General features: G+C 38.7%; 5 protein-coding genes and 1 long non-coding RNA gene across 9 annotated transcripts; 2 read left to right on the top strand and 4 right to left on the bottom strand.

Moving 5' to 3' along the window:
- Nucleotides 1–19,463: 19,463 nt before the first annotated feature.
- Nucleotides 19,464–21,538, top strand: LOC145641049 (uncharacterized). Its single transcript, XM_081692244.1, has 3 exons — nt 19,464–20,239; nt 20,311–20,422; nt 20,628–21,538. The coding sequence occupies exons 1-3, from the start codon at nt 19,775–19,777 to the stop codon at nt 21,122–21,124; spliced, it is 1,074 nt and encodes a 357-aa protein (XP_081548370.1). The 5' UTR covers nt 19,464–19,774; the 3' UTR covers nt 21,125–21,538.
- A 9,212-nt stretch (nt 21,539–30,750) lies between these two features.
- On the bottom strand, nt 30,751–37,025 carry LOC145641048 (kinesin-like protein KIN-7N). The gene is made up of 18 exons (XM_081692243.1): nt 36,769–37,025; nt 36,586–36,675; nt 36,101–36,219; nt 35,877–35,990; nt 35,720–35,801; nt 35,559–35,626; nt 35,411–35,476; nt 35,167–35,309; nt 34,986–35,088; nt 34,819–34,899; nt 34,239–34,307; nt 34,104–34,163; nt 33,851–34,009; nt 33,469–33,768; nt 32,742–32,828; nt 32,340–32,498; nt 31,975–32,244; nt 30,751–31,441 (listed from the first exon to the last, which is right to left on the bottom strand). The coding sequence occupies exons 1-18, from the start codon at nt 36,911–36,913 to the stop codon at nt 31,004–31,006; spliced, it is 2,553 nt and encodes an 850-aa protein (XP_081548369.1). The 5' UTR covers nt 36,914–37,025; the 3' UTR covers nt 30,751–31,003.
- A 6,496-nt stretch (nt 37,026–43,521) lies between these two features.
- LOC145640165 (uncharacterized) lies at nt 43,522–43,986 on the bottom strand. Its single transcript, XM_081691469.1, has one exon. The coding sequence runs from the start codon at nt 43,984–43,986 to the stop codon at nt 43,522–43,524; it is 465 nt and encodes a 154-aa protein (XP_081547595.1).
- A 3,167-nt stretch (nt 43,987–47,153) lies between these two features.
- Nucleotides 47,154–51,856, bottom strand: LOC145641047 (uncharacterized). 3 transcript variants are annotated; one of them, XR_014115119.1, is made up of 6 exons: nt 51,671–51,856; nt 51,161–51,322; nt 50,427–50,607; nt 48,276–48,515; nt 47,645–47,707; nt 47,154–47,433 (listed from the first exon to the last, which is right to left on the bottom strand). It is a non-coding gene; the product is annotated as an uncharacterized LOC145641047 (long non-coding RNA). The 3 variants fall into 3 exon arrangements; XR_014115121.1 differs by lacking the exon at nt 47,645–47,707 and having other exon boundaries at nt 51,671–51,855; XR_014115120.1 differs by lacking the exons at nt 51,161–51,322; nt 51,671–51,856 and adding an exon at nt 50,724–50,800.
- A 2,201-nt stretch (nt 51,857–54,057) lies between these two features.
- On the top strand, nt 54,058–60,015 carry LOC145641046 (uncharacterized). Of its 2 annotated transcripts, none has more exons than XM_081692241.1 (6): nt 54,058–54,458; nt 57,291–57,655; nt 57,734–57,926; nt 58,025–58,206; nt 59,249–59,502; nt 59,749–60,015. In XM_081692241.1, exons 2-5 carry the CDS (start codon nt 57,299–57,301, stop codon nt 59,249–59,251), a joined length of 735 nt encoding a protein of 244 aa, XP_081548367.1. In that variant the 5' UTR covers nt 54,058–54,458; nt 57,291–57,298; the 3' UTR covers nt 59,252–59,502; nt 59,749–60,015. The 2 variants fall into 2 exon arrangements, with proteins under 2 accessions (XP_081548367.1, XP_081548366.1); XM_081692240.1 differs by having other exon boundaries at nt 59,230–59,502.
- Nucleotides 60,016–67,123: 7,108 nt separating this feature from the next.
- On the bottom strand, nt 67,124–68,530 carry LOC145640164 (uncharacterized). The gene has a single exon (XM_081691468.1). The coding sequence runs from the start codon at nt 68,528–68,530 to the stop codon at nt 67,124–67,126; it is 1,407 nt and encodes a 468-aa protein (XP_081547594.1).
- Between the last annotated feature and the right edge of the window lie 2,340 nt (nt 68,531–70,870).

Here is a 70,870-nt window from a genome sequence, read left to right as displayed (position 1 = left end):
CGTCTTTGTTCACAATACTCGAGTGACTTATTAATTCCTTTCAGATTAATTCGTCATGTCGGATCGTTTGTTTCTTGGGTGTGACCCGAAGGGTTCAATCAAGATTAAGCTGTAATATTAAATACTCATTAATATTACTAATCGGAAGCGGCCTCCACTTAGGCATACCTAGGCATTCTGATCACTTGACCTCACTGAATAATAAACTTTCTAATAATTTTGAACCCTCTACCGGAATAATACACTTGTTCAAAAGACACCATTCCTATCAGCCCCATCAAACTACACCATTATTAAACCCTTATCATGGACCAAACTAAATTGGACTGGGCCTTTTTCATAAATATGGTACGAAATGAATGATTTGTGAAAACAGATTGAAGTATTTTTATTAAATACAAAGGAATCACGAGACTCTTTCACATTTCACCTTGCTCTATAATCAAATGACGTGAAAGATATTCATCACTGGGTTTGGTTTTTGGGGAGACATAATTAGGAGTCTACAAGTTACTGTTGCTAACGGTCGTTAAATAGCAAAAATGGTCGCTGAAAATAATTGCGACCGTAGACGGTCATAACCAAGTAATCATTAACTTGGTCGCAAAATTAAATTTGTACGACTAACTGACAGTCGCAAATTTTTATGACCGTTTTTTTATTTTCAACGATCGTTTGTACACCGGTGGTAAACTTAAATAATTGTGATTGTTGAGGCTGCGGTCACAAATCTGACTATTTGCGACTGCTTTTGGCGGTCGCTAAGATATTTTTTAAAAATTTTTAAAAAATGAAAACAAACCCTCCCCACCCCACTGTTTGCATAAGTCACCAAGCCCCCACCAAAAATTCCCATCCAAACTAACTCCACCCATCACCACTGCACACCTTAAACGACCTCTACCCACCACCACCAGCCACCCTAATTTATGCTTAACCCAAAAAAAATTATAAAAAAAAATAATAACCCATGTGTAGGGAATATTTCAAGCAGTACCCCAAACTTGAACCCCACTTTGATCATACACTTAAGGATGGTGGCGTTCAAAGGGAAAGAAGCTAGAGCAAAAGAAACGCCACCAAGTTTTAGGAACTTGTAAACCGTCCACAGGGTGAAGGTTACACCTCTTAACGATATGGGAGATTGTCAACTCCAATAGGTCTGGAACCATGACTGGTAGTTCGGGGATGAAGGTACAAATCCAACCTAAAAGAGATTTAACCTGCCCTAATGATAAGCCTCTACTTTATTTTGATCATATTCATGTGCGCTTTCTGACAGCATGCAATCATTAGGTTAACTCTAAACCTGTTTAATCTATGTTGTTTGAATATTAATGGACAAATAAATGTATTAATAATTATCTTATTAAGCGTGATTACAAGTACAAATTCCCTTTAAACATGCATAAAAAGCGTGATCAAGCAATAACAATAAATAATAAGCATCAAGCAACATAATAATAATCATAACAATAATAATAAATCATAATAACAATAATCATGATCATGTTAAAGCATAATATTAATAGTAAGATCCTAGGCATGATACTAACAAGATTAATAACAACCCTAGCATGTCATTAAACATCAAAAATCAAAGATTTAGCCCTAACATGATACTAACATGAATATATTAGGAACAAAATAGGAAGCATCGCAGGAATCATAATAAGCATATTTGATGTTATAACCTTTTCCCTAAACATAATACTAGGAATCATTATTGTCATTCAAAACATCAAGCATCCTAACATGATACTAGGAATCATAATAACAATCTAGACATGATTTCTAAATCATAAAATCAATAAATCATTTAAAGCACTTACTTGGATGCCTCATACCTCTTTCTAATTACAAAATACACACATTAGTAACTTCAAGGAAAATAATAAAATCAAAGAATTAAATTAAATAATTGAAATAGAGATTTGGGACCAAACCCTCATAAATTAAAACCTTTCACGTCTAGGGTGAAGGCAACTTCGAACTTGGCTAGGTGTGTCTAGTGTTAATGTATGAGAAATCGTGTTTGTAAAAGGCTAGGCTAGAAAGAGGGAGAGAGAATTAAGAAATTCTTGATGAGAGTTGACGAGAAGAAAGAATTAGAAAAAATAAGAATTGATGAGAATTGATGAAAATTGATTATGGAAAACAGAGGTTTTAGGAGGCTATTTATAGAGAAAATCAGTCGGATGTGATAAAAATGAATCAGAGTTTCAAAAAGAATAAAATACGATTGCAGCGTCAAACACGCGCGTGGCGCCAAACACCAGACATTAGCGCCAGACGCCAAGTCTTAGCGCCAGGCGCTAATCCTGTCGTCAGGCGCTAGAAATAGTTTTTGCGGATTTTATTTTTATCATATCTTTTGATCCAGAAGTCAAAATAAATCATATAATATGTTTCTGGAAAGCTCTTGAAGTCTAATTTCCAACCCAATTAAAATCATATTAAAATCTTTTGTAGATAAAAAGATATGACCGAAATAGTAGAAGGGTGTCAGCTTTGGATAGAGTTTCATATTCCATTTTTCACTAGACTTTTCACACTTTCGCTTAGTTCGATAATCAAATGACATGAAAGGTATTCATCATTGGGTTTGGTTTTGGGGAAACACATATAGGTGTCTACACCATGAAACTAAATCAACAAAATTATGAAATTAAACATAAAACCAAAAATTCATATGAATATCAAACCCAAAATAAACAAAAACAAAAATCAAACAAAATAACGAACTAAAATAATAAAAAAAAATTAACGAGTTAAACAAAAAAAAAAAAAAAAAAAAAAACCAACGAAATAAAATCAAACAAATTTATCATGAACATCAAACCCAAAATGAAAAAAACTTAAACAACAGAAATCTAACAAAAACTAATAAAAATAAAAGCATGCTAAACTCCCGATTCGAACAAAAACGAAATAAAAATCACAAAAACAAATATTAACTAAAATTAATGAAAAACAAAAACCAAACATGGAAAATTGAAAAAAAAAATCCAGAAAAATCAACATACCTTTACAAATATTTCATCCTCTTTGGGTTTATATAGTCAAATTTGACAATAAAAAATCCAGATCTGGAATTTTCATGATTGAATTCGACCATGAACACCAAAATTTGTTTGTTCTCGTTGCTCAAACCCTTGGACCAAAATCCAAAAAGAAACAAAGAAATAGTGAGTAAAAAAGGATAGAGGAGGAGTGTCGGTGAATTGAATAAGTTGAGCGCCGGTGAAGAAGGCGAGCGTGACTGCAGCGACATTTAAAGAGTAAAGGAAGGAGGAAAGAGAAGAGAGAGAAAGGAGATTGAAGAGGTGGCTGGAGCGTTGTTAAGAGAACATAGGAAGGAAGAAAGAGAAAAGGTGGTTGGAGCACCGTTCAGATTACAGAGGGAGGAGGAAAGAGAAGAGAGAGAAAGAGAAGAGGGGCGTGAGAAAAAAGACATGAAAAAGGAGATGTAGTGGCGTGAGAATGAAAATTAGGGTTAAGGTGAATTGAGCACCCCTTATATACCCAATTTTTTAAAAAAGCAGTTATTATGACCGTTAAAAACGATCGCAATTTTGCGACCGTTGGTCGCAATTTGTGCAATTTGCAACCGCTTTTTACGGTCGTAATAGATTATTTTTTTTTACAATTTATTTTAAAAAAATTGTTCAAATACTATTGCGATCGTTTTTTGGGACAAAAACGGTCGCAATTCTGTGACCACTTATAAAACGGTTGCATATTGCAACTTTTGCGACTGTTTTTACGGAGGTCTAGAAAACCGGTCGCAATTTAATCGAATTTTAGTAGTGTTATTTTTTTGACGGGAAGATTAAAGATTTCATTTATAAAATAGCCAAACGGCACTTACAATCAATTTTTGAGAAATTTAAAATTCCAACAAAAACATATAAAACCCTAAAATTAACATCGCAGAATCGATTGATAATAGCCTTAACAAAAAAAAACTTCATCCAAAGCAATATAATATGTGAGTTCGCTCTAATTCGGCATAAGATCTGCAGATGCATAATTTTTTGGATGAATATCCTTTCGTGGTCTTCTAAACTCCGGTAAAAATTGTGAAACCTTCGATCTTCATTCTTCAATAAACAAGTAATTAAAATCCCTACCATGAACACCATCTTAAGGATGGTATCTTTTTATTGAAAGCAATTAAAGAGATTTTGGGGCTTTCCACCGGTAAAAACCAGCGGAAGCCCCTACAAAATTCACAAATAAAAATCAAGAATGAAGGAGATGAAAAAAAGTAGGGAAGGATTGAAGAAAAAACAAAGAAAAAACCCTAGCAAAAGAGGCTAGGAAAAACCCTCCCAAGGGAAAAACATAGTGGGAACTATTTCTCTCTAAAAACTAGAATTTTAGTAGTGTTAGAGGGTTTAGGCTTTGATTCCTAATATAATTATAATATTATTATAAATAAACTAGGTGTATAGGGTTGAACATACAAGTGAGGGATGGAAATGGGTCTTGGACCCGACCCATATTTTAGGGTCCTGGACCCAACCCATATTTTAGGGTCTAGGTCCTTAAATTTTAGACCTGATGGGTCTGGATAGGATCTAGGTCTAAGTTAAATGGATCGGGTCTAGGTCTGGGTCTGATGTGACCCATTTACCCGTTTTTTATTTTTTAAAATTTTTTTTAATAAATAAAAAATGTATACTTGACATAATATTATTAAAATAAACCATAGATTTAGAGAGAGTACATCAGCAAAACAACAAGCAATCTTAGTTTTTAAGTTTTTTTTCATATATTGTCTTTACTTTTTAATGAACAAATTATTTGTGCATCAAAAATATGAACAATTTTTTATAATGCATCTTTTATTATATCAAGTAGTAGTATAGTTATAACTTATAATATATACTTCCTCCGTTAATGGTTAATTGCAACAAAGGAATATTTTATATCTCACAAATAATACCCCTTTATTGCAATTAACCATTACCGGAGGAAGTATATAAAAGATTATGAAAAATAATAAAAGATTATAAAAAATCATAAAAAAGTATATTTGGACCCGTTTTAGACCCGAGACCCGCTAGACCCGATGGATCTGAGTCTGGGTCTGATTTTTTAAGACCCGATGGGTCTGCGTCGGATCTGGATCCACTTTTAAAATTCCGGATCTGGGTCTCAGTGGACCCGACCCAAACCCAACCCATTGTCATTCCTGCATACAACATTGAGTGATTTTTTAATAAACCCTAATTAGAAAACACAAACCCTAACCTCTCTCTCCCCTTGCAGCGGTGTGCGTGCACAGTGGTGGTGTTCGTTGTTATGATCGGTTGTCCATAAAGGTGGTGATCAAGATGCATTCCTCCATCATCCGACCAATATAACTTTGGTGGATGACTCATTCGAAACCAGTGGACTAAGTAGAGAAGCAACACTTCAGTCAATCGCAACGTGAAAATCACGCTTTAATGCTATAATTATATGTTTCATGTGTGTTATACATGTGAATATATGATCCTATTTTAGGTGAGTATAAATAAGATTCATCTTAGAGTACCTAAATCTCTACACTTTCGAGTATCCTGGTGAATGTCAAACCATTATTTGGCTATGGACAGATATTCTAACTTCTAAGTGGAAACATATAAAGAGGCTAGTCATCTAGGAAGACCTAGAAGGGTCTGTTGTACTATACCTAGAGCTTTTTCAATAGGGGCAAATGCTGATATTTTGAGAAATCACATCTTCCCTAAAATCGATGTCGATGACAGGGTTTATTTCCTATTCTTTCTATATTTTTTCTTTTCCTATTTCTGTAAGACAAGTTTAATTAAAAACAAAAAAAAAATTAGAGTACAGTATGGTCCCTATACTAATTAAAAAAATTAGTTTTTTTTTAATAAATTCAAACAAAAAAATATGAGTCATAATTCCTAAATTAATGTTGAGAGGTTAGGTCCCTCAACTTTTGGTCAGAAACACCAAGAGAGGTGGTTGAGGGACAAAAATGCACAAATGAAAGTTGAGGGACTAAAAGTACACAAATACAAAAGTTCAGGAACTGTATTTATGCTTTACTACTGCTTTGGCAAATTGACCAAGTGTTCTCTCGTGCATGAATAGTCTTTTTCATCACGTCCAACCAGAGTACAATCCATTTTATCATTTAGCAATTAGCAAAAATACACTGCCTATTTCTAAAAAAGGATTATGGCAACATCCCTGGTTTTCATGGATTTGTGTCCTTTTTTGTTGAAGTGGATGTTACTAGTAATTACTTGGTATAAAGCTTTCACTCAAAAGTAGTTGCATTTCTCTTAGAAGAAGTCAAGTATATATACCTGTATATTTTGAAATTTAATTATAAACAAATAAGATTAATTGACATCTCATTTGTTTCCACTTTGTTGATTTATTGGCAAACCAACTGGCCTCACTTATATAACTTTTTTTTTTTTTTTTTTTTTTTTTTGACAACATAAGTAATTTATTGTTTCCTCAAAATAATAATAATAATAATAAAAAAAAAAAAAAAAAAAAAAAAATATATAGTGACCCTTCACCATGTGGCATCAAAATCTATCATTCAAAAACTAGTTCAAATATTGCCTTTTCAACTTTATTTTACTGGATTTCCTTTACTTTATCCTTTTGTTGCAATAAGTAATCTTCAACAATAGCAATAATATATTTAGTCATTTATTGGGTACGTTGATGAGTGCAAATTAAGAAAAGTGTAGTTTTAGAGTTTGTGTCCTTTGTTTATACACGGTGCCGTGGTTAATGCAATTATATGTTTGGGTGTACTTTATATATAATGCTGCTTAATTTAATAGTTCACATAGTTTTAGGTATGTGTTAAAGATAAAGATGGGATTTCAATTAATTATTTGTTCTTCGAGATTTTGTATGCACCCAAAATAAAAATGCACATTAATCGAAATTTGTTAACAAGCGCCTCCCGGGGCGTTAGATAAGAGAATTAAAAGTGAAAATATTAGAATAAAATTAACATTAATTACATCGAATGACGCGTAATTTTGTCATGCATTCATGACTTAATACTATTTCAACCAATATAATTATTTGAAATATTTTATATTTTATAAATAATACTCAAAAGTTGCAAAAAATATAAAAAGAATATAGTAGATGTTTGGGTCCAATTAAGCTAATTAGGCCTAGTCATTAAATGATCCAATATTCCAAGGTCAAGGTCCAAGCCTCCAATCAAGTCAAGTCAGCAACAAGTCAATTGGTCCAAATGGTTATGGTCGGCCCATGATTATTTGGGGCCCAATTATTCTCCTCTCTTTGTATGATAAGGTATAAAAGCCTTTAATTACATCATTTGTCACATACACACATTAAAGCCTCAAGCATTAAATCTATTGCATAGCTTTTCTCTCTAAATACTGTTTGACTTCGGTATCGGATGAGTCTTCCTCGGATCCACCCCCGAGGCCAGTTTACGTGTGTTTGCTGTGCAGGAAACTTTCGGCCCAACATCATTTGGACCGGACCAGTCTTCACCCACTTCATTGGACCTTCAGCAAGGTCCTATTGTTTTCACCCGAAACAATTTGGCGCCGTCTGTGGGGAAGACTTTCAAAAAATCTTTCAGCCAATCAAAGTCATCTTGTAAAAATCTTAGTAGCAATGGCTAAGAACCGCAAGAACAAGAGATCAAGTCAGGGAGCGGGTGAAAGGCCTAAGACTCCTACACCATCACCTTCGCCGGACCGGAACTCTTCTAAGGGTGCTAGTTCGGGGGGAGGATCGTACCGAGAGGATTCCCTTTCTCCCATAATTCACAACTCTCATCATAGATCGAGTCCTCCTCGGTCTAACAGAAGTCAGTCCGATCGTAGGACTCAATCAGTGCCTCAAAGCCAACCTCTGACCATCAACTCTCACTCTCACTCTCACACTCAGCCGAGGACCCCTTTAACGGGGCCCAGCTCGGAAGAAGTGGCGAGAGCGCTGGCAGTGCTCATGGAGGCAATGAGGTCACAAAATATGCCTTCCCCTCGTGACTGAACTCCTCCACATACCAGGCACCAACGGAGGAAGCTCGACCAAGATGGGGGGAAGCCTCCCTCCTTCCGGGAGCTGGAAGAGTGGGAAGAGGATACCTGGAGGACTGAAAGAGAGAGGAAAAAGAACCCTCAATTTTTCTAAGGATCCTCTACCTCTCGGCCAGAAACGCATAAGAGCAGCAGCTCAGCCTCTCGGCCGGAGACTACCCACCGAGAGCGACCTGAGACTGTTCGCCGAAGCGTGCTCGACCGACTCGGCGGCAGGGAGCCGAGTGTGCACAGCCGCCTCTCGTTCCCTGTAGCCGAGGCCCAAACTTCCCAGCCAGGGACGAAAACCACTCCTACCTCTCTAAGAGGGCGGAGCGCGATCCCTTCGGCCAGGAACAAAGGCAAGGCCGTTATGCTACCCACCAGTTCTCCATTCGAGCAATGGATTCTGGAAGAGCATGTGCCTACGGTTAAAATACCGTCGCACATTACATATGATGGGACTTCATATCCGAAGGACCATATCGCCTCCTACGAGGGGCACATGCATCTTTGCCCAAGGTTCGAAGCGACCTGGTGCAAATATTTTCCCACCACTCTCAAGGGGATCGCGCAAGTGTGGATCTCCAAGGGAGTAAAGGAAGGCTCTATAACGGGGTGGGATGACCTATCCACCAAGTTCAAGAGCAAATTCTCCACAGCAAACCGCCGAGAGAAAACCACTGCAGAGCTCATGGGCCTGCAGCAAGGGGAGACCGAGAGTCTCCGAGACTACCTGACTCGTTTCAACAACGAGTCATCCAGCGTTTCTCAGCTGGACCAAGGACTAGCCGTTTTTGCGATGCAGAACGGCCTTCAGCCCGGAAAGTTCCTAGACTTCATGGTCATGCACACCCCGCAGACTCTGGAGGAGGCTCTGAATGCCTCGGATAAGTTTATCCGAGCCGAAGAGTGGAACAAAACAAAATCCCAACCCCAATCTGGGAATGGGAAACAAAAACAATCGTCTGAAGGCCAAGGCCAGAAGACGAAAGGAAAGGCGAAAGCCTCGGAGCAATCTTTGGCCAACGAGCCGAAGAAGGAAAAATCTGCCCCGTTCACAGGCAGATACGAGTCTTATACTCCGCTAGCCCTTCCGCGCGCTAAGATCTACAGTGTAACGAAGGAAGAGCAGAGTTATAGGAAGCCGAGACCACTCCCCGAGTAGTATCAGCGCAAATATTAAAATCAGTGGTGTGAGTTCCACGAATCACCGGGACACAACACTGAAGACTGTATCCAGCTGAAGGACCAAATCGAAGATATGGTTCGGAAAGGATACTTGAAAAAATACATCGCGGATCACCGCGAGAAAAAAGAGGCTGAGAAATCCGAAAAGGACTCTCGGCAAGGGCTTGACTTCCCCCGGAAGAACAGCAAAAATGCGGAGGGAAAATTCCCTCCAATTAATGTTATCTCGGGAGGAATATGTTCTCGGAGGGAACACAAGCGTCACCTTAGGGCTCTGACCCATCAAGTGAACAACGCCAGCATTCAGCCCCCTCAGTCGCCGGTGCCGAACATGACGTTCACAGCCGCCGACTGCCGAGGGGTGACGTTCCCTCACGAGGATTCGTTGGTGATTATCGCCACGGTGGCCAACCACGACGTCAGCAAGGTTCTTGTTGATGGCGGCAGCGGAGAAAACATCCTGTTCCGAAAGGCCTACAATCAAATTAAGCTGAAGCCCAAGCACCTCACGCCGGTACCCTACCCGATATCCGGATTCAACGGGGCCTCAACTTATCCAGACGGGAAGGTAACACTTCCTGTCACCATCGGCTGCGATGAGGCAGCCAGGAACGTCATGACCGAATTCTTGGTCATCGATGCTCCTTCCGTGTACAACGTGATCATGGGGAGACCCATTATTCACGAGATCCAAGGGGTAGTCTCGACATACCATCAGCTGATGATCTATGTCTCGAATGCCGGCTACCCCGAAAAGATCGAGGGCAGCCAAAAGGAGGCCCGAAGGTGCAACTACCTCAAGCCGTCCACTAGTCGTACAATAGAGGACGACGAGGATGAGGGGGAGAAAGATAACCAGCCGAACGCGAAAAAGCCGAAAGGCCTAAGTGCTTCGGCCCAAGGAGACCTGGCCAAAGAAAAAGGGCCAAGAAAAGAAAAGGCTAGCTCATCATCTGAGACGAAAGACTTAGAGAGCCAGCCGAAAAAGAAAAAATCTGGAACTCCTGCTGACATAGACAGCAGACCAGAAAATGAGGAATCCAGCCCCACGGCAATGGAGCTGGACCGTCAGACCAAAACAATCGAGTTGACCAAAGGAGACGCCGAAAAATGCGTTACAATCGGATTGGACCTTGATCCAAAAGTCCGCGTTGAACTCATCCAACTCCTTCGGGACAACCAAGATGTGTTTGCTTTCTTGGCAGTTGACATGCCCGGGATAAGTCCAGACCTCATCTCCCATAAGCTTAATGTCGACCCCACGTGTCGACCAGTTAAGCAAAAGAAGCGGAACTACTCTGCAAATAAGAACCAGGACATCGCAGCCGAGGTCAAAAAGTTGCTGGATGCAGGCTTCATCGAACCCTGTCAGTATCCAAAATGGCTGGCTAATGTTGTGATGGTTCAGAAGGCAAATGGCACCTGGAGAATGTGCGTTGACTTCACGGACCTAAATAAGGCGTGTCCGAAGGATTTTTATCCCTTGCCGAGGATCGATCAGGTGGTCGACTCGACAAGTGGCCACGCCTTGCTTAGTTTCATGGACGCATTTTCTGGGTATCATCAGATCTTCATGCACCCCGACGACCGAGCAAAAACGACATTCGTTACGAACGCTGGGGTGTACAACTACAAAATGATGCCCTTCGGATTGAAAAATGCGGGGGCAACATACCAAAGATTGGTGGATCAAGTTTTTGCCGAGCAAAATGGTCGAAACATGGAAGTCTACGTTGACGATTCAATCGTCAAGAGCAAAAAAGATGAAGACCATGTTAAGGACCTGGCAGAAACTTTCGCCATCCTAAGAAAGCACCAGATGAAGTTGAATCCGAAGAAGTGTGTCTTCGGCGTGAAGTCAGGGAAATTCCTTGGGTTCATGGTCAGCAAAAGAGGGATTGATGTCAATCCCGCCAAGGTGCTGGCAGCACTCGATCTTCCCGAGCCGAAAACAAAGAGAGACGTTCAGCGGCTCACCGGAAGAATGACAGCCCTCTCGAGGTTCATCTCCAGGGCCTCGGATAAGGGGTTACCTTTCTTCAAAGCTCTGAAACTCCTGAAAACAAAAGAGCTCGTCTGGGAAGACGAGCAAAAAGAAGCCTTCAAGCAGCTTCGGGAGCACCTGGCTCAACTCCCAACGATGGCTAGCCCAGTGGAGGGAGAATCCCTGTACTTATACGTGGCTGTTAGACCAGCCACCATCAGTGCAGTGCTGCTGAGGGAGGAAAATAAGGTTCAGCAATCGATCTACTTCGTCAGTCACACTCTGACGGATGCTGAGACCCGCTACCCCTTACTTGAAAAAGTTGCTTATGTAGTGGTGGTAGCCGCTCGGAAGTTAAGACCCTATTTTGATTGTCATCAGATAGTGGTTTTGACAGATCAGCCGCTGGAAAAGGTTCTCGGCAAGGTTGAAAAATCTGGTAGGCTGGCCAAATGGGCTTTTGAGCTCACAGAATTCAGCATCAGCTACTAGCTGAGAGCAGCCATAAAGGCTCAAGCTCTAGCGGATTTCCTGGTCGAATGCTCGTACTAGGAAACGCTGGATGATGAAAAGAAAACCTGGATCGTGTTCACGGATGGATCCTCCACCGTGAACGGTTTGGGGGCAGGGGTGGTCATAACCTCTCCTGAAGGCAAAACCTTTAAGTACGCACTGAAATTTTCATTCAAAGCTTCGAATAACGAAGCCGAACATGAGGCGGCCATAGCCGGCCTAGAATTGTGCATCTCGCTGGAAGCCGAGCATGTTTGTCTGAAGACAGACTCTCAACTAGTTGCATATCAGATTAGTGGCAGCTACGAGGCCAAAGAGCCCTCAATGATATCATATCTTGCCAAGATCAAGTCAGTTATTGCAAAGCTGAGAACTTTTGAGGTTCAGCTGATCCCAAGGGGTTAGAATGCTCAAACCGATGCTTTCTCCAAACTTGTTAGTTCAACTCTCACTGAGCTGAACCGATCTGTATATGTGGAGTTGCGCCGAGAAAGAAATGTCGACGAAGCATCCAAAGTATGCTGCGTTGATCAAGAACCAAGCTGGATGGATCCCATCCTGACTTTCAAGCTTCGGGGAGAAATTCCCGAAGGCAGAATCTTAGCCTCCAAGTTTAAGCGAACTGGTTCAAGGTTCATTGTCTTCAACGGGGAGCTGCTGAGGAAGTCCTTCTCAGCTCCATTACTGAAATGCGTGGGACCGACAGATGCAGATTATATCCTTCGGGAAATCCATCTCGACATCTGTGGGAACCACATTGGGGGAAGGACCTTGGCCCACAAAGCATTAAGGGCGGGGTACTATTGGCCCACCATGGTCTCAGACGCTAAGGAACTGGTTAGAGAATGCCAAAAATGCCAAAAATTCGCACCAGTCATCCATCTGCCAGCCCAAGAGCTTCAGCCTGTGCTGAATCCTCTTCCATTTGCTCAATGGGGGTTGGATATCCTTGGCCCATTTCCGGATGTCGCATACTAGAAAAAATGGCTGATAGTCGGTGTTGACTATTTCAGTAAATGGATCGAGGCCGAAGCAGCCTCGAACATTACAGAGCAAACTGTCCGGAAGTTTATCTGGCATAATATCATCACTCGTTTCGGCATCCCGAAAGTATTTGTCTTTGAACATGGAAGACAATTCGATAACATACCGCTGAAGCGGTATACAGACCAGTTCGGCATCAAATTGGCATATTCAGCGGTATGCCACCCGCAAAGTAATGGACAAACCGAAGCTGCAAATAAGCAGATCCTGAATTCCCTCAAAAAAAGGGTAGAGGACCAAAAGTCCAAGTGGCTGGTGGAGCTCCCAGGAACCCTCTGGTCCCTTCGGACGACTGAAAAAGAGGCAACGGGCCACTCACCCTTTGAATTGGTGTATGGCGCCGAAGCCGTTCTTCCGTTGGAGATCGGTAGTGAAAGCCTACGAGTGCACCACTTCTCGACCAAGAATGAGGAACTTATGAAGGAATCTCTCGATTTTCTTGACAAAGTAAGAGACTCGGCTCGAGTCAGAATGGCTGCATACAAGCAGAGAATCAGCAAATTTTACAACCGAAGAGTCCAAGCGAGGCCTCTCAGAATTAGAGACCTCGTCCTTCGGAACGCTGCTGCAGTGCAGAAAAACCGAATTCATGGGAAACTCTCAGCTGCTTGGGAAGGACCCTACGAAGTTTATGATGAGCTTCAGCCAGGGACATACCGACTTCGGCAGTTGGATGGGACTGAATTGAAAAATCACTGGAATGCTGATGTACTTAAAAAATACCATGTGTAAACCCTTCGGGGCAGAACAATCTTTGTAAGTACATTTTGAATTATTAATGAAATGCCTCAGAGCCGCTATTTTCTACAAACATTTGCAATATTCTCTCTGTTTTTTCTTTACACTATCTACTCTTCAAGGGTTTCCTTTAACCCTGTCCGAAACCTTCGCCCTTAGAGCACCAGGTTTTGAATTGCCGATAAACTCGCCTTTTTAAGGAACTCTGGTCTTTCAGCTGGGGTGAAAACCTTAGTAAGACTTGTTCTGCAAGGCAATGAGTCCATGGAAGAATCTGGGATATTGCCTTAACTGAGCTCTGTATCCCAGATAGCCCTTATCTGAAATACTGCCTTCAGCTGGCCCTGTGTTTGAGATATCCATTTTTAAGATAGACAGAAAATCAAGAGCAAAAGCATAAACTGGCAGAAAATGAGAGTTATCTCAGAAATCTGAAGAGCAAGTCTTCAGATCTTTGGGAGGGAAAGAAGCACAATAAGTGCAGACTGCCTCAACTGACACCTCTAAGCTGAAGCTTTGTACTTAGCAAAAAAAAATGCAAGTTCAAGGCAAAGCAGTATGAGGGAAATATCAAATGCATAAATACGAAATCATGCTCGCATTACGAGCTACAAAGCATAAATGTTCAAGCAAAGTAAAAGATAATATCGGCAGCCGCCCACAAGCGGAAAATAACAGCTGCCGAAATGCATATAAGAAAAAAGATAAATAGTTTGTACACTGAGGCAAGCTGAAGCAAAAACATAGGAAAAAAACAGAGAGAAAGCGGCATCTTTCATTTTAAGAGCACGTTGATCCGCAAGGTTCTGAAGACGACTGCCCGAGTCCCTAGGCTTCAGCTGGAGGGTCAGGCATCCCAATGGGGGTGGAGTCCAGCGCGGCATCAGCCCCAGCTGCAGAAGAAGCAGGTCAAACTGAAGCCTGGACTTCAGCTTCCTTCATCTCAACTTCTTTTAGCTCAGCTTCACTCATCTCAGCATCCTCGGCTTGGAGGCGAGCCAGCAAGTCAACTTCAGCCTGACTGGCTTGCTGCATATGAGGGTCCGCGGGGTCCTCAGCCCAGATTTCGCACTGATACCAATCAAGGTCAGGCGCAGCATGAAGAGCCAGTCTCCGAGCTACCCCATAGCCATTGAGGTAGGCAGTCGAGTACTCCTCCTGGGTGTAAACCCTAAGGGCTAGCTGAGCCTCAGCATCGGCCAGCTTCTTCTGCACCTCCTCCAAGGCTTTCTGGGAAGACTCTCGTTGTCCCTTCAACTGATCCTTGGCATCAGCAAGCCGTTGCTCAATCTGCTCAGCCTGGGCTCGGGCCTGGGAAAAGCGCTCTTCCTGGTTCTTCAGCTGAACCTCCAGACCAGTGATGCTTTGCCGCTGAGACTCTAGCTGGACCCCAGCCTCGACCAGCTCCTTCTCCCTTGCTTCGCAGGCTTCGCGGTGTTGTTTGACGTTAGCCTCCAAGATCCTGTGCTTTTGCCAAGATACCTCATCTCGGGCCAGCACTTGAGATTTAACCTCAGCGTCAATTTTTTGTTGGATCTTGGCCTTGAGGCTGGGAACGTCAACCGTGCCGAAGGCTTTGAGCAAGGCCTCACCCTCGTCTATTTGAGGCAAGACGTCCTTCTCCATTTCAGCGCAGAAGGTGTTGAAGGAGTCAACCACAACTTGGGCCCTATGCTCGGCTTTCTCCTGCTTCAGCTGGGCAAGCTTTGCCTCCGTTCCAGCAATGTCCACCCTTTCTTGGAGCGTATCTATCATCTCGCAGGTCATGATGTGGTTGTAGACAACCTACAGAACCAAAATTAAATTTTTCAAACTTGCAAAATTACAAGTGTACAGAGTAAACTGGAAACGCTGAAAGTGCAGAGTTTTATTGCATACCTGCATCAACAGCCTTTGGTTGTCTCGGGCAGGATCTGGTACCGAGGGACCAGGTTCGGCAATTCCAGCGGTCGCCCGAACAGACCATTCTTGGACCTGCTCCATTTCAGATAAGTCGGAGCATCCACCAAAATAAGCCTCAGCGCTTTCCTTGTGCTTCCCCCAAATCTCGGCCCTAATGCCAGCAGGGATAGAGCACTTCTTGGCTGAGAACCCCATGTCCCCAGATTGGAAGGATATGAAAGAGGGGAACGAAGTTGACGGAACTTCATCAGCTTTCTCGGGCTCAGTCGTTTCCCCTCCTTCAGTTCGGTCCCCTCCAGCCTGGACCCCTTTAGCCTCGCCGAGTGGTTGACTTGTTAAGGCGTCAACCTCCCGCTGAATCTCATCAGTGAAGCCCCTAGGGGCCCCGTCTTCAGCAGTAGCCGCCTCCTCGGCTACTTCAACAATTTCAACCTTAGGGAGCTCAGCAGCACTCCCCTTGTTGGAAACCGCTTCAGGAACCCCCTCCTTCGGATCAAGAGTCCGGTGGTCCACCTCCATGTCATCAGTTGGAGGAGGAGTCCTCGGCGGCGACGGGATTGGCGGTGGTGGCTGAACCGGGGGCAGAGGACCCCCTGTGCTTCTCGGAACCCTGCCCCGTCCAGCAGCCGGTTCCCTTATTACTACGCCAGGCCTTGGCCCCAGCTTAAACTCTCCCGGACCCATAACAGCTGGGCCCGTCCTTCTCCTCTTCCTCTGCCCCAGAGGCTGATCGTCCATATCGTCAGAGTCTGAAGATTCAAACTCTGAAAGGTCGTCTGACGATGCCTGACCCTTTCCTTCTCTCCTTCTGCCCTCTTCCTCAGACTGCAGAAGTGGGGGAGCAAGAAGGGATCAGTAGTCTTCGGCTGGACCTCGGCAGCTCTAGAAGTCCCTTCACCCCTCTTTAGGGAGTTGATGGCCCTAGTCACCTCTTCAGCAGCCTGAGCGGCGAGTACTTCCTCGGCGAGCAAAGGCCTCAAAGGATCCCGCTTCTCCCACCAAGGCTTCTGCCTCAGATAATCTGCAGCAGCCTCGATCTGGGCCCGTCGAGTGTAGGTGCAGAGGACGATCCTTCGGAGCAGTGATAGCTGGAGCTCGGTCTAAGATGACCCTTTCAGCATTCACTCCTAGCCGACCGTAGTCAATGCCAGAGGTAGCCTCGCTCAACTCTGAAAGGAGAAGTCGAAGGTTAGCTCTAAGACAGACAAAACAAATAAGGCAATAACAAAATAAAGTCCCCGACCCCAGCCGAAGGTACTTACTGTCTCTATACTTTCGCCTGAGGCCGACAACTGCAAGCATCTTCTCTTGGAAGACGTAATGGTTATCGGGAAGCCATCGAGTTGGGAGAGACTTCAGTCGGCCGGTCCCCCTAGGATTTTTCTGCTTCCCGAAGAAATTCATCTGCTCATAACTTGGATGGCTGGCGGCATCAGGGTCTTCATGACCCAAATCTTGCATGTTCGGATCGGGCCTGGAAAGATAGCGAAAAGCCCCGAAAAAGTAGGGATGCTCCGGATCAGCAGGGGCCCTCACCCAGATCCACTGGCCTCTCCAGTCCTTATCCGAAGAGTCATTCGGCCACATAGTTAAATATTGAGGGCGACTCTCTATTCGCCACCAGCCTGAAGACCCGTGCTGGCCGTACACGCTCTGGGTGTTCTGCACTAGCTGATGCATCCTTCGGAAGCAATGCAAATTCGGCTCAACAGCAAAAAACCGGCACACCCAGAGATAAGTCATCACCCGTCAAATGCTGACAGGCGTTAATTGGCACAGGGAAATCCTATACTTTATTAGAATATCCCTGATGAAGGGATCCAAAGGAAACCGAAGCCCGTACTGCAGTTGCCGAGTGTATACTCCCACATACCCAGGGGGAGGGCGGTGAATTCTGTTAGTAGGCGAGGGCATTCGACACCAATACCCATCTTCTTCAAAGATGTCGTAGTGTAATTCGATCTGTTCGGCAAACTGATAAGCTTCGGCATGCCTAACCCACCAATAATAAGGGGTATTGTCAGTCATAGCTCTTTGGGCTTCAGCATCCTGCCATTCAGCATACCCAGGTAGCAAACCCCAGAGCACAGGAGGCAGGTTTTGCCCCTGTTCAGCAACCCCAGCCTCGGCACCCTGCTAAGGGGGAGGCCCAGCCTCGGCCCCTTGCTAAGGGGCAGCTGCGTTCAAGGGGACCGTCGGAATCCCCTTTTCCGGGTCTTCCTCGACGCGTTCCCCATTCCATACGTCAGCGCGGTCCCGGGGATCCCGGACCTGACCTCGTCTCCCAGTCTGGCGACCTCTTAAACGAGCCATAGACGGATTCGCGGGAAAGGAAATCGGGAAAAGAGGAATTCTTTGAGAAAACTAAGAAAATCGAGGGAAAATCGAAGAAAATTACCTTTATGAGAACCGAAACTCGCCGATTCAATGGGTCGGAGCAACGGGTTTGAGCGTCGAGCATTGATTTCGGGTGGGAAGCGGAATTTCGAAGTGGAAGCAACGGTTTCTTAGAGAATCCGAGAGTGAATTGGTGAATAAATGAGAAGAGAAATGGCGAACGTGGTTTTATGTTTCCAGAAAATGGGAATTTAGAAAGCCAAAATGCTTAATTCCTCTTAAACCTCCTTAAGTAACCGTTAAACACTCTCTCTCTTGATTAACCGCCCACTATCCACTCAACTTCCCATTAATTATCCAAATTACAGTTATTTAGTTAATGACTGTTTAAAATTTAAATCTTTTGATTTAATTAAATCATTTACTTCCCTCCATTTTTATTGGATTCAAACCCGACCCGTCACCCTTCCAAATCGGGTCTGGGGGGCAAGTTGTTTGGGTCTAATTAAGCTAATTGGGCCTAGTCATTAAATGATCCAATATTCCAAGGTCAAGGTCCAAGCCTCCAATCAAGCCAAGTCAGCAACAAGTCAATTGGTCCAAATGGTTATGGTCGGCCCATGATTATTTGGGGCCCAATTATTCTCCTCTCTTTGTATGCTAAGGTATAAAAGCCTTCAATTACATCATTTGTCACATACACACATTAAAGCCTCAAGCATTAAATCTCTTGCATAGCTTTTCTCTCTAAACACTGTTTGACTTCGGCATCGGAGGGGTCTTCCTCGGATCCACCCCCGAGGCCAGTTTACGTGTGTTTGCTGTGCAGGAAACCTTCGGCCCAGCATCATTTGGACCGGACCAGTCTTCACCCACTTCATTGGACCTTCAGCAAGGTCCCATTGTTTTCACCCGAAACAGTAGATAAATTCGTAGTATATAAAACTATTATGTCATATGAAATCTTGTTTTAATTTTTCTCTATTTTATTTGTAACTATTAAATTTTTAAATGGGCATGATTCGAAATTAGACAATATATAAAGGAAATGAAGATATAATGTGTAATTATTAAATAATTAATTGTAACAAAGAAATGTTATTGGTCTAGTGGTAAGGTGCAATTGGACATGAACAAAAGCATTTAGGTACAATTCATTGTTGGCGATATATGAAACAAAAATCATCAACTGAAGACGGTTGTAACGAGTTACAAATTGTGGATATTTTTTCATATTGTTATTATCATATCTTGTATTCGTGTTGGTTCATCTTCTTTGATCCCATGTTAGTTTATCGATCTTCCAATGAAAAAGATGATGATAAAGATATAGGACTCATCCTAAGAAAAATTTAAATGACACCCAAACTAGAGTCCAATTGAGTACCATATCCAAACAGCACAAGCTTGAAAGAAGCTAAAAATCTAACCACCAAAACAATTTCAAAATGCTAAGAGATAAAAGCATTCAATTGTACCCATCATATATAAGCATGGTTTAATCCTATCCTTCACTTTCAGAAAATAACGTTTTCATAGGGACCATATAGTAGCATAATTATTTATTAGAGAATATTAACAAACAACTTAAATAATTTTTAATCAATTCTATGGACTATATGACAGGATGGAAAAGGAAATATATAGAGACATCATAATTATTCAAGTTTAATTATTTTAAAATCATGAATTTCATCAACCCTTTTTGCTTGGAGCCAACTTTAATTATTTTAAAGTTTGCTGGCATTTATATTTTACCTTCATATACATAAACCTGCATACTATGTTACTCATTTTTTCAATTTTTAAAAAATTCTCTAACATATTTTTTAATTTGTTTTTCTTGTTGTCAAGTCTCTAACAGATAGATATGTTTTAGCAACCCCGATCAACTAATCAATGCATTGTTCTGCTGTATAATCTGGGGAAAAAAAAATCTCCTTAAACTTCTTTGTTTAAACAACAAAAATCTGTTCTCGTTAAACTTCTTTGATTAAACAACTTTGATTTGATGGCTATAGCTTCAACCAAAGTAGAGGCTCCGAGGCGATTATCGGAGCTTCTTAACGAGCAGCAAGAACCGTTCGTGCTAGAGATATACCTACGTGAAAGAGGGTATCGAATAAGAAAAAGCTTGGAGTTAGAGAGTGGATATACTGGTTGTTCTACTACGTCGAATTATAATGTTAAGAACAGATCAAGCAAACAGAATTCGAAAAAGAGCTCGAATTATCATGTACCGAGTAAGAGTAGCTCTATTTCAAGCATCGCTCGGAGTCTAGTTAATAAACTCGTTTCGAAGAAGGGGAGGAGAACTAGAGCAACAAAAGAAAATGAAGTCGAGCCTACTAATAAATATTCTTCTACTAGCGGCTCAACTACGCTGTCAAATTATACATGGTTTGAGGGCGGTACAGATGGAGATACTATCAGCATCTCATCTCCGGCTCAGAACGAGACTACTCGTGATGATAAGGTAAATTTTTTAGTACTATTTTGTGTATGTTATTGTTGTGAGGTCGGAAACTCATTTATATCTGCTGGCAGTCAGCATCAGATAGATTGATGATTGAATGGAGAAACGTCGAAGATAACAAGCAATGCAGTCCGGATTCAGTCCTTGATGAACTCGATTTTGAGGCTATCCCTGTTTATAATGGTAAGTTTGTTTTATCATAATCTTTAAGTGACATCAATAAGTTTATACAAAGTCTACAATTTTCATGTGTCAAAATTTGTGTGTACATAGTGCTAAATTGATTGTTGAGTCATATTTTTGTTAAGAAAATTTGAATTCAAATACAAAAGTTAAAAATTGATCAATTCATAATGATATATGGTATTGATAAGTGCGGTTGAAACAGCAAAAAAACCGCAAGAGAGAACACCAGTAGAATCAAGAATAAGGTTTCAGAGAAATGTTTCAGAGGATGCCATTGTATCGGCCTCGCTTTGGGAGCTGCTGGTGCATTTCAGAAACAAGCCAAAGCAGCAAGGGAGGAGAAAACCGTTCCCCGAGTACATGAACTCAAAGAAAGCCTTACAGCACAATCGACAACTGATGTTCGACTGTGTGAGAGAGGCGGTGGAAAGTGGTAAGCAACAGAACAACAGCAACAGAGAAAATGGACTGAAAATGGGACCTGAAGAAATTGGGAAGTTCATTTGTAGAAACTTGAAAGAATGGGGAAAACTGTCTGCTGATAAAACAAACATCAAACAGATACTAAAAATGGACTTATTAGGAGATGATGAATGGGGTGGCTTTGAAGTATGGAAGAGAGAAATTGTTGCTGAAATTGGAAATTGTATCTTTGATGATTTTACAGAACATATTATCAGTGACATGATTGATCACTAATGAGTATTAGTGTATTTTACATGAGTACGTATATAAGTGTCTGATTCGGTTGTTTTGTGTAAATATTTATGTGTCAAAGTCTCCGTATAAAGTCTATATCGAATTATCAATGACCCAACACGGCAACACAATACCCAAAAAGTACGAAAAATAAATTGAGAGATTTTTTTAGGGGGTTGTATTACCTTTATAATGTATATAATTAGTAATATTTGACAGCACTAGTAATAGGAAAGAATAATATAGTTTGGAATGTATGTTGAAAAAAAAAAAAAAAAGAAGATTAGTATGTGGATGTTGATGTCATTAACTCAACCACCAACAATAATTAAAGTGATGCAGACATATTTCTGTATATATTTAGAGTTTTTAGGTCATCTTTGTCGTTCCTCAATCCTCATTGACATGATTAATGGTCTTGGGTCACATTTGCAATTAAATTAGAATAACACATAGCAAAAAAAAAATGAAATTTCAGCTACAAATTATCAAGATAATAAATATCATTAAGTCTAAGTTTGTTTTCATTAGCTAAGAAAATTGTTACATGTATAGTATATGTGGTGTGGACGTGTGGTCTTTGTACACATAGCAGATGACAAAAGTCATTATATTATTGTTTGTTGCTAGTGACCAATTACCTAATTCAATGTAAACCTAATTTTAGAGGCATACACATAAACATAACGAGTGACATGTCCTAATTTCAAATACCAAGATAATTTTGTTAGCATTTTGTGTGAAATTAAAGAAGAACCATAAAGATATGAAAATACACTAAGGGACCGTTTGGTTCGCACGGGGCAATCGGAATGAAATGAACAAAGAGAATGAATCGGAATGGAATGAAAGTCCCCCAATTTTGTTGTATTGTTTATTTTGACTAACAAAGGACACACTGCCACCAATCCAACCACCACACCACCACCACGTAAGTACCCAATTGCTTCACTTCCCACCTTTTCGAGCCACCCCCAGCCACCTCACCACTCACCTCCCCTCCCCCACCATTCGTCGTCCTCCTCCGCCCCTCGCCTCCGTTCACCGTGAGCCCCTAACCACACAATTCTCTTCTCCTCCGAAACCCTAGAATCATTTTCTCTCTCCCCTTAAAGTCGTCGGCGGCTCCCCCCACCACCCTCGAAACCCTAGTGTCTAAGTTTTCGAGGGTGGTAGGAATGCCAGTCGGAGGTTTTACGGGGAGATAGAAGCTTAATCTGGGTTTTCGCGGGGTTGGGGGAGGTTTTTTTGGGGGAGAGGAGAGCTGTGAGATCGCGGTGAGCGGCGACGAGAGGGAGGTGCGGCGAAGGGAGGGGGGACGGCCGACGGTTAGGGGCTGGGTTTTCCGGTGGTTTTGGTAGGAAGTAGGATGGTGGTATGGTGGTGTTAGGATGGCTAGGGAATGGGAATGGAAATACCGAGGGTGGGGAATGAAGAGGGTAAGGGGAATGGGAAAAAAGGCTTAACAAACAGCAACAAAGGGAATGAGGGTAGTTGATTCTCATTTCCTTTGATGAATACCCCCAACCAAACGGCGCCTAATTGCCAAAATTAATAAAATCGAGGTTATCAATCTTTTTTTTTTTTTTTTGACAAAGGAAACTAACAAAGCACTAGAAAGCATAAAACAGTAACTCCCTGCGACGAGCTGCAATAGCAAGAGAATGCGCATCACCCACAGCAGATCTCGAAACCTTGCAAATGGAGCAGGCTACAAAAGAGGACAAAATACACCGGAATTCATCGACAATCCAAGTGACCAAAATATCCACCGTACGAGAGGCCGACAGCAACTACATCATAGCAGAACAGACAGTGAAAAGCCTAAACTTGGTAAACCCTTTTTGACGAACGTGTTGAAGACCCCAGAGGCAGGCTAACAATTCAGAATGAAGAGCAGAACTAGCCATACAAGCCCTAGCCCCACCACCTAAAACCTGAGAAGAAGCAGGATCTCGAAAACACCAACCAGTCCCCGCACAGAAAGAGCCCAAATCCCAAGCACCATCACAAAATAACAAGACGTCATAAACATCCAAGGGAGCACCCTGCAAAATATAAGCCCGAGAACAAGGGGGAAAACCAGGAAGGGAGGAAACCAAGACATTCTCCACTTGGCGAGCTTTATCACTTCTTGTGCTCCAGGACGAGGCTAAGTCAATGATAGTATGCGGAGAAAACACCTCCGAGCGGAATCTGGCCCCAGTCCTAGTAAGCCAAATCGCCCAGCAAAGGCCAAAGAGCTTATCTAAATAAACCCAGTTTTTAGAAGCTGCAGACTGCATAATAACACCTGCAAACCAAGACTGAAAAGGGATGGAATCAACAGGTATCGGAAGAGAACCCCAGGGAACCATATCCCAAATCAACTGAATAAACTGACAACCACAGAAAACATGATCAACGGATTCAGAGGCACAGCCACAGAAAATGCAAGCAGGGTCAATAGGTAGCCCCCGTAACACAAGTGAGGACGCAGTCGAGAGAGCATTATGTAAAATCTTCCAAACAAATAACTTCCATTTAGGAAGAATCGGCAAGGCCCAAAAATGCTTCCACCAAGTAGGAGGCAAAACCAAAGAAACAGACGCCAAACGGTGAGAGAGTAAGAAAGAGTAGGCAGATTTAGTAGAGAAAGAGCCATCCCTAGTAAACTTCCAGTACATGAAATCATCCATTAATTGCTTCGGGCGCTCCAAACTCAAAATAGCCGAAGCAATGTGCTGCGGGAAAAGATATCGAACAACATAAGTCTTCCATGAGAAATTAACAGGGGATAATAACTCAGCCATAGAAGAAGGTCTTTCCGACTCAGGCACAGAATTCTTAAACGAGACCTCCTGACAAGGAACCCAATAGTCATTCAAAATACTAACACAAGCACCTGAACCAATCTTCCAGACCGAACCCCTAGATAACACCGAACAACCAACCAACAAACCTCTACTACCCCAAGAAGGACGAGGACAAGAAATACAGGGTGTAGAAGAAAGTAGATCCGGATACTTAGCCTTCAAGATTCGGGAAACCAGGAGCTGAGGGTGTTGCATCAATCGATTCGATTGCTTAGCCAAAAGGGCTTCATTAAAGGAACGGAAGTTGCGAATACCAAGCCCTCCTAACCCCTTAGGGAGATGTAGTAAAGAAGTAGGGGCCATAGACATACCTCTAGCATCCTTACCAGATTTCCACCAAAACCGGGAGATCGAGGAGTCCAAGCGATCACAAATGGAAGAGGGCACCTTAAAAACAGAAAGAATATGGTTAAACGAAGCGATCAGGATAGAATTTATGATTACCAACTTAGTCGCCTGTGACATCCTTAGAGAAGCAAAAGAAGACAGGCGTTGAACCATCTTATCCACCATAAATTGAAAGTCTCTGCATTTACTTCTACCAAGATCAACCAGGACACCCAAATAGGTATCAATCTTTGACTTTACACAAATGTTGGAAAGATTGAGGGGAATCACTAACATTTACAATAATCACCAAAATTGTATGGTAGAGAGATAATTCTCATTTAAATTTCACAAAGAGGAAAAATTTGTTCTTATAAAAGGAGTTTTTTCCTATATATAAGTGGCTAACGAAGCTCCGATTGACTGCGAATAGAATGAAGCTAAAAAAAATAGTTCAATTAACACAATTTCGATTCTTTAGCTAATACGGAGTATGTTTTATGTTTGAGATTTAACCATTGGGAGCATTACATTATGCTTTGTCAATACAAAAATGGCTCACTAAGCTAGATAGAGGTTTTATTTTTTTTTTCCCGGTGGAAAGTCAAATAGAGGTTAATCTTAGTATTAGCTCACCAAATTCGATCTATGCAAAATTATTATTGAATCTATACTTATATATATTAAAAAGCGTTCCTAATTAACAGAATATGTTCCACGTGTTACCTTTTTTAATTTCGACATGTCAGCAATATGTGCCACGTGTCACTATAAACATGACATGTCACCAACATGTCTTAAGTTACAAGTCTTACCATCTTAGCCATTTATTAATTGTGTTTTTTTATCCAACAAAATTATAGTTAACTTAGATAAGTTAATTGATGTTTTATTATACTATTTGTTTCCATTATGTAATGATTGAGTTTATCAATTAAAAAATGTTTATAGCAAGACTTAAACTCGAAACCAACAAGTACAAACTAGCAACCCGGGATATCATGCGGGCCACACACTAGTTTAACATTTAAAAGTCATTCTATAAAACTAATAATCCACAGTTCAATTTGGGTGAGGAGGTTCTTCTTGCGTTGGGCTCTAGTGGCTATTCTCAATGGTGGTTTAGAGCTCGACGGTGCGGTAGTTTCTTGTTATCTTCTCTTAGTTTAGAGTAGCTTTGTTCTCTATTTGATTTTGTTCTTGTTTTAACTTGCGTAGTTTGCTTTGGTTGTTTGGGCTTTTTGCCTAGAGTCTTTGGTTTTGATGTTTTGGCTTGTGCTGGGGCTTCCTTAGGTAGTACCTCTTATGAAGGATAAAGAAGTGTTATCTTTGGGGTCTTGTTGGGCAATTTTGCTTAGGTTGTTAGAAATTGCAAGTTCAAGTTCAACCTTGGTTGTGGTGATGGTGGTCCTATTGAGTGCCTCTATGGGGTGTGACTATGGTTCTCTTGAAGTTATAGGTGAGTGGGTCACCGAGTGTTTTAAAGAGGTTTCGTTTATTAGTAGTGTGGTCTTCCAAGGGTAGGTTTCTGCATTTGGAGTTTGTCGGTTGTAAGTGTTGTTGAGTGGAGAGGTTTGTTGGCTTGTCCTGTTGTTTCGTGGTGTTGGGATGATAAGAGTATTCAGTCAATTACTATCATCCCATTGTTAGTGTTTATGGTGGCATCGTCAGCCATCGTTGTTAATCCAAATCTTGAAGGAGGCTCCCCATCTTTAAAGTTTGGGGTGAGCAAAGTCCTCCAATGTTCTGCTCTCTTTGTTGATTGAGTTGCAAGCAGAGAACTTTCATTGTTGTACAAGGATTCTCAAGGTAGAGTCATAAGGAAAAATTACTCTTTTGGTAGTTTTCCCAGACTCCTAGGAAGTAGTTGTGCTTTGACATCCCTGGGAGTGGAATGGTGTCAATGTTCGCGTTTCCTACAACAGGATGCGGTCTTTCGGTCGGTGTTGATCTCAACAACTTTACTTGTGCTTTTGCTCTTGGGTTATTGCAAGCTTCAGATCTCTATTGGTCCATCTCTAGTTTTTTGGTCCAATTGGCTATTCTTGGTCCACGATGAAGTTTTGGTGGGTTTCTTTTGGTTTTCCCGACTCCGAAGTCAATGGTGTTATGCATTTGGTGGTCTTTATCACGACTCCAGTTCTTGGTCCTCAACAAAGTTACACAAGGTTGCTAGTTTGTTGTTAGTTTCTTTAGTTTCGTGTGTTCGCTTGTCTTTTAGTTTTTTTTAGCACTTAGGTTGTAATTTGCCTTCTATTTATAAAGGTCTGAAAAAAAATTGTAAAAAAAAAAGAAAAAAAATTGATATCAATATTCATGATATTTTCAAAGCTATAAATACACTCACATTGCCATATTTTGAAACAAAAAAATTATTATTATTATTATAGGAGAGAAGGACGAGTAACATTTTTGTCCAAGTGTAGTGAAATTTGATGGCAAAAATTCATGGATGATATAAATAATGTATAGGTTTAAGAAAGTGGTAGAGAAAGAGATTGTAACAAATCCTATATCGCCCTTTATGGTGATTGGATAACAGAAGAAGAGGAAATTGCAGAGGTTGCGTGTTCTTATTTCCAGGACCTTTATGGCAAAAACAGCAATTCTATCCCAAATCCAATCAGAGAAGATGAAATTACCCAAGGGATTAGGGGCATCACTTCTAAGCTTTCTGAAGATCAAAAGGATATGCTTTCTATACCATACACAAGGAGGGAAATCAAAAACGCCTTGTTTGCAATGCAGCCGTGGAAAGCGTCGGGTCTGGATGGGGTCCCTGCCGGGTTTTACCAGAAAAATTGGAGGTGGATACAGGATGATGTTATTGGAGCCGTTCAATCGGCTTTATCTTCAGGTAATATCCTGAGAGAATTTAATTTCACTAATATCGCCCTTATCCCAAAATGTGATAGTCTGACTCTATGGATAAACTAAGGCCTATTGGGTTATGTAATGTGATTTATAAGATTATTTCGAAATGCATTACCAATAGGCTTAGAAAGGTGATCAATGATTTGGTTAGTCAATTTCAAAATGCTTTCATTCCGGGTAGGGTCATCTCGGATAATATACTACTTGCTCATGAACTTCTAGAGAACATAAGGAAGTCTAAGAAAGGAATAAGAGGCAAAATTGCAATCAAAACTGACATGAGTAAGGCATATGATAGAACTAAGTGGGACTTTTTGGAAGCAATCTTGTGTAAGTTTGAGTTGCCAAGTCTGATGATTAATACTATTATGAACTGTGTGCGTACTGTCTCATTCTCTGTGATCATTAATGGATGTCCTCAAAAATCCTTTAGACCGGGATGTGGGTTAAGACAGGGGGACCCGTTATCCCCATACCTGTTCATTCTATGTATGGAAGGTTTATCTGATTTGATTAGAAGTGAAGAGATGGCAGAGAGAATAGTAGGCCTCAAAGTAGCTCAGAAAGCACCAAATATTAGCCATTTGTTTTTTGCAGATGACTCAGCTTTTTTTCTGCAAGGTAAAGAAAGCAATGTGGTGGCTCTTAAGCATATTCTTGACACTTATTGTAAGGCTTCTGGTCAAGCGATAAATCAGAGCAAGTCGGTTCTTCTGGCTAGTCCAAATTCAAAGGAAGAGGATGTAGAAAAATTTAGTGAGGTCTTAGGTATTAGCAGAAGCAACAGTTTTGGGATTTACTTGGGCATTCTAGCAGACTTTGGAACCACAAAAAAAGAAATTTTTGGATTTATGGTGGATAGGGTAAAAAAGAGGCTGAATGTTTGGGATTCTTTGTTCCTTTCCCATGTCGGAAGACTAACACTGATTAAGTCTGTCCTCTCTAGCTTAGGGACTTATGTTCTTTCTGTTTTCAAATGCCCAATGGGAGTTCTTAAAAAAATCAATAGCATCATTGCCAAATTTTGGTGGCTAGGTACTAAGGATGGTAAAGGGGTGTATTGGAGGAATTGGAAGCACCTCACTAATGCAAAGGAGAATGGAGGTTTGGGTATCCTTGATGCATGGTTTTTTAATCAAGCTTTACTGGCAAAACAAGGCTGGCATATCATCATGAACACCGAGTCCCTTATCAGCAAAGTTTTTCGGGCAAAATATAGAATTGAGAAGAAGACTCTTTTTTGCAGCAACTGGCTTGGCATTAACACGGGCTCTTGGGGTTGGAAAGGGATTGAATGGGGTCTACAGGTGCTTAAAAGGGATGCTCGTGGTCTATAGGGGATGAGTGCACTGCTAAAATTCACCATCCTTGGATTCACGGGAATGTGCCGAAGTGGAATGGTTACTATGTTCCTAATAATGATAATGTGGCTTCCTTGCTGTCCAGCAGTGGCTGTTGGAATATGGAATCATGTAACATGATGATTGACAGAGCTACAATTGACAAGATCAGCACCATTACCACTATGGAAGTTGGCTTCAATGACCTCATCATTTGGAAAGGAGATAGGAAGGGAGTCTTCTCTGTCAAGAACGGAGACAAATTTATCTTTGCTGAAAGGTACAGGTCTGAAGGTACTCAACACTAGCAACACATGACAAATAGCATTAACTGGAAGAAATTCTGGAAATCTCCAGGAAGTGCAAGACAGAAAATTTTGCTGTGGAAGATCTTCAAGGGTACCTTACCAGTGGGCAGTGAGAGAAAAAAGAGAGGACTTGGTAATGCCCACCATTGTGTGCTGTGCAATTTGAATTCTGAAAACGAGAATGGACACTTGGAAACCCTAGAACATCTATTTAGGGACTGTGTTTTTGCTTGCCATATTTGGAAGGGCTGCAGGTTGGGCATCAATGCTGCTCACCAGTCTAACACCCCTATAGCTAACTGGATCCAAAATTGACAACATATTTTGTGTGACAGGAAAAGGGGTTTGGAGGAGAGTTATGGCTTGTTACTAGCTGGGTTAGAGAGTATTTGGGAGGTGAGGAATAATATGGTGTTCAGAGGCAACAAGCAGGATGCTGAAACAACGATCAAACTAATGGAGCTTAAGGTAAGAGCTCAAAGGATAAGCAATAGCAGCAATGTGGGAAAGCTGTGTGCAAGTACAGTTGAAGACTATCCACCAGGTTTTGATGCAGAGATCAAGAACAGGATTCCACAACAGCTAGAGGAAAGGGATATTTTAATTGCAGGAAACAGTGTGTGTGCTACCATTTCTCTTGATATTCAGCAGTCTAAGTGCAGGAGCAGGACTCAATGGAGCTGGAAGCTCATTGGTTTTGCTGACAGCAGCACTAGTGTGGAAAAGGTTGTGCAGCAGGGCTTTTCTAACGGTTTGTTGGATGCTATTCTTTGTGGAATTACAACTGCCATGAGACAAAATCTTTGGCATATTAAAGTAAACACTCCAACTCACAATTTAGCCAAATGGTTACAGGAAGATAGTGCAGGACCCTTCCATGCTCGTGATAAAATTCATAAAATTAAGTCTTTACTTCCTAGTTTGCATTGCTTTAGTATCAATAGCTGTAAGTTTATTGGGGACTAGTTCCTTTTCAATGGTTGTAAAAAAAAAAAAAAAAAAAAAACAAATCCTATATCATGACTCCATGATGATGGTGTTGCCAAAACACACTTCTTGCAAAATAATCAAGTGATAAACCAAACCAGTTCCCACTACTAGTTGTTCAATGGCACACCAACACAAGCAATAAAATACACGATGATTACGTGACCCCTTCAAGTAGAAGAGTAAATACCATAAACAATTAGGGAGTCCACCCAATTGCACTTATTATGATAAATGAATGTTACATAAACACATTTTCAAGTCTCAAAAGTGGGTACACAATTACCCAACAGCAATCATAAAAGCTAAACTACGAAAGAAGTAATTGAGAAAATATCGCCAAAGATAAGAGTTCAGCGATATCTCACAATCCGTGGTAGCAAAGGCAATCACACTGTTGAAGATGAAGCTTTTGATGCCCCAAACAAGTTGTCAAATTTTGAGCTAAATCAGACTATGAATGAGCTTCAATAGAAGGTGATTTCTAGGACTGCTCGCTGAAAAACATGAATGAACTCTCTTTGAAACCCTATGTGTTGTTCTCTCTGTCGCTCACTAAATTTGCTTCCTCTCTACCTCACTTTATTGTCCACAAGTGAGATTACCAAAGAATTTTGTTATCAAAGACTTTTGTTCCCCAAAAGTTAACATTTGAGAAGCTACAAAATGCTTTACCAAATGAAATGAGCTTCTCCACATAAGAAGGGACCCATAGCCCAAAGGATGGTCTTTAAGGAAAAAAATATTTAAATAAAAAAGCTCTCTACCTCACTTGACTTTTATCTTTCAAATGGGATTAAAAAACCAAAGTCATTTTTGGAATGATTGTGATCACATTTATGTTCAGTAATCTTCTCAATTAAGGATCAATTTGGTTTCGCCAGCAACACCACGCGCTTCTCATCATTCTCATCTGAACTTTAAAGAAGGCTAACTTAGATAAATATAGCATGCATTAACTACGTGTTAAATGTAAGGGATCTGATAACAAATAGACCAATACAATTGAAGGAGCTTAAGCCTTACATCAAACAAAGCTCAAAAGTTTAATTGAGCCAAGTCTTAATACACCCAAGGAGACACACAACTTATAATTTACACAGCCGACAATTCTATCAAATCTCGCAATAAAATTCATGACAGATTAACTTAGAATGGTTGCAGGTTGTAGGGCAGATACTAACAATTCTAAAACCCGAAAGAGCTGACTTCCACAACTGGATTCTGAGACATATGATCCTCAAGCCTAGATTTACAATCACTGTGAAAGGATGCCATTGATCTTTGGCGAGAAACAAATGCCACTCTAAACTGTTCGATCCCTTGTTTGAGACTCTTTCTTTTTTGTACCTCAGACTTGTATCTCTCCAACAACATATCTCTCTCTTCTGATACTAACCTTAGATTTTGGCTGGATTTAAATACTCTATCAAGCAAGGTTTCCCTATCTTGTTGCAGAACCTGTAATTCTCTCTCAAGGTCAAGGTAACTTGAATTTGACTCTTCCAGAACCTGTTTAAAATGATCATGATCCTTTTCAAGGCTTATGTATTTGTCTCTGAATGTGTTGATTTCATTGCTCAATTTCTCATTCCAACAAGCGAAATCTTCCCCAAACTCAAGACCCTTTACCAAAGAAAAAGGAAATGAAACTAATTCAGAGATCTTCCTAATAGTTATCAAACAATAAGATTATAAGAAACCATGCATTCTACGGTACCCTCATCTTTCCCAACAGCAACCTACTGACTTTCAATATTATCAATTTATCATGTAATGCCCAACAGTTGGTTCGGTCATGCATAAAAAGTTTATTACTCCATAATCTTTCCTTGGTGAAACTCATTATAATATCAACAACATATGAGTATTAAATTAATTTTGCCACATGATATGATAATTCTGACAATAAACAGTTCAGAACTCTGGAAGTGACTTTTCTTTCATTTATCCCTATAACTTTGTGATTTAGTAATAAACGTGAGATAAATTTGACAATAGAGTAATGAATGAACAGTTTGTAGAGAGGATAATACAGGCATAAAGTTAGATGCTTAGATCAAAAGTCTGGAAAGAAATATAGTGTAGCCTAATGTCAAGGTAAGGAGTAGCACAAAAAATAATGAGTAAAATCTGGACAATATTAGCCTAGAAACTACCTTATAATCAGAGCCGCATTGTCTGGTTGTCGATTCTTTCTCCATTGTTGTTTGTGCATCTGATGATGCCAACAATGCAACAGAATTGTTCAATCTATCACAAAGAATTTTACACTGCTCTTGCAGTATAGAGGTATCCGTGCTGAAAGTTTGATAACCATCTACAGCCATTCTGCAGTGAGTTTCCAATGTTGAAAAAAGATTTGAGCCAATCTCAGTCATGCTGGTTAGCAAGATATTTGCAAACGATTTTTCATCATCAACAGAACGCTGCAAAAATCTCAAAGGTTACAGTTAGACTCAAGCCGGATGGAGTCACTTCACATATAAATTTGTATATGTAGAGCATTGTGATATCAGTATACCTGCATAACAGATAAGACATCATTATATATGTCTTTACAAGTTGTCACAGAATCAAACAGCATTTGAGGGATTTCTCTTGTCAATTTGGCCTCCTCCCGAAGTTCCATGATCTCTTTGGTTAAATTATTATTCAACAAGACCTGATCTCTGTGATTTTTCTGCAAATACGTCATACATGTAGATATGAATCTAAAAAAGAATAAAAATCTTTACGAGTATGTATATAAGTTTAGTTCCTAAATGTAATTCGGATTCACAAACCAAAAGAGCAACTAATTCTAGAAAGGTGGATACATATAATAACTTCAAACAATGATTTGCAGCAGATACATTATAATGTAAGTAATGTAGGCACTAAGTGAAGTTCATGTGAGCAACAAGGATAAATTTCACCAACTAACCTCAAGTTCGTCTTTCTCTTTAGTTGCAATTTCCATTTGCTTTCTGAGGTTCTGAATCTCGTGCTCGTAACGACCTTTTGAGAAAGCCTGATAAAAATAATTTTAACTTTGTTATATGTATCTTACAAAGCAAAAACCTTTTAATTTAAACATATCTTACAAAGCAATTAACTGCAAGAGATCCCAAACAGTCGATACCAACTCAATTTACATGAACCTTAGTTTCACTCTATCGCCATCAATCTCTTCACTGTTAAGAGTCAAGTGTACTAGAGCAATGACACATTTTATCTATATTTGTAAAATGAGAATTACTGCTAAATTCTGACAGCAAAATGAGACAGAAAATTTTTTATCTTCCCACATTCTCACATCTTCAGTTACTTTACAATTTCTTATAACTACCCTTTCAAGTTTCTACCCTTATTATTTCTACTCCGTGTATTAGATTTTTATAAACCCACCTTCATTTCTTCATTTTGAAGTTTTTATTATATGTATCTCACAAAATATACCACATTCCCACCCACTCTCTCTACTTAATTTTTTTTTATCATTTCTTGCATCAACTTACCTTTCTACTTTTTCAAAAGGTGGTTACAAGCACGAGATTCAGAACCTCAGAAATAAGTTACTATTATTGGATTCTAGGATTTGTTGGGATACGACATTAAGAATGTTAAAAACTACTCAAAGGACACCACTAAGCTTCAAGAATGAATCTTACAGGACTAATGCCATCAGATGACAGGGACCGAACTTTAATTGCCGGAGTCATACAAATTGAATCAAGGTCGGCTACATATCCTTTATTCATCTTCATCCATGCATCTTCGTCTGCTACATCATTGAATGCATCCGGAAGGGGGCTAGCATCAAAATCAGACACTGTGGCATAATTTGATCGTCGGACAACAAAAGATTTGGGAGCTTCTTTGAAGCCAGGGGTACTGAAAGCTTCTTCTTGCCGCATATGCTGGCTATTAATGCTCCTCTCCCCCATTCCTTGACCTGATAAACTTTGGTGCTACAATAAGCAAAGAAAAACAAATCTCAGATGGAAGGCTATTTAAAAAATGGTTTGGTAATTCTATTGTCTCAAAGCACACCTGAGTAGTGTTGCTCTTTCGCTCACTGTCTGAAAAGTTCACCATATTACTGAGGTTGTTAATTTTAATTTGTTGCTCTTTGATGTGCAAATCCCTTTGTCTTTGAAGCTTTCTCTCCTCTTCAAGCTCCATGGCAAGCTTTTCGTGCTCTAGTTCATACTAATAAGAGAATGATAAATGAATACCTCAACTTTATTTTTTTAGCAAAGGGATAGAACAAGTACACGAGACTACTCAACGAGAGATACTGCACCTTAAGCAAGTCATTCCGCAATTTCAATATTTCTTGTTCCATAACAACAGCTTGAGATCCCTAAACAAGAGAATATTAATTAGGTATATAATGAGCCACGAGCCCACAAAAGTCAAGGTTAGCAAATAAACTAACCTGAAGTTTTTGGCGTAGTTCCTCTATTTCCAAAGTTTGACGCTTCAACAACGCCGCATCAGTCAAGATCTAATACAAAAATTATTGATCGGCAGGCCATCATCAATTGTATACATGAACGGTAAATAATAGACCCTTTACTTTCATCAAAAAAATGGTTCCAAAACAAAACATTGATAAAAATGAAAATTTAGCCATCACACACTAATAAGGAGTAAAACAACTGGATTTGTTAACAGCAGGTGTAAGTGCTAAAAATAATTAGTAGAAAGACTAATTAACTATCTGCAAAGTAACAAGAGATATGCATATGTTCTTATACTGTCAGAATCAGTGCTTTGACGTTTGTAAGTTAGTACATGCCCCTACACCAAATAATTCCCTTTTCTGATGATTAAGTAGATAAATTCCCATATGAATACAGATTCACTTCTGTCTCGAAAATATTTAGTTCATCAACAAGTTCAACTCTTTATTTAGTTAACGCAGCAGCCAACACATATTTAAATATTGAGTGAGATCAAATATGTTCCTCAATGGTGTCAAAGAGCAAAAAAAACCAAGCAAGAGTGTAACAAACCTCATTCACTTGCGCACAATTAGTAACACGTTTAGCTCTGTTAGCAAACTGAAGAGTGCCCCTAGTTTCTTCAACATGAACCTAACCATTTAAAGGCATCAAAGTCAAACACCTCAAAATAATCTTAATGCACTAATTCAAATCAACTGGTCTTAAAGCGAGCAAACCTCTTCAGGTGCTACTGTGCAGATAATTGAAGTTTTAGCATTGCCACCAAGTGAAAACTGGAGAATGCGAGTCAGCTTACTGTCACGATAAGGAATATGTCCCCTGCCAAACCCATAAATATGTGTGAGACTGTGAGTGACTTAACCATTGAGATCAAATTAATGCCAGTGAGTTACAAACCTTTGCTTAGCTCCTTCACTGAGCTTGTTGATGACATTGCCAAGAACCATCAGGCTCTTGTTAATGTGTTTTCCTTCCTTTAATCTAACTCCATCAGCACCAGTTTTTGCAATTCTCTCAGATCCCGCCAGATCCACCAAATTCTAAATTTTATTGAACAAAAGAAGCATATTAAAACCCATAACACTGAAAAAAGGAAAGTGATATACAAAGTATGTATAAATGATAGAAAGAAATAACAAACCAAAGCAGAAACACGGATAGCATCTGAACTTGAACCATCCATCTCTTTAGTCTTACTTTCTATGACCTTTAAATGGAACAACAAACAGTTACAAAAGCTCGTAAATTATTAATAAAGCCCAAATCAGATTACAGCATTGAGAAACTACCATTCTAAAGATTGTGTGTGACCTGCTACTTCGTACGTTCATATTTGTTTCACCAAAATGTCTATTGACTGCATCATTCAATTCAGAAATCAAGCATTAGGATTTTTGTTACAATTCACTAAATATAACTCGAGTGCATATTGCAGCAAGGCTAAATAAACCTTCTCCTGCTTCGAGAAGCTTGTGCACTTGCTCAGCTTCGCTCACAATTTCTTCTCTAAGGCCAGCAACAAAAACGCCACGCTACAATCAAATCACAATTAGTGAACCTTTCTCTCTTGAAACTGAAAATGAAATAGCATAGGCTACTAAATTTACCTCCAAACTTTCATGGATCTGTAGCTTCTGGTTATTAACCATCAAAAGATCATTGATTTCTTCATTATAAATTTCCATGTATGACACACGAATCAAAAACTCTCTCTCATCATGCTGAAAACAATAGTAATCTTGTAGCTTAGACAATCAACTACGAAATTATTGCAGTACTATGAGGTCTATGTCGTAATGAGGATCAACCAAAGCAAAGACCAGAATTTCACCTTTGTTATCATGTCAAAAACGTCTTTGACAGCCCGGTGAATGATCCCGGGATCGTTTTCAGAACCATTCATGGTGAATGTCTTTCCACTACTAGTTTGCCCATATGCAAAAACAGTGCCTACAATGCACTCAAACATACAAATTATTAGAAACAAATAACTACTCTGCACAACATAATCATCATTAATCAACAACAAAAATTACAATCATACTTTATGACTGAAATCCAACAGAAAACTGCAATAATTATAATTAAAATCAACTAAATTAAATCATCCTTTTATAATCAATCAATTTTCAACAAAAAAAAAAAAAAAAAAAAAAAAAAAAAAAAAAGAAAAAAAAAATTGATTTTCATAATTGAAATCAACAGAAAAACAACAATCAGCCTTTATTATAATCAATTTTACAAATTACGGCAAGAATATTCGATTGAATGCTAGAAAATTGCTACAACTAGCATGTTAAAAAGGAAAAAACAAACCGTTAAATCCTTCAACTGCGGCATTAATAATATCCTTAGTAAGAAGCTCATAAACCCTAGAATTTGGGCAAGATTGATCAAAAACATGATCTGTAAAAAGAAACCAGAGAAAATCAAGAAATATTCAAATTAAGAATGAATTAATTAAAAAATAGGAAGAAAAAGTGAAACAAAATTTCAAACCGAAGGTAAAGGCGACGCCGGAAATGGGTGTGCCGGAAGACTTGTGAAGAGAAATGCGATTATCATCCATATTCCAGAAGGTTCCATTAAAGGATTCTTGAGTTACTGGAGGTCTCACTCTTACTGCAACACAAATCTTCTCCATTTTTTCTCCCTTTTAGTTTTTTGCTCAATAAATTTTTTTTCCGTTGCAATGGAGTGAGTTTATTTGAATTGAAATAAGAGAGGGATTTCCTGGGCGGGCTTTGGTAGGCACTCCGTACTTCTATGTTTTGAATTAGATAAAGTAACATCAATACCCCTATCAAAGCCAATCTTCTCTACTCTATATTAGAGCAAGTTTATCCCCAAGTCTTAAGACTTGAAGTGAAATCATCATTTTGAGTCTTAAGATTTATATTTAAGACTTTTCCCATTTATATTTCTTCAAAAATCTCAAGTTGAGTCTTGAAAAGTTGAAAACCTAAGACTTGAGATTGAGACCCACTTCACCCACTTTATTTTTATTTTTATTATCCTTTTTTTTTAACACTTTTCTACATATAATATGTCAAATATTTAAGTCTTAGGGTTAAAGTGATAAATTTGTGTAAGTTTTAGTGAGTCTTAACAAGAATTTGATAACATCATTTTCAATAGAAACCACAAAAAATGATGTCGCATCCAAGTCTTGGGGCTAAACTTGCTCTTAAAGTAATCCTCATAATTATCCCTATTGTACACATGGGATTATTAATAAAAAAGGAAAATTTGAATTTTTGTACCTCAAAAATGGAGGTAATTGAATTTTGGTACTCATTTAAAATTTTATTTTAAATTAGTACCTCAAAAATGACTAAAATATATGTATCAGTACCTCCGTTAGCATTCTGTCAACTTTGTCGTTAGTGGGTCCCAGCTACCAAACTTCCCTCCCTTTATTCTTTCTCTCTCTTTGATTCTAATTGAATTCCCTCCATTATACTCTCTCTCTCTCTATTTGCCCTGTTCATCCATAATCAAAGCTCTCAACCATATGCAATTACTCCATTGTTCAAATTCAACCACAATTACTTTCTCTCTCCCCTGTCAATTGCAAGGCTGTAAATTTTTTTGCCTTTTTTTTCATTGTACCTCTTCAATTGACTAAAGCTTGTGTTCTTCTTTTGACTCGAACCACACATCAGCAAGCAAATGAGAAAGGCTGAAGCTTGGAGTCGCCATCCCCATTGACAGAAGTAGGAGATTCTTCTGACAACGACCAGGTATGATTCCCTCGACTTTTTTTACTGTCCATTAATGGTTTGTTGTGCAATTTTGTTGAAATTTGTGGGCATTTTTGGAAAAAAATTAAGTAAACCCTAGATTAATGTGTTTCGATTAAATTATCAATTAAATTGAAATAGATTTAAAATTCATTGTTACAGATGCATGTGTTAGGGTATTTGTGTTGTTGAAGTTACTGTATTGTGTGCTTTAGTGTAATGAATTGGTTTAGGGTGTGACATAAAGCATATTACAGTTGTTACAGTTGTTACAGTTGATGAAATTGTTGTTAGTGATATAGATAAATGGTTAATTACATGCTTTATTCCTTAATTTGTAGATTACTCAAATGGATGAGTTTGATAACACTGTTGACATTAAGATAAGACTTTTTGGGGGTTTTGTGTTTAAGAAAAGAAAAGGAAAGGGGAGTGAGTATCAAGTATATGAGGCTGGTTTTGTTTATTGGAGGTTGAATGTGCCTTTGTCATTTATAATTTGTGTTGTACTTGAGATGGTTATGTGCTGAAGGGTTTAGGGAAAAGGGGTGGGAAGTCCCTCACATTTATGTCCTGTGGTACAAAGAGAAGGGACAAACATGGATGAATGGGAAAAGGAGATTAGAGGATGATGAGGCTTTAAAGGGGTTTCTTAAGGCAAAACACAAAGATGGGTACTTGGAGTTGTTTGTTACTGCTTCTGAGCAAAACCCCCCTGACCAAACAAATTCAGCTCATATTGTAAGCCCAAGTCAAAATCCAAACATAAGCCCACCCAAAGCCATTGAAAATCCCCCTAAAGTCAGCCCACCTTAATCTACACTTACTGAAAAAGGAACCAAACCCCAAGTTCAAGAAAAGTGCCCTGGTAAACACACTCCCAAAAAAACTTGTACTTCTTTAGTGTTGAGTAGGAGCCCTAGGTGGCAACAGTCCAACCTAGTAAAAGAAAGTGATACTACAGTTAGTGAGCCATTAGTTAGGAGGAGTCCTATGTTTTACTCAGGAAGTGAATTGAGGGTGGGAATTGATAAAGGGAAAGGGAAGCTGACTGAAGTTATTGGGTTAGGAAACAGGAGAGCTAAATCAGAGGGGAAAGGAGGGGGTAAGGCACAAAAAAAGCTGTTCATTGATGATGAGGAGAGTGATTCTGGTTCTTCAAGTGAGGATCTTAGTGATATAGATATAGATTGGAATCCAGGAGAGGAGGAATAGGGTGATTCTGAAGATGAGGGGTTGGATGAGGCTACTGGTAACATTCTAAGTGATGTGGAAAGGAGTTTGGCATTGGTGCAGCCTGGGTTTTCAGGACAGGGGAGTAAGCATAAGTTGGATCAACTTGTTAAAGATCTAGGGCAGGCTGATGTACAACTTAAGGAAGAAGAAATTGATGATGATGAGTTGAGAAGTGAGCATGGTTCTGATGAGGAGATAGATGACAGTCCTTGGTTTAGAGAGGATACAAATTTCAAGAAACCTGTTGTGTTGGTGAAGAATCAGAAGTTCACTAGCATTTTGGTGCTTAGGAAAGCCCTAAGAACTCATGCCATTGAAAATAGATATGAGTTCTATTTCCTACACAACAACAAAGAGAAGTTAACCACTTTCTGTAGGAAGAGATGTGGTTGTCAATGGGATTAAAAAAGGAGTAAGCTGCCTATTTGTCAGTGCAGTGAGGAAGTGAGGAGATGCAAGTATAAGGTAATTGCAAGGCCTTTGTTCAAGAGTAGTGCTTGGCAAATTCAGGATCTAAAGTTGGAACATAATTGTATGAGGAGCAACATGAATGCAAATGTTACTGCAGAGTACTTAGCTGAGAAATATGTTGAAGAGTGGAGAAGCAACCCTAGCTGGAAGATAAACAGCTTTAGGGATAGGGTTTTAAGTGACTTGGGCATTAATATTGGATACTACAAGGCATGGTTAGCTAGGGCTAGGGAAAAATTCATGATTTATGGGTCTGCTTCTAAACAGTATGCCAGAGTATGGGATTATGGGAAGGCAGTGCAGAAATATAACCCAGGGACTGTAGTGAATGTGGTGGTTGATCAATTGGATAGGCCAGAGCCACCACTGTTCTTGAAGATGTTTGTGTGCCTTTCCCCATTGGTAAGGGGCTTCTTGAAAGGCTGTAGGCCTTTAATAGGGGTGGATGGATGCCATTTGAAGGGCTCTTACCCTGGTCAGATTTTGGTAGCAGTGGGAAAGGATGGGAACAACAACATCTATCCCTTTGCATGGGCTACTGTAGAGGTTGAGAACAAAGAAACTTGGTGTTGGTTCTTGGAGTGCTTGAAGCAAAGTCTAGATGATTTGGCAATGGGAGGTGGCTTCATTTACATGTCAGATAGACAGAAGGTTAGAACAGCATCTATCATTTCAGTTTTATTTTGTGTTATTGATTTTGATTTGAATATGTTTTATTTGTAACTGACAATTACTTGTCAATTTTGTGTGTTAAGGGGCTCCTTGAAGCATTTGAGGAGGTGGTGCCCTTTGCTGAAAAGAGGTTTTGTGTGAGGCATATATGGGCCAATTTCAAATTGCAGTTCACAGGGTCCACATTCAAAGAGTTGTTTTGGAATGCTGCTAGAGCCACAACTTGAGTATGAACTGCACTTATGATACTCTTCCTTGTTTGTTTATTAGCATGCACTTATGTACAAAGTTGTGAATTATTACCAAGTGACAGTATGTAAGCATTTATGTGCTCAATTATGTGCTCAATTTGTATTATGAATGGTAACTTTGTGGTCTAAGTTTGTATTCTGGTCATTTCCTTTATATTAGAATGTTGTATTATGCTCATTTTGTATGCTCAGTTAATATGCTCAGTGTATGTGCTCATTTTAAATTCAATTTATATGGTCAGTGTATGTGCTCTTCCTTGTTTGTGTATGCTCAGTTTGTTAGCTCATTTTTTTTGTATTATGCTTAGTTTGTATGCTCAGTTTGTTAGCTCAATTTGAATGCTCGGTTTATATGGTCTGTTTATGTGGTCATGTGCTCATTTTGTATTATGCTCAGTGTATTATGCTCATTTTTTCTCATTTTTTTGCTTAGTTTATGTGCTCAATTTAGAGTGGTATTTTAGGGCCTTTTTGTCAAGCTTCTGTTAGTGTGAGGCCTGTGAGCTACTCTAGGCTATGTTCTGGCAGTGCTCAGTTATGGTCATAATGTGCTTATTTTTTAGCTTATTTTTTTGCTGAGTTTGTGTGCTCAATTTAGAGTGGTATTTTAGGACCCTTATGTGTATTGCTCTTCACTTATTGTAGGATGATTTTGAAATTGCAATGGAATCCATAAGATTCCTTAGTGAGGATGCCTATGAATATCTAGACAACATCCCTGCCCAACATTGGTCTAGGCATTCCTTTTCAACTAATTGCAAATCTAATATGCTTTTGAACAATATGTGTGAAACCTTCAATGCTTGCATTAGAGAAGCTAGGGATAAACCTATCCTAACCCAAATGGAATGGTTAAGGAGGTATGCAATGAAAAGGCACAATGACAAGTGGGAGGGTGTGAAAAAAATTGAAGGAAAAGTGATGTCTTATGTGAGTAAGTTGTTTGAGAGAATGGAGAGGGTGGCTAGGCACTGCATAGTGCAGGTTTCAAGGGATGGCACTTATGAGGTCAACCTAAATGCAGACCAAGTCACAGTTGACCTTCAAAGTAGAACATGCACATGCTACCACTGGTAATTAACTGGCCTCCCTTGTGTGCATGGGTTTGCTTGTATATTAGACAAGAGAAGTGATCCAGAAGAATATGTGGACCACTATTACACAAGGGAGAGATATTTAGAGGCATATCACTTGCCTGTACAGCCTATGCCAAGTCCCAAGCACTGGGAAAGGATTCAGCTAAGGGAGCCACTGCCACCACCTGTGAGAGTCATGCCTGGCAGACCTGAGTTCAAAAAGAGAAAGAAGGAAAGGGGAGAGGTTGTACCATATGCAGCAGAGGGTAGTTCACAAAAAAGGAAGAAGAGGTGCCAAAAATGTGCTCAATTTGGACACTATGCCAAAACTTGCTCCAATATGCCTGCAGAAGTGAAACAGTCTTCTTCCCTTCCTAACACAAAGGGAAAAACTGCTGTAAACACACCATGGGTAGTAGAACAAAGGAGAATCAAAGCAGCAAGGGCTTTACACAAGGTAATTTCTGAATTTTTTCCCATTTTCATGTGAGTTTGCCTTTTTTGCTATGTTTTAATTGGTGTACATCCCTCCATATTTGCAGACAACTCCTGAAGCTTCAGCAGGACCTAACAACATTGCAAATAAGAAGTTCCCACAAGAGGAGGCTAAGAAGAAAGCTGCAACTGCTGCAGCAAAAGCATCCTCAAAAGCTGTTGCAGCACCAGCATATCAAGGAGCAGCACTACAAGAAAAATCTCTTTTCGTAGCGATTATTTCGTAGCGATTGTACATTCGCTATAGTATGCAGGCATGTTTGTGAAATAATTAAGGATGTTGTATCATTTTTTCAATCGCCATGGTTTTCCCATATAAAATCGATACGGAAAACATAATAATACATATCCAAATTATTTTTACTTATTTATATAATTTTGAGAAATCGTATAATTTACAATCGCTACTAAATCCTAAAAATCGATATGAAAAGCCTTTTCAACACTAGATATATAAATATTGTTTGACAAAGAATACATAAAATATGTCATAGCCTATTGGTGAAAAATTTAATATAAGAGTTTGAGGTTTCAAGTTCGAATCTTGTAAAGATCATACACAAGTTTTTTTTTTGAAGAAAATGAGTTAAACATTTATAGCGATCGTAATCGCTACAATAATCACCATGATTGGATGTAGTTTTTCGTATCGATTATTGAGGCCAACCCCAGTGATATTGAAAACCACTACTAAAGGCTATGGCAACGGGGGATATTGTATCAAATGACCATTCGTTGGGAAAGCTTATTGTTGCAATTACAATTGATACTAAAGGTTAAAATAATAGCTACGAAAAGGTTATTTTCTTGTAGTGCAGAAGCATCCAATAAGGGAGCTGCAGGAAGAGCAACAACATCTCAAGGAGCAGCAGCATCTTCTCAAGGACCTAATACAAGGTCAAGGCAATCTGCAGGAGCTGAACCATACCTCTGTAGCCAAGCATCAACCACAACAACAGCAAAAAAAACAACGGCAACCAGGCAAAGCAAGAAAAAAAATTAGTGCTAAGTTTGAACTTCGTTGAACCTGTTCCTCTGACAATTTCCAATATGTATTCAATTTGATGAACTTATATATTTAGTAGTCAGTTTTTGTACTAAGTCACATGTACTTAGACATGTATATGTATATATCATATTACTCTATTTTAGTAGACAAATGAAGCACATATATTTCAAGGGCAATAATTTTTGAAATGGTATTCATACATAAATCTAAATAATTGTTAGCAAGTTCACTACAAACCAACAACAACTAAAATTAAGTACATTACTTAGACATAATATCCTGGAATTCCTCAAACTCCCCTAAACAAGTTTAATGACTACACTAACTCCTAAAACCATAAGAAATACACAAAGTGCAACCACTATAGTCAATTGAACCCTGTCACCATTCCCATTTCTGCCTGTCATCTTCTTCCTATCACCAGACAAGGCCTTGCATTTAGTCTTCAATGTGTCAACTTCATTAAGCAAACACCTCCTTTGCCCAACAAGATCATCAACCTCCCTTTGCAAAGAATTCATCTCAGACTTCATCAACTTCTTGTCAAGTAGCAGTTGGTTGATCACCTCCCTTTGCCAATCAGTTTGATCTGAAGCAACCCATTCAAAACATTTGCATCCCCTTGTCTTAGTGTTTGGATCCCAAAATTTGCAAGCCTTGAACTTGCGCCCAGGATTGTCCCTTGTCCAAGATGTCAGAATTGCTAGTGGCAATCCACAGTTACACTTCTTCAGTTTAGAGGGAGATTCAGTATTCCAGGACATTTTTACTCTTGCAAATAGCAAACCAAATAAATGGTGTAGATGTCTAACCAAATAAAGAGGCATTAGACAAAATAAACTACAACAACAATACCACTTAGCCACACCAAGCTCACACAAACCTTGTCAAACTAGTGGCTGACCACCATTATAAGGATAGCCGGGGTGGCCAATTCCCATTTTGTTTCTGCCTAAACTCCCACATACAATCTGCCAAGAACCCAGGATCATTAGTGGTGCCCACATGAATGGTGTAGATGTCCTTATTAGGTAGCCTCCTAACCATTTTGAACACATCACCATCATCTTCTAAATCCCTATATTTCCCTTTATAAATGTACTGGAATTTGGAAAACAAGATATCTATAGATCCTTCTACTGGATCATCCATTTCACGCAAACGATTTTCCCACTCTAGGCATTTTTCCATCAAGTTGTCTTTACCTATTTCTACTTCAATGTCAATAATTACACTCAAGAACTTATATCTGAAAACCACCCTATTCTCAGCCATTATGCAAATAAAATTGAAAAAAATATGCAACAAAAAACCCCAATTTCAGAAATAATACAAACATGCAACATTAATTTCAATAAAACAACAGTTCCCAAAATTAATCCAATTTAAGAACCCTAACTTTTCTACATCATCAATAAACAAATTACAAGAACATTATTCAATTAATCACACAATTGGTAGTACAAACTACAATGTCAATAACATATGAACCACAAATACATCAAAATTCTACTCAAATCAACTACAAATATAGCAATTATATACAAAATTTGTCTAAACTGACCTCTTTTTTTCGCCAACCAGACCTTCACAAAATTCTTCTACAATCTTCGCACAACCTTCGCAATTCAGCAATTCACAACAACCCTAAGTGTAATTCAATTTGTCTCCCAGAATTTTAGTGTTTTGATTCTTCAATTTAACCAGCAGCAAAATAGGAAAATAATGAACAAAATTGTTCTTTAAAAGGAGGGAGTTAACAAACTAGCCGTTATACTGGGACCCACTAACGGCAAAGTTGACAGAATGATAATGGAGGTACTGATACCTATATTTTAGTCATTTTTGAGGTACTAATTTAAAATAAAATTTTAGATGGGTACCAAAATTCAATTACCCCCATTTTTGAGGTACCAAAATTCAAATTTTCCTAAAAAAAATTTCCGCTTAAAAGTTTGTTCACAAAGTCTTATATGTAACTGGCCACAATGTGTGGCCAACCACTATAGGGGATTAGGGGTTACTTTGCTAGTGTAATGGGGGTTACTTGATCGGTGTTAAAGGGGTTACTTCATTATTATTATAGAGTTACTCGGTCAGTGTTATAAGGGTTACTTGATTGGTATTACAGGGGTTACTTTATCAATGTTATAGGGGTTAGTTTAAGTGGTCACACAATGTTTAGTCGGCCGCACACAAGACGAGCTGAAGTTTGTTACTATTTTTTTTCGGTTATTGAAAGAAGTTTGTTACGTTTTACCTTATATTTTGGGAAGGGGTGATGCACAACCATAATAATTTAAATTAAAACATAAAAGTGTAGTAGGAAAGTATATAAAAAATGTTACCTAATTGAGAATAAGATTAAGCTTTACTACTACGAATACTAAAAATCTTATTACTCCGTATTCCTTCCTTTTCACATGTATTATAAAATATCACAATATAATATTTATTATAAATGACCCCCCAAATCCATTACGGAATAATTTTCAGCACGCAAATAAAAAAAATTCCCCGGCTCCCACGAGAATGGTGGCCGAAAAACTCACTAAAGATGCGCTTTGCACCCAAATCATTAGTTTGTGTTATTTTGACAACAAAGCAAAGTACAGGGTGATGGATGCACCAAAGCCATAGTTCAAAATGTTGAGGTCAATTTTGCCTAATTAATATGAGTATTCAATTAACAATAGAATATTACTCTTATATGAATACACCACACAATTATAATTATAAATAAGGTTAAGTATCATTAATTTTTTAGTCTACCATCAAAGCTTTATCAATGAAGTTTTCTTTATATTCAACTTTAATAATTTTTGTGTACGTTTATGATTTTGTTTTCAATTAAGGAAATTTTGTCTACAACTACCAATTAAAGCACGTGTTTTGAAAACAACTAACTATTAAATTGTTTTTAAAAGGAACTACCAAAGTTGTAAATAGCTGTAAAAGGAACTAACAATTTTGGCTAGAATCTCTGGCATTTAGGTCTCACTTTTTATCCCTTTTTACCTTTATGAAGGGTAATTTAGTCAATTTAGATGGTGAATTTATGAGGTTAAGGTAAAAAGTTGAACCTACATGCCGAATATTCTAGTTAGAAATATTATAGTGGTAGTCCTACATAAACTTTTTACAACTTTGTGGTAGTTCTTTTAAAAAAATAAATAAATTTAAGGAAAATTGGCTGAAAATAATCTCAACTATTCACGATAGGTGTAAAAAAATACGACCTCACTTATTTGCTTTCAGCGGTACCGCCTGTTTATGCTAATTTTTGCTAAGTGGGATTGAGTATCAAAATCTAGGCTATGGATCAACTAAGCAAAATCAAAAGTAAGACAAGAGTAAAAAGAGAATAAATGACATGAGGAATTGGTGACGTGGAAAACCCAATGAAGGTAAAAACCGCGGGTAGAATGAGGATCCACTACAAAAAAAATGAGAATAGGCAACACACAAAATTGCAACAATTTTACAAATGTTGCCTTTTACTATAAAAGGCAACAAAACATGTTTGTTGCCTTGATCGTAAACAATGTATACTACACTACAATGCAACGGTTTAAAAAGTGTTGCTTTAGACAATGTAAGACAACAATATGTAAAATGTAGCCCTTTTTCTTAAAATAAGGCAACATTTATTTCAAATGTTGTCCAAAAATACAACAAAAAATTGTTTCCTATGCAACAATTTTAAAATCGTTGTTTCAAGATATAAAAGACAATGATTGTTTCATGTGTTTCCATTGCCTTATGTAATTGATTGGAGTCTTATGGGAAAAGTGCAAATACTATAAGGTATGATGAGTCAAGTTTATTGAGAGTATTTGACTTCAGAATTTCACACAGTAACTTGAATTAACATAGCAGTGAAGTAGAATCATTCTAGACTATAAAGATGTTTGTAGCTTTCAGAAATGAATTAACACTTTGACCAACAAAAAATAGAACTTGTAGTATTATACAAAACTGCAACATATGAGTAATTTTTTTATCTTATTCACTAGCATACTGACTAAAATGACAGTATTTAGTACATCAAATACTCAAGAGCATGTCTATCCTTTTTTTTAAAAAAAAAAAAAAAGATCACAAAGAAGACTAATTCTAGTATTCTACATTGCTAGCACAACAGCTTGAAACTTTCACTTTTTCTTCATAGCACCCTTCTTTTTAGACTTCTTATAACTATTTCCACTTTCCTGTCAAGAACAAAATCAAGCATTGGTCATCTTCCCTAAAGTGCAAATAGAAATGACCGACAATGTTGTGGTGTTTCATGCACTTTCACTGAATTCTAGCGGGAAATAAAGAAGGGAGAATTTTCATGGTACTAAGATATATGACCGCAAAGCTTAAAATGTTTAGTAACATGAGCAGAGTGACATATCAGAACAATTTGGTTATAGATACCTTTCTATAATGTCTGTAGGCAATTTGACATGTCAGTTCTTGTTCTTTTTTAGTGATATACACCTAAAAAAGATTAACACAACATAATAAAGAGGTGATTGCAGTGACATTGATAATGTTCATATTGATCCAATTGCTATTAATAGACACAATTATACAACACACACAAGCTAATAACACAAATGAAAATAACTGCCAAAAAAAAAACATCACCATTGGGAAATAGCCAAATAGGAAGCAAATATAACTGTTGATGGTAATTCTATTCCTTAATCTTCAATTGTGTGAACCAGATGTAGCACAAAAAATTAGAATTTGGAACTTTGGAAGTGATCAAGTAAAACAAGGATGCTCCACATGTTGTAAGAAATGGAGTTTCAAGCAGGTTTTCTTTCAGCTACACATGATAGCTTAGCTATATTCAGAAAAATCAGTGTAACATAAATACACTTTTTCTTTCCTATCAAAATATATCTACCTTCAATTAACACTAATGATTTCATCCAGTAAGAAAACATATGCAGCAACTTAAAGTAGTCAAACAACTGAAATCATCAATAAAATGCTAATTGCTTTATCAAACAGTCAACTGTGATTAAGCAAGCACATTTCTGGCTAATTACATCCTTACCCTTTTCCATTTTACGCTAAAATCCAACGACCAGCAAATTGGCCATCAGCATGAACCCTTCTCTTGCCAGCATCTTTGGGAGTGTTGGCTGTCTGTTTAGGGTTAATCCAGTATCCACTTTCAAGTGATGTTCCTTCTAAAACCGAGTTCTTAGATTTCTTTCTTCCCTTTCTGGAGCTTTTCTCTAAAGTGACTTGTCTGCTAGTTTGCCGTTTACCACCATCCTGACCAAATTGACTCCTGATCCAAACAGCAAGGAATCATCAGACTCCAGATCTTAAAAATTTCTTTAGTGTTTAAAATACACAAATTAACAAAGAAAAGCATAGTACATGTAATCTATAGATTCCGCATTATGTGATTTCGACCCTACATCAGTAGTAGTCAATGGGAAAAAGTAAGGTAAACGACTACGGATTAATCTCTGGATCCTCAAATCATTATGGTAAAAGTTATGGTGAGATGGAGGAACAACAGATCCTGAATTTTGGTCTTGGAATATATTTTGGGTTGTTCACGCTTATTTCCTGGTCACTTGAGCACAGCTTGCGAGAACCCTGGGGCTGGTTTTGTTGATTTTACAAATTAAAAATATTCAGTATAGAATTCATCAAAAGCCGGAGTCTGTACAATAGACTTATCACTAGTACAAAAATCTTTCCACAAATCCTGCTGTTGTGAAATGTGAGGCTGCAAATATACATTTTTGCCAAGGGATTTGCTGTGACTTCCATGGTTTAGGATTCTTTCTGTTTATCGTGTTTGGAAAAATCAACCCACTAGATTCTCTGTCAATGTGTTCACAGTCTGATTCAGAATCAAGTAGCTAGTTTGAATCTTTCTCGAATACTGTATTCTTCTGGTTTATTGTTTTTTAAAAAGTTGACTATGCTAGCGTCTCTGTCATTGTGAGCATCTGATGGATTATCATAATCTAATTCGGAATCACGTAGCTAGAATCCTACTTGACTATTGTATTTTTTTATTGCTATTTGGAAGGCCAATCCCCCTAGCTTTCCTCTCAGTGCGTACTTTTGACAAATGATCAGGATCTGATTCACTACTAACTATGTATAGTTTAATCATGGTCTCACACCACTTTATCATTGTAAATCTATCTATTCTCACAGGAAAAATCTATCTAGCTTCCCCTTGATAATTTCCAAGGGGGATACTACGACATTACTGGAAATAGATTGGTTCCTTCAAACCAAATACTCTAGAAACTTACCAATCTCACTTTCACAATAACAACAATAAAAGAAATAATAATTCCCTTGAACAAACGATGTAGCATCAAGCTGAAAACAATCACACCCAAAACTATCATCATTATCTTATTTATCAAATCCAAATTCAGAAGGGAATGTGCGTGCGTGTGGAGTTTCTCAGTCCTATGATAAGTGGGAGACGTCGATAGCTGAGGCCAAGCAGTGTTGTTTGGTTTGCAGATGACGAAGGATGCAGGGGTTGATCACTTGGTGCTAGAAAGTGATTGTATGCAAGTATAAGTTTTATAAGAACAAGTCTTGCGACTCTAGTTCTTTCATCTTAGTCATAGATGATACGAGTATTTAGGATTTTTGTTCTAGTTTTTCTAGTGTTTGCTAGTCTTTTGTGAGAAGAGGAGGGAACAAAATTGCACATGAATTGGCCCACCTTCAACCATGGGAGGTTGGTCACCGTTTGTGGTGTGATGCCTTTCCGTCTCGTGTAATTGAACTTGCTTCAGTTGATTTAATGAATTAGTCTCTCCCTTTGGGGTTGTTTTGAAAAAAAATACTAGTACTAAAATTTTAGACTGACCTCGTAAGTTGTAACTGTACATAACTGTAATGAGCAAGAAATGTAACGAAATCAATAAAGGACCTCACATCCCTTGCCCCCAATTGCTGCAAAACGAAGCCAACCTCAGTCTTATCCTCTCTCTTCATCTATTTAAGAGTCGTAATATAATTTATGGTTCAGACAAACATAGTCTTGGTCATAATAGAGTATTGTGAGCTTCATAACAGGACTAACAGTGCAAGTCTGTAATTATTCTTTAAGGTTTTGCCATTAAGTTGTATGTATACCATCCTATCCAAGATCATTTTAACTCCCAGGACGATGAAAAAAATGGAATACCTTTGTATAGAAGAAGAAATTTACCTATAAAAAACTTTGATGATGGTAGTGAGTACCCAGCAAAGAACTCTTATAGGGGAGCACAATATACAGGGAGCCCGAGGTGAGGTTAACAAATGTAAAAGCGAGCATAGGGAGCAACTCTAGGATGTGATTTTCCTTCCCCATAAAGAGCTAGGTAAGCATGATCAGCAAGTCAGTGTTCCTGCAAAAACAAGTAAATAAGACTAAAAGCATAAAGAGGCAATTCATACTCCATTTTCCTTTTCTTTTTTGTTTCTATATGAAACTAGGAAGGTGGAGTGAAGAACAGTATTTTACCTACACAGCTGCATTTGCCTTTATATCCTCTCCACATTAACCCAAATAACATGGAAATGCTTATTACAAAAACAAAAATATATGTATGTCAATATTCGGCCCAAAATCTAATTGTCAAATGTTATAATTCCAAAATCTGACATGGACCTTGTAAAAATATCAATAAACTCACAAAATCCCAACGATCTTATAATATTTGTGTCTAATTGGTATATATACCATATGTCTGTGAGAATACTAATACTTACAATTGTTTAATTTTAGTTACCAACATGAGTTCACCCAAAGTAAAATTTTCTCAACTAATTCTTACTCAAAAGTCCAATTTAACAAATACTTTTGCAATCAAACAAAACCAAAATTGCTTAAGCTAGAATGCTTGATTAAGCATGACATAAATTTTACAAAGTAGCTGAAAGAATTCAGCATATTTTTACCCGAGTTGCTGCTGCGTGAAGCTTGTGACTGCCTGTGGCTGGCGACTGTCGGCTGCCAGCAGCTAGCTGCAGCTGGCGAGTTCCTGCTGGTGGCGGCTAGCTGCATCCTGTGGCTGGCGGCCAGATGCCGCCTGCTGGTGGCTCCTACGTGCTAGTTGCTGCCTGTACACACCATAATCTTAATTATCTAATTTTTCACAAAATAATCTCATGTTTCAATACAATTAAACTAGGACATACTAAGAATCAAAACAGTAATTCTGAAATTAGGAAAATCCATAACCTGATTCTTATAAAAGATAAGAAATATTCATGTATTATCACAAAAACACAATTTTAACTCATATTAAATTAGTTTCAAAAGCCAACAATTGAATATGCTACTACAATATACTCCGTATAAAATTTGCAAACCCAATACAAGTTATTCCAGAAATTCAAGATTTCAAGTTAACGAAATACCAAATTAACGAACGGAATTAGCAAGTTTAGTTGAATTGCCGGACTTACTTGTCTTTGTTTCTTCCTCGATCTACCCACTGCTATCTTAAGGTTGCACCCAGAAACGGCACCAAACTTTCTATTTTTAATTCTCCACTATCTTCAATCTACACCAACAAATTATAAGTTGATTTTTATTCGAAATCAAAATCTAAATCAAATTTGATGTTATTCTGCAGGTTGATCAATTAGGAATAGGTGAGCGTTGGGACTTGGGAGGGGACTGTAACCTAATCACCCATAATTGATCCGAATCTGAATTAGAGCCTGTTTATATTTACTGAACTGAGCTGAATTAACTGAACTGATTGGAGCTGAACTAAACTGAAATGAATATTTTATGAGAGAAGGAAATAAGAAGCGGAACTAAACTGAACTGATTGGAGCTGAACTAAACTAATTGGAGCTGAAATGAAATTAAGTAAATGTGAACAGGCCCTTAGCCCAAAGGGTAAACCGGATAGTACACCAAAAAAAAAATGGTTAACTTATAATCTATGGTGTGTCAAAACGATATTATACCCCATACTTAATTTTTAGTCCGGGCAATGCCCCGAGTCATTATATGTATATTATAAATGAGCATACATTTGTTACATTTAATTCACTTGTATTATATATTTAAATATATATTTTTCCAATCATTATTGAATATCAAATTATATTATTCAATATTTAGTTTCTAAAATTATTAATTTGCTTCGTTTGACTTCAAGTTTAATCAATCAATCATCAATAAATTAATAAATATATACTAAAAGACACACTAGCAATAACACGTGTCATTTACTGGTGTGTCCTTAGTTTATTTAAATTTAAAAAAAAAAATTAAAACAATGATAGAGAATATGGACAAATATTTTCTTCCAAAATTTAGGAAAAACTGATCTTAAAATAATATATTTACCAACTTAGATATCTAACCATATCTTTATATATAAGTTCCTATATAACTAGGGCTAGGCTTCCACACACTGCGGAACAGAGAGTAGAGCAGGTTTTAGGAGAGCACAGCAGGGTAGAGCAGAGTAGAGTAGTGCAGAGCAAAGCAGCTCTGAAGGACAGGGCCTAAAAGGTCATAGATTCGAGTATAAATGAGTCAAAGTTACCACTTTATTCCACCTAATTTGTTTGGATTAGATTAGGTCGTGTCAATTACATAACGAGCTAATTCAACATTAAATAGGCTTAAATTAGTTTGGATAACATGTATTGGTCAATGTTGAATCGGGTGGAGTTCATGCCTGTCAAACTAGAATCAGTTGAGTTCAAATTTGGTCAAATCGGCATTAGACTTATTAATATAATAAATTAATTTGACTTTCACATTAATATAAAGCTTATTAACATGATAAAACAATTTGACTTTCTCATTTGTATAAAACTTAACGGTAAAACTCACTATGTTTCTTTTTATACAATAATTTGACTTTCTCAATTGTATAAATTTATAGATTTTCGTAATAGTCAAGGTTACCTTTTAACCTACCTCGGCTTGGTTCAAATCAATTTTGAGCCGGGGCAATAACTATTGGGTCCATGCCAGGTTTGGTTTAAGTTATCAACTTCGTATTGGTGCATGTCAAATTAAAGTATTAGGTTCAAAACGGGGTTAGGTGTGTCTATTTTGCCACAATTGACTTTGGGTCTCTTTGATTACATGTTTTGTTGATTTTGATTCAATATTACATTTGTATAAAAACTTTGTTAAATATTATTACAAAACAAGACTTTATTTTTAGGGTTTTAACTTTTAGAAAGATAAACAACTCAGTGTATGGTCTGTTTACTTGGTTCCAAACCCTTCAATCTAATCTAATCCCAAAATTTTATTCTTTCTATAAACTTCAATACAATTCAATTCGATATAAAAAACAAAAACTTTTATGTAGATCCGGCTTACAATCAATATTTACATTGAATACTTTTAGGGTACTAATTAACTTTTGGCCAATTTAGGAGGGCTTTTAATTTTCTTAAATAACTTTAAACCTGGTAAGATTTTAATGTAAATAGTCAATGAAATAAGTTTTATAATGATATTATAGTTACTTTTAGTAACTAACCATTAATTTTTACCTATTTATAAAGAGTAACTTTATTATACAATATTTATTATACACCCGAGTTCTTACAAAAAAAAAATGTATACAATAATTTATTTAATGAAATTAATTTTTTTATCCCAATAATAGACTACCACCAAATAGCAAATCGCAATCCACTTTTAGCTATTTCAATTCATTCATCGAATCACATTAGATCTTTGTTTCATTGACCTTATTAATCTCACCCAATTACTCCACATTTATTTCCAATAAATAATAATAATAATAATAATAATAATAATAATAATAATAATAATAATCAACTCCTCAACGCCAGAGCCCAGAAACTTCTCCATATTATTTTCAATAATAATACTAAATAAAAAAAGACCATCATCCTCAACTCCTCACTCCACAACGCCTGATTCATCTCCAAAACCCGCGAAATGGTGAATTATTTTTGGCTCCAAAAAATTTCCACTATTAATCAACATTTACTCCACTTTTCAGTTGTTGATCTCACTATAAGACACACTAATCACCTTAAAATCATCATATCCCTCAATCGGTTACTCATCTCCTTCCTTTCTACTCAGGTGAAAGTTAATTAAGTGTATAGAGTATCTGTTGATTTCGTAATTAGTTAGTTGGTTTGGTCTCTACCCACACTGCTTCCTTTGCTTTTATAATTGGCTGGTTGGCGGGGTTTGATGCCGGCAAAAGTCGCCGTTGTTTTCTGAATTTCATTTGTAAGTCACCATTGCCCCTTTTATTTCTCAAGTGAATTTAATCTTTATAACTGGTTAATTTGATGTTGGATTTGATTTTAAGATGTAATATCTTCTGGGTTGTCTTAATTCTAAGCCTTCGTATTTTTTTTTATGGTTTTATTTATGGGTTAGCTTTATGATTTATTGAATTACTGGGAATTTTCTAATTTCTGGTTGTTGCTTGTGGTTATTATGCTTTTGGTAAGGAGTGCCTATAGATATGACTGCAATTGGTTGATGATAAAAACAATTTTGGTGGTTTTTCTGGAAAGTTTTTGGATTTGGGTTTCAATCAGTTTTATACATATTATATGATTTGTCAATTGCTTTGAGTTGGTAGTGACAATGGAGGTGAAATTAGCTTATAAGTAGTGATCAAGTTGAACTTGTCCAGTCATATCATGTACAGGTTTTTTGATAGTATGCTTTGAACTTGATTAAACATATGATTTTTAAATGTTTCCAAGGAAGATACTTGTATATGTGCATAATACTATTTTAAGGCCAATGCAGCTTACGTGCTTGATTTATTTTTGTGTTAAATTATTGTGAAATACAAACTACTTTCTATAATCCTTATGCAGAAAGAGGGAAAAGCTATGAGTGTGATAAAATAGGAGTTAGGGAGTGCTGAATGGTAGGCGATTTGTAATTAGTAAATGGGATGATACCAAATTTCCAGAAATCATCCTATTAATCATATTATTTTGAATTTTGATGAATATTTTGGTATTTAATAAATAAAATTATAAATTTTCATAAACTAGGAAGAAAACCAAATTCTGAATTTTCTAGTTAGGTTTACTTCTCGGACTTGTCTTTGTTTCTTCCTCTACTCTCCCTTATATCTTCAATCTTATCCAATAAGTTACAGGATGATACTAACAAAAATCTACTGAGTAGTGTTACTTCCCCACTATGTTCAATTTACTCCAAGAAATTATAAGATGATATCAAAATATCAGATATATATCAGTAAATTAGATTTGATATTAAAAAAACCCAGATAATTGAATTTAGAGTGAAAATTCTATGGAGAGTTTGGAACAAAAGAAGTTCTAATGTATTCAACTTTATGCTAAACTGCTTGGGACTAGTAAAGTACTTTATGAAAGAATCGTCCCTTTATGATGTCCCTTTATGCTGACCTTTCAAAAAAAACAAGGGTATGGTTGAGATGTGTTAATTATAGCTTGAGGTCACAACTCATCCCTTTTATTAAATGATTGAACTATGTGAGGGAATTCAAGGTCTATGTTACTAAAATCTGCTTGTGAAGCATTAAAATATTTTTTTGATGGAGTACATGTGTGTCATTTGGTATAGACTGATATTTTAAGACCAAATTTGTACAATGTAAGAAAAAAATAAAGCTTGAGTCTTTTTTTATTAACTGTGGTAACAAGGGATAACTTGACAACAACAATCTCTTTTACAAAATTCCCTACAATGCAAACATAATTACTACTTTAATCACTATAAATATACTCAATCTTACAAATAAACCTAAAACTATAGGATTTTGTCACTATTTTATTAGAGAATCAGCTCTGCAACTCCAATTTCACCTAGCTCATCTCCTTCCTTGAGTGGAGAATTAATTTCATTTGTCCTATTGTGCTTTGATGCCCTGCTAGCTGCTGTTTGTGCTCCCCCTCTTGGGCCTTCTCTTTATCTGATTCCTGTTGGTGTAAACCTGTAACTGTGGTTTGGATATTGGGTCTATTACATCATTCTTCTTTCATTACCCATACTACATCACTCAATCAAGTTCTAGCATTAATTCTTCAATGATTCAAAGTAACCCAATCCATATATATAACACCTATCTTGTTTTTTGGTTGTGGAGCACCCCAAATATATTTTACCAGCACCTCCAAATTCCATACTATATGATTATGTAGAGCATTAAGCTGTCTATTGTAAACTACCTAGCTGACCAAGACACATTACATACTACTCTTTTTTTTTTTCCTTTTATTCATTGATTGTGTTTTGTTAGTCAATAGTGGATCTAGTGCTATTAGCCCCACTATATAGGTAAGTTCTGAGTTTCTTTTCTTCTTTTTGCTTCACTTATATTTCTAAATCTTGAAAGTGACTGTTTGCTAGATTGCTTATGAGAATGCTAAATCAACATCTATATGACTTGTGTACTTGTCCTATATATGACTTCATATATTTGACCTGTATTGTATTGCAGAGTATGTATTTGCTTCAAAATTTCTGAATAGAACCTGTGTTAAACTTGAATGTAGTAGCCAAATTGTGAGGAAACCTTAGTTTGATCTGTTTGTCACTAACCTGAAATTGAATGATTTGTATTGATTTTTATAATTACACAAATTGGTTGACAAAAGATATGCTTATGGATATGATCTAGACTCTTTCTAAACAAAACCTAAACGAACTGAATTTTCCACGTACGATTATGATGCCATTTAAATTAAACCGAACAAAACCTAGTTTGTGTGAATATGATAGCCCCTTTTTTCCTACTACATTTTCAGTAATTTTTTGTGTAGCATACCAGTACATACAATTCTGGTAAATAGACCATGTGTTTTACTTAGCTTAATTACCTTGTCCTAACCTTTCGTTTTATGACCTTTTAAGTTGTTTGGATCAACAACTGTTCCTGGTTTGTAGCACATTATAGTTTTAATTTAATTTATGACTATTATTAACTAGAATATATATAGTTATCCCTTTGTTATTACTTTTCATTTTGTACAAACTTGCTTTTATGACAGCTTATACATGGTTTTTTTTTTGTTCTGTTTCATTTGATTTATTTTCACATTTTAATAGCTCCAAGTATGACAAAGAAAACAACCACTAAGCTTGGAGGTATAGGAGGTTTTGGTGATCAACATCTTGAAACTCATGAACCAGGAATTACAAAATATGAGAGGCTTAGAATGAAAAGGATTAAAGAAAATATGTCAAAAATGAAAGAATTAGGTTTGAAGGAAAAGGCCATGTCACTGATGGCGACGGTACAAAATAGTAGAAGCAATTTTAGTAACCATAACATGAATAAGGATTCTGCCAAAGATGGGCTTTATAGTCCTAAGCAAGATTCTGATATGGAGCATGAGCTTGATTCCTCTAACGAAGAGTTACTTCTTCCACATTCTAAAACTAATCTCAAGTCCAAGACTATTCCATGGAAGGTGGTTGTTTCTATGCTATACAATTTATTAATTAGCATGTTTTCTCTTTACACTTGTTAATATTGGTTACATTTGTAGATTCGCAAAATGAAGGCTCTGACTCGAAAAGCAGTGACAGTAGCTTTGGCATTTCAGAAGCGTCGACAAAAAGTTCATTTGGCTTCTTCAGATGGTGGCTCATCTACTCCTAATCATACATCGCAGCAACCTGTTGAATCACTAGGATCAAAAGTCGAACACTTAAATCAAATCGAGAATGATAAAGAAAATGGCAAGCTCTCTTTCGTGTTTGTATTTTAAATTATTTAAATGCATGCATGATCAGTCATTTTTTTTAACTTTTGAATTTCTTGTCTGAATTCGGGTTAGGTGAAAAGGATAAACCTAGAAGAGGATCCACTATGTATTACGATGTTCATGGATGCAACGAAGAAGAACGCTTAGAAATTATATTAAATGACCATGGACAAACAAATATTCTACCATTGAATGTCAAGAGTCGGATCATACTAAGGAACAAGAAAAAAGAAGAACTCTGGGATTATGTCTCGGTGAGTTATTAAACTACATAAATATGATAAAATTGTTTTATTATTGCTTAAATTGTCCTATTTGGTTATTGTTACCATATTTTGCATGACATATAAGGCTGGCTCTTAACAAGAGCACCTCAAGAAAGAAAGAATAGAGAGTTGGCAAGAGCTTCTAAAGCATATAAATACCTCAATTAAGCTAGAAATGAAACTATTTTAATGTCTACAAGCTACAAGGTGGCTGCCAGCCTGCTATTGTGGATGGCTAACTGCCTGCTGCTGCTGGTGGATGACTGCATGTTGCCTTTGGTGGCTGCCTGCTGCCTTCTGGCGGGTGGGTGGGTGGTGCCTGGTGGCTGCCTGGCTTTTACTATGGAAAAAAGGTGCATATGTGGCTTTCTACGTGCTAGAGATGAAAGAGGAAAGAAGTATAGTAGTTAAGGCATATTTGCTCAAAGTTAAAATATAAAAAATTATTTAATCATGCTACAACTCATGAAATCTTGTATAGATTTCCATGTCTACCAATCTGATTTCATACGTGTCCTAAACCTATTTGCATATACATTAATCACTTATTATACCCTTCTGAGCATACACGTTTAAGCTCCCTAAACCTTATATATGTTAGGAGATAAATCTAAAAAATATTAGATTCATACAAAATTAGAGTAAGAAAATTTAAAGCATATTAAGCCAGGCGAAGAACTTTAAACGAGATCATACCTTTGCCTATCTGTGCTTGTTTTTAGAAAGAACAATGTCTATGATATATTGATATTATTTAATGATTCAACCACTCCATAGTATTATCAGTGTTAGGGGAATTTAATTATCAACTACTGTGTTTTCTAATTGTCTTATTACATTAATTTTAATCTAATTAAGTTTTCTCTGAAGTAGTCGGAACATTGTAATAGCCTTAAATAAAGTCTAAAGTTTTATAAGAATAATACTTAATATTGTAACCTTTGTTACTGATGATTGTTAGGTCTATTATCATGTTGAACTTTGGTATACCATACTTTTTCATTGTTGCAGAAACATTGTATTGTTGCAGTAATGAAGGAAGTTGAAAAGAAGCATGCTAAGGAGGTTGAAGCTATGCAAATATAATATGAGGATAAAAGACAACAAGATAAAAGGGAGATGGCAAATGGTCTTCGCTCCTTCTTTTCTCAACTTCAACAACGAAATCCTCAAATGTCTTTTGATCTAAGCATGTTTGGCTCTTTATTTTTTGATAGTCAATCCGAGAGGGATGATAATTCAACTGAAATGCTTCAACTTCATTCTTTAGCTTCTACATCCAAGGTACAAACCTTTTGATTTCTATGCTACACAAAGTAGTGGAGGTAGATATTGACTAAGGTTTGCGTGTTTTTTTTCCACTTTTTGTGGTGCATTTGAGAGATAATATGAAGTTTAATTATTCGTCTAACAAACGAAATTATCCAAGCCTTTCTAACTTGTATTTTATACATTTTTTGTAACATTATGTCATTAGTTATGCATTTACGTTGGTACAATTGAAATGTATTTATTCTATTTTTTTAATAGGGACTCAATAGTAAATATGGAAAGTGAACAAGAAGAAGATGACGAAGGCAACATGTAAGAAGAAGAATGCGACATCATTGATCAATTTGAATTTACTTTAAGTTATCCGTTGTTATTTATCGTTTGGACAAATATGTTTTTATTTAAATTATTAGCTAGACTAAAACTAGAGCCTGCAATATACTCCAAAACAAATTATTGATAAGATGTATTGGTATTGAAAACATGTTGAAATTATTGTTTGTTTTTATTTTTACTAATTTACTACTTTGGAATTATTAAGTTAAATGTTTACATCATATTTTATTGTTGAAGATGTTAATGTTAAAGATTTTTCTACTATAGGAAACTTCACAACAAGAATACAATGAATCATATTATAATATATATGATTACTTAATTACAATAGAAAAAATAGTAGATTCATTTTAGTATTTATTTATGTATAACAGTTTTTAAAACGTTGTCTTTAATACGTTTGGCAACACTTTTGTATTGTTACTAGCAAATATAACAATTGAATAGGTTGTTGCATATTATGACATAAGGTGATAGTTTTAAATTGTCTCCTTAGGTGGCAACATTTTTCATTTGTTGCCTTTGAAAAAGTGTTTCCTTAGGTATTATTTTACCTTGGCTTTTAAAATTGTTGCCTTTGAATAAAAATGTGTTGCCTTAGGAATAGACAACGGGGGCATAAACTACATCTCATATGTGTTGCCTTAGCTACAAGGCAACACTTTTTTTATATTAGGCAATGGTTTTTCACCATTCCCTTTACTTAATTTTGTTGTAGTGATCTACCAAACTTTCACTATGCAAAAATGATATCAGTTTACAAGATTTGGTATAGGATGTGTATCGTTGGATGAGTGTGCTATACTCATCGTTGCCCTGCCCTTTATATAGACAGTTTGCTAGGTTGAACCTAGCCGTTGCAAGGAGATAAGATTTTTCCCATAATATTCGGATGCTAGTTGCTGAAAATATTCTTCTTCTGTTTTGAATTCCCACAGACTGATTTGGCAGAGGTTGGACCAAATCCTTGCTTATCCTCTTTCTAAAGAATAGGGGGCCGTTACTTGACTTGGTCTTCCGTCGATGCTGACAATGCATCGTCGAGCTTGCAGCTTCGTCAAGGAGAGATCTTCGTCATTGACCTTCATTGACTGTCGTTGACTAACCCTTGCAGATTTTTACCCATAACAATTTTCCCCTAATTGCAAAAACGTGGATAACTATACACTTTTGGCAATTAAATAAAAATGCAAGACAAAATAAAAATAAACAGAAATCAATTAACTGTAAAAATTTCAAATTATTTAGAGGGCGTTTTCGTCCTTTATCACGCACGTTCTTCTGAGGAGTTACTCCACTTCTCCCACTCTCTTTACTCTTAACCGTCATTTCATTCTTTAATTACTAAAACACGCTTCGCGCTTCCCCAAACTTCTACTCCATTCTACTTTTCTCTCTCCAATTCCTCTCTCTCTTGCGAGATTTTCCGGTGGTTTGGTGACAGCGTGCGGCGGCGACTTCGAACACTCGGCATCTTCAATTACCAGGTAATCTACTTAACTTCTTTTTGCATTAATCAATTTTAAGCACGATGTCGAACAAAATTCCCAAAACTAGAACTAGGTTTTCTCTTCGCGTAATTGAAAAAAGAGGAACGATTGTTGACAACAGAATTCAAAGTCTTAGTCTAAGTCGTTGATGGCTCCAAACATGACGAGTGATTTCGTCAAGATGGCGGGCTTTCCCGGTACTACTTTTGCCTATATTCCGGGGCCCGGCCAGACGGTGAAAGATTGTCCTGAAGATTTCGTTGTTTTCTTTAGATACCCTTTTGCGGAAACGATGATTAAATTCCCTTTCCCGCCCTTGGTTCGTTCTTTCTTTGAAGTTTTAGGCATCAGTCCTGGACAGTTGATGCCTTCTAGTTGGAGAATTTTGTCAATAATAGTAGAATTGACCAAAGATTGGGAGGATCCCTTTACTTTGGAAGATTTGGCGGTAGGGTATGAGATAAAGATGGCTGAAAGTGGTTTTGTCAGTCTGTGCAAAAAAGGAAGTCGGTTGGTTTTGAATACCGATGTGAATGACAGGGGTTGGAAGAAGTGGTTCCTATTTGTTAAAAGGGTGTCGTTGGGTAACGACGGATTGTGGTTGACGGAGGGATGGCCGACGAAGGGTAAGAATTTTTATGGCATTCTTGTTCCTCTAGCTTGATTTTGGCTAAATGGTTTGATCTTTTCTCTAATTATGCAGAATTGGACTTGGGCTTTCTTGAGTCGTCGGAGACCTCTTCGTCGAAGGTAAAAGAATTCCTTGCCATCAGTCCTTCAGCAAGAACGTTTGTGAGAAAGAAGAAGCCGACGGGCGATCAAGCGGGGCAAGGACAGAGCACTCTAGTGAGCACATCGAAATAAGCAGAAGATTCCGAAGAGACAATGTCAACTCGTAAGTTTTTATTTAACGCAAGGCGGCTTTCGTTGCGTCGTTATTGTGTCGTTGCTTTGTAGTTAACCATATTTAATGCTTTGTCAGAGTCGGCCGCTCAAGGCGTTCGTCAAGGTCGAAGCTTGACTCAACAAGAGACCAATTTGCGAATGAGGAGGAAGCGGGGATTGAATCCTCAGGAGAAACGACCGTCGGAGGTGGCGGAGAAATCGGAGCCTGTTCAGACTCCGGAAACTCAGAGGACCGTCGACGAGTTTGGCACTATCACCCTATCTCCGTCCCCTCCACGCAAGCAGCAGAAGGTGGATGATGAACCTGGCGTCCCTGACATCTTGGCGCGTTTCCCTGCAGATTTCTTAGATCTTCGAAGGGACGATCGTCGCTCTCTCCTTCCTGGCCTAAACCAGCTGTTGTTTCTAGGCTCGAGGGAGCATTTGACCGGTACTTCTGCCTTGGATTTGGCTTCTGAGGCGGCTACGGCTCATCTCTACGTAAGTTTTTACTAAGTACAAGTTTTGCCTATTGGGGTTAAATTTTTGGGTTTATGATCTGTATTGTGTATGAACAGTGTCTGCAAAATTCTTTGGTGTTGCGGGAGAGGGTGATTAGGCTGGCTAAGGAGATGAAGAGGCTGGATAGTGCAACCAAGAACAGTGAAGCTCAACGCAAGACTACGGTTAATGTTTTTCAGCTGACTAAGAAGGATTTGGATGAAGCGACGAAGAAGGTGGACGGCCTTGAAAAACAACTGAAGGTTCAATCAGAGGACATGGTGAAAGAGCGTCAAAAGTTTCAGGACCAGCTGACGGAGCAGGCTAAGCTGTTGGAAGACAAAGTCGGGGTGACTCGGCTAAGGACAAAGCTCTGATGAAAATACAAGAGGAGTTAGCGTCGGCACATAAGGAGTTGGACAACGCGCTGGATGATTATGCTGAGTTGGATATTAAGGTGAAGGCAAAGTTAATGAAATAATTCTTGGATGGGAAAGCTTTAGAGTGGCGTCCTCAAGAAGTGATCGATCGTTTTCTGGCTAATGGCGGGACCCTCGATGAGCTGGAAGAAGATGCTGCAGTGGCGTCGACTGCGGATTCAGGTCCTGGCCCCTCCGTCACTATTGCTTCGTCTGTTGCTGCGGTTGATGTCCAACCTCCCGTTGCTGGGGATCAGCCTGCGATCGCTGTCGACCAACCTGCTATTGCCGACGATCAGCCTGTCATTGCTGCTGACCAATCCGTCGACGGTGCTGAGGAGCCGTAGGTCGAGGTTGTCGATGACAATGTTCGAGCTGATGAGATCGTCAAGGAGGTCGTCGATGGGCTCTCTGCTGGTGGGGCCGATGCTTGAAGGCCGTCATCTGTGATGGTTCAAACTTTTGCTCTATATGCTTTTAAACAATCTTTGCTTTTTGCTTCAAAACTTGTATTTTGATGTGGTGACTTGTGCCTTTGTGCTTTTGTTCCACTTGAGGGCAAGTGGTTCTTTTGACAGTTTGCTTTATTTTATATGCTAACTACTCTTTTGCTTTTCATCATTTGCTTGAGTTGCAATCTGTGGACGTAAGGCAAAAGTTTATTAAAATCTATTTGCTAGAAATGATAAGTCAAAAAAAAATTTTAAATTCCAAAAACTCCGAAAAACTTTTTTATTAACTTTAAGATAACATGTTTAAACAAGGGTTGACGCTTTAAATATAAATGTGTAGCTACACAGTATGCTTCGTCGAAGATTTTGTGATTTTAGGCCTATCGTTGCATTTTTTTTCAATGCCCCTTGCGTCCCAGCGTCGACGATGAACCCTGAAGACTGGTTTGCGGCTCAGGTATCGGGTGTTTGGCGTCAGAAGCTAAGGTCAGTTTTTGCCCCGGGCTTCGTCGTGCTTCGATTGTCGTTTGAACGACAGCTTTACTCATCTTTTTGAAGGATGTCAGTGTAGCTGACGTTCGTCGTCGTTTGCTGTTTACAGTTGGGTTAAAGCCGCACTTTTCTTTTTCTTTAGTCAGGTGCTTCGTCGACCGATGTACTGCAAAATAAACATGGTTAAAGCACCGTTGGCCGTTGGCACGACCAACAGCCCTCCGATGCTTAAGTCAGTACACTTAGTCATAAGTAGAAAATTTAAACGAATGAAATAAGCTGAGTGTTTTGTTTAGGACATTACCGTTTCGTCGACGAAGGTTTTCGACAGTCTGTTTAAAAGTAGTATTTTCTGAGATGAGTTGCGTTCCAACTTCGTGGAACGGGGTTACCTTGCTGGTCGGTTAACCGATAAGCACCATTGCCGATGACTTGGGTAATCTCATATGGTCCTTCCCACGGGGGAGCAAGCTTTCCGTCGGCCGGATTCTTTGTATTCTGGAATGCTTTTCTTAGTACCCAGTATCCCAATTGAAATGTTTTGGCTTTGACATTTTTGTTGAAGCTTCTTGCGACAATATGTTGTTGTGCTGCCATTCTGATTAGCGCTGCTTCTCTTAATTCTTCAACTGCGTCTAAGCTATCCTCCATTTCTTCTTGATTTCTCTCCTCCGTCATGAGACCGAATCTTGATGTTGGGAAGTCGGCCTCGACGAGGAGAACGGCTTCGCACCTATAGACTAGGGAGAAGGGCGTCTGCCCCGTTACTTCTCTCGTCGTCGTTCGGTTGGCCCATAGGACTGATGGGAGCTCGTCAGCCCACTTGCCTTTTTCTGCTTTTAATCTTTTCTTGATGGCTTCCATGACGACTTTGTTGCTGAACTCGGCCTGTCCATTGGCTTGTGGGTACCTTGGTGTCGACGTCCTCAACTCTATGTGAAATTTCTGCAAAAAAGAACGAGTTTTGTCGCTAATAAACTGTGACCTGTTGTCACAGACGATCACCGACGGAATTCCAAACCTGCATATAATGTTAGTCCATATGAATATAATGACTTCCTTGTCCGTCACCTGTTTCAAAGCAATTGCATCAATCCATTTAGAAAAATAATCGGTTAGTGCTAACATATACACTCTTTGTCCTGGTGCCGCGGGTAGCTTTTCGACGATGTCCATTCCCCACCTCATGAAGGGCCATGGAGATAATGTTTGGCTTTTTCTTTGGCTATGTCGAGGTACGCTGACATTTTGGAGTCTTTTGCTGCGAAGTCACCTGTTACCTGGTTGACGACGAGGAGGGAGCCACTGTATACATCCAAGGCTATGGCACCTAGGTCTTTCGCAACGGTCATTCCTGCAATCAAAGCTTCATATTCTGCTTCATTGTTAGTCGCTTTAAAATAACAAGATACAGACCTTACTATCATGTCCCCTTGTGGTGACTTTAGCACCATTCCCAGGCCAGCTCCTCGTTGGTTGGACGAGCCGTCGACGAACAAGATCCATTTGCTTTCACTCTGGACGTTGTTGATTTCTTCTACCTCTTTGTCTGCTATAGCCTGTAAGTCGGGGCTGAAGTCAGCCACAAAATCTGCTAGGGCTTGGGGTTTTATTGCTTTTCTGGGTTGGTACTTGATGTCCATCGTGCTCAACGAAATGCTCCACTTACCAAAACTTCCTGTCATATCTGGTTTTCTCAAAACGGACTTAAGCGGATAATTAGTCATCACCACTACGTGGTGGGTTTCAAAATAATGTCTTAGCTTTTTAACAGCAGTGGTTAAAGCGAGGGTTAACTTTTCTAGGGAAGTGTATCTTACCTCAGCTGGGAGTAAGGTTTTACTTACATAGTAAACCGGAAGCTGCCCAGCTTCGTCATCTTTTCTCGTCAGGACTGCGCTGACGGCAATATAAAGCTGTAAAGGCTCGTTAGTTTTGGGTTTCGACAGGAGGGGTGGCGTCATTAGGTATTTTTTTTTAAATCTTGCAGAGCTTTCTCATGATCGTCAGTCCATTCAAAACCTTTATTTTTTCTCAAAACTTTGTAAAATAGATGACATTTATCTGACGATCGAGAGATGAAGCGATTTAATGCTGCCACTCGTCCTGTCAATTTTTGAGTTTCTTTAACATTTCGGGGGGATTGAATATTTATTAGGGCTCTGACTTGGCCAGGGCTGGCTTCAATTCCCCTTTGTGTTACTACATAGCCCAAAAATTTTCCAGCGGACACTCCAAATGAGCATTTAGTAGGGTTAAGTTTCATACCATATTTTCGCAATACCTCAAAGGTTTGTCTGAGGTGATCAACGTGGTCCTTCGACTTCTTAGATTTCACCAGCATATCGTTGATGTATACCTCCATCGTCTCTCCTAGCTGGTCCTTGAACATCTTGTTGACTAGTCTCTGGTACGTCGAACCTACATTTTTTAGTCCAAATGGCATGACTTTATAACAATATATACCTTTGTCGGTCATGAAGGCCGTCTTCTCCTGATTGTCGGGATGCATTAGGATCTGGTTGTATCTGGAGTAGGCGTCCATGAATGTTAAGAGCTCGTGACCTGTTGTTGCGTCTACCATGGCGTCAATGTGCGGGAGAGGGAACGGATCCTTGGGGCATGCTTTGTTGAGATCGGTGAAGTCGATGCATACTCTCCATTTGCCGTTCTTTTTAGTAACGACGACAACATTTGCGAGCCAATCTGGATACTTGACTTCTCTTATTTTTCCTGTGTCAATCAGCTGCTGCACTTTGTCGTTGATGATTTTATTCCTTTCCGGAGCAAACTTTCAACGCTTCTGCTTGACGGGCTTATGATTTGGGTCGACGTTCAGCTTATGCGAGATCATGCTCGGGTCTATACCAGTCATGTCCTTATGAGACCAAGCGAAACAATCTTTGTTCTCTCGGAGAAAGGCTAGGATGGTGTTTTTGAGTTCAGGTGTTAAGTTGGCTCCAACACAGACGGTTTGATCAGGTTTTTCGGGGTCTAAAGGTATTTCGTCAATTTCGAGGTCGTTGGGATTGTCTGGTGTTGGGCCATGCTATAATTGCTATGCGGTTCTCATGGTTGGTTTAAGGGTTGTTTTGTAGCAGTGTTTGGCTTCGCGGGGTTCTTCTTTAATTTCTTGAACTCCCCATGGTGTGGGAAATTTGATTGATTGGTGGTAGGTGGAAGGAATGGCTTTCAATCGGTGAATCCAGGGTCGTCCTAATATGGCATTATAGGTTGATGGGCAGTCGACAATGTTGAATTCGGTTTGAGGGTTTAGGCCTCCTGCATAGGTTGGAAGGGTTATGTCTCCGAGAGTTGACATGCTTTTTCCACTGAAACCGACCAGAGTCGTTGATCTTCTGGTGATGTTGCTATCCTTCAATCCCATATCTTCCATGGCCCTTCTGAACAGGACATTTGCGGAGCTTCCTCCGTCGACCAGCACCCTTCGAAGCAGACAATTCCCGACGACCAAAGAAATTACCAAAGAGTCTTCATGCTCTCTGTTGATGTTGTTGATGTCGTCATCATCGAAAGTAATTGACATCGCTTCCAGCTTCTTCTCCAGGGGGTCTCTGATCTCGTCCGGGACATCTACGATATCTATCGTCGACTTTGCGATCCTCTTTGCTACAGAGTAGGTTAGTCCACAAATATCGGAACCACCAGTGATAACATTAACTATTACCTTGGGTGCAGGGGGCTTGGGAGGTCCGGCCGTCGTCTTCGTCGCTTCTAGCTGATGGCGACTTGCGTCATTGCTTTTCTTTTTCCCCAATAGATGCTTAAGGTTGCCTCTCTTCAGCTGGAAGGCGACCTCTCTTCGCAGGGCGTAGCAATCTTCCGTCTTATGGCCATTATCGCTATGGAACTCGCACCATTTGCTCATATCCTTTTCCGATTCCGGCTTGTTGCTCTTTGACGGCCAGCGCACTTTGCTTCCCAAGGGCTCTAACTCTTTTACTACCGCTACGATATTTATGTCAAAGCCATACTCCGATATTTCGGGGTATTGCAGGGCGTCGAGGATATATTCGACCTGCACAGCATTAACAGAGCGTGATCTACCTGTTGCCTCGTAAGGCTGATGTCGCCACGATCCTCTTGGGTTGCTTGGGGCCTTCCGATCGGACGAACTTTTAGAACTTGGGAAGGAGCTGCGATTGGCGATATCTTCGTCGAAGCGCATTTGAGCCACGGCTCTGGTCCGGACTTCTTCAAATGTTGAGCACGGATATTTGACCATATCTTTGTATAGGTCCGAGTCCGTATGCAATCCGCGGAGGAAGGCTTTAATGGCAGTCCTATTGTCGACGTTCTTGATTGAGACTTTCTCTTTGTTGAACCGAGACCAATAAGCTCTGATGGTCTCCTTGGGACCCTGGATGATCCGATACAGATCGCTCGTCTGCTTGTCGAACTGCCTGCTACTTTCAAAATGGGAATAAAATTTGTTAACTAACATAGCAAAACTAGTTATACTACCTGGTTCGAGTTTGCCGAGCCACTTGACGGCGAGGCATGTCAGCGTCGCACCAAACGACTTGCACATGCATGCTTCCCAGCACTCGAACGGGATCGAAGCTTGCCACATTCGCTGCTTGTAGTACTCGACATGCTGCTCTGGACAGGTTGTTCAATCGTAGAGCGACGTAAACGTCGGGAGAGACAATCTTCTGGGAATTCGGGCCAGGGCCAACTCGTCGCAAAATGGGGTTGCTGCGAATCCATCTGGAGCTTCTCGCTGGACGGGTATCGGAACGCCGGGCATCTTTTTCATCATTGACAAGACCTTAGAGTTCTGCTTTTCTAAGGCAACCAATCTCTGGAGAAGGATTTCCGTCTGGTCCGGTTGCAGGCTACCTTGGTCATCTCCTGAAGTCCGAATGGTCCCTTGCCTAGTATTCCTGATTGGGGGGTCCAAATTCATTTCTCCATCACTGGATTCAGTATCAGTGTCATGGGGGGACTCAATGACATCCAGCGACGGCATTCTGGGGATCAGGCCTAGCTGCCTTGGCCGGCGACGACGATTGCTTTGGGCGGACTCCAATTACTAGCGGAGAGCAGCTGCATCAGAACCTGAAGCTTCTTTTTCCTTGCTGAGACGCTCGTTAGATTCCCTGGCTGCTTCACGGTCGGCTTGAATTTTCTCATAAGCAGCTTTTAGCTGTTCTGGGGTTATTTCGTCGGCTGACATATTCGAGGTTTTGGCGAGGAAATTTTAGATTTTACCTAGTTGTAGCCCTACGGTGGGCGCCAAATTGTTTATGCTAATTTTTGCTAAGTGGGATTGAGTATCAAAATCTAGGCTACGGATCAACTAAGCAAAATCAAAAGTAAGACAAGAGTAAAAAGAGAATAAATGACACGAGGAATTGGTGCTGCGGAAAACCCAATGAAGGTAAAAATCGCGGGTAGAATGAGGATCTACCAAACTTTCACTATGCAAAAATGATATCAGTTTACAAGATTTGGTATAGGATGTGTATCGTTGGATGAGTGTGCTATACTCGTCGTTGCCCTGCCCTTTATATAGATAGTTTGCTAGGTTGAACCTAGCCGTTGCAAGGAGATAAGATTTTGCCCATAATATTCGGATGCTAGTTGCTGAAAATATTTCTTCTTCTGTTTTGAATTCCCACGGACTGATTTGGCTGAGGTTGGACTAAATCCTTGCTTATCCTCTTCCTAAAGAATAGGGGGACGTTACTTGACTTGGTCTTCCGTCGATGCTGACAATGCATCCTCGAGCTTGCAGCTTCGTCAAGGAGAGTTCTTCGTCATTGACCTTCATTGACTGTCGTTGACTAACCCTTGCAGATTTTTACCCATAACACCGCCTTTTATAGTATGTGTTCAAAATGATTTGCTAGCCATCAAAGAAGGTATTTTGTAGAATATTTCGTCTATATTCATTATTATATTATTTTTATACTCCGTAATAATTATAAGTTTTTGTAAAAAAAATACATACTACATTACACATTGTTGGAATTATTTCAAGCATTACCCCTAGCTTGAACCCCACTGTGATCATACACTAAAGTACGGTGGCGTCCAAAGGGAAGGAAGATAGAGCAAAAGAGTCGCCAACAAGTTTTGGGAACTTGTAAACCGTTCACGAGGTGAAGGTTACATCCCTTAACAATCAAGGAGAACGTCAACTCCAATAGGTCTGGAACCATGACTGGTAGTTCGGGGATGAAGGTACAAATCAAACCTAAAAGAGATTGAACCTGCCCTAATAATAGGCCTCTACTTTATTCTGATCGTATTCATGTGCGCTTTCTGACTAACATGCAATCAATAGGATTAACCCTAAACCTGTTTATCTATGTTGGTTGAATATTAATGCACAAATCTATTATTGGCGATCACTTGAATTATAATCAAATTAACCCTAACAAGATTATTAATTATCTTATTAAGCGTGATTACAAGTACAAATTCCCTTTAAACATGCATAAAAGGCGTGACCAAGCAATAACAATAAATATCAAGCAACATAATAATAATAATAATAAAAATAATAATAATCATGAATCATGTTAAAGCATAATAATAGCAAGATCATAGGCATGATACTAACAAGATTAATAAAAAACCCTAGCCTGACACTAAATAATAAAGATCAAATATTTAGCACTAACATAATACTAACATGAATATTAAGAAAGAAAATAAAAGGCATCATAGAAATCATAATTGATTTATAAAACTTATTCTTTACCCTAGACATGATACTAAGAAGCATTCTTTTAATCATTCTTGATATTAGAAACTACCCTAAACATGATACTAG

The sequence above is a fragment of the Chenopodium album genome, chromosome 7 (assembly GCF_948465745.1).
Source record: "Chenopodium album chromosome 7, dcCheAlbu1.1, whole genome shotgun sequence".
Classification (NCBI taxonomy): Eukaryota; Viridiplantae; Streptophyta; class Magnoliopsida; order Caryophyllales; family Amaranthaceae; genus Chenopodium; species Chenopodium album.
The sequence above is the reverse complement of the archived record's forward strand: the minus strand, read 5'-3'. Positions and strand labels throughout refer to the sequence as shown.

What these genes read in the sequence shown, in the direction of transcription:
- LOC145641049 (XM_081692244.1), top strand. Translation starts at nt 19,775, where the DNA reads ATGGCTATAGCTTCAACCAAAGTAGAGGCTCCGAGGCGATTATCGGAG. An exon ending in AGACTACTCGTGATGATAAG is followed by an intron (nt 20,240 to 20,310) that starts GTAAATTTTTTA and finishes ATCTGCTGGCAG; the next exon opens with TCAGCATCAGATAGATTGAT. An exon ending in GGCTATCCCTGTTTATAATG is followed by an intron (nt 20,423 to 20,627) that starts GTAAGTTTGTTT and finishes CGGTTGAAACAG; the next exon opens with CAAAAAAACCGCAAGAGAGA.
- LOC145641048 (XM_081692243.1), bottom strand. Translation starts at nt 36,913, where the DNA reads ATGGAGAAGATTTGTGTTGCAGTAAGAGTGAGACCTCCAGTAACTCAA. An exon ending in ATTGTGCGCAAGTGAATGAG is followed by an intron (nt 34,308 to 34,818) that starts GTTTGTTACACT and finishes TTTTTGTATTAG; the next exon opens with ATCTTGACTGATGCGGCGTT. An exon ending in AACTACGCCAAAAACTTCAG is followed by an intron (nt 34,164 to 34,238) that starts GTTAGTTTATTT and finishes TCTCTTGTTTAG; the next exon opens with GGATCTCAAGCTGTTGTTAT.
- LOC145640165 (XM_081691469.1), bottom strand. Translation starts at nt 43,986, where the DNA reads ATGTCCTGGAATACTGAATCTCCCTCTAAACTGAAGAAGTGTAACTGT.
- LOC145641046 (XM_081692240.1), top strand. Translation starts at nt 57,299, where the DNA reads ATGACAAAGAAAACAACCACTAAGCTTGGAGGTATAGGAGGTTTTGGT. An exon ending in CCAAGACTATTCCATGGAAG is followed by an intron (nt 57,656 to 57,733) that starts GTGGTTGTTTCT and finishes TTACATTTGTAG; the next exon opens with ATTCGCAAAATGAAGGCTCT. An exon ending in AACTCTGGGATTATGTCTCG is followed by an intron (nt 58,207 to 59,229) that starts GTGAGTTATTAA and finishes TCATTGTTGCAG; the next exon opens with AAACATTGTATTGTTGCAGT.
- LOC145640164 (XM_081691468.1), bottom strand. Translation starts at nt 68,530, where the DNA reads ATGTTAGTTAACAAATTTTATTCCCATTTTGAAAGTAGCAGGCAGTTC.